The following is a 72089-nucleotide window of genomic DNA, read 5'->3' as shown; positions in this document are numbered from 1 at the left end:
TCACTTACTTGTTGAACTTCTTTCACTAGAAGCTTCTCCAAATGCTGGGCTCAAAATTTCAACAAATGATTCACTAATAAGCTTTCAATGTCCGTTTTTCTAAAGATGCAACCTATATCTTAAGTTGGAATAGATTATGGCAACTATTAAGTTTTCAGTGCCCCACCAAAAATTAACAAGTGGGCATGTGTACTATTGGAACACAGGCCTGGGACTTTCTTTCTCCCTCTGCCCTCCCCCGTGACCACCACATTCTCCGTTCAGAAAGGGGCAGGAGGTTTGAAAGCGCAGACATTGGGTAACACTCACTATTGCCTTAGTTCCCATGTACTAGCAGTGCCCCTTTACTGACCTTACTCTTCTTCCTGTCATAAACATCTCTTTAGAGATCTTTTCATGTCCAACCCTTGGTCATCTTCTATCCTGTTTCTCAAGCAGGGTAAAATCCCTCATTTTCTCACTCTCATTTTCTCTTGAAATTCTTCCCTTTCATATTCTTAATGTTCCCTCCTCCTTAGAAGCCCACTTTCTATTTTGACGTTTGCTGCACAGGTTGATAAACCAATGTGGAAAATCCAAAAATGTGCTGCTCTTCCCTTTGTTGATCTCTAACCTGAACAGTGAACACAGTGCATGCTGTGGAATATGCGTAAAAAATTAGTTCATCAAAATGTTTATACAATTGAAAATTCTATATTATATGTAATGTATTCATTCATTTAAAAATACTTATTGAATATTAAGTGGCAGGCACTAGGCATTGAGGATAGAAAAGAATGAGAGAATGCCAAAATATTATGCGTTTCAATATGGAAATACTCGGGCATTATTACACTAGGGTATATATTGAAGTGATAAGTCGCTCATACCCACTTGTAATGAACATATTTTAAAAACAGAAGGAAGAAAAACTTTGACAGTGGAATAACATCAAATATTTGATTTTTTGAATTAAGTAAGGCAGCATGTTGTATATATACCCATCACTGCGAATGTTCTTGTTCACTTGAAGTTATAATCTAGTGGTTGGAAAACATGTAAGTGTCATCATTCTATCTTATGGGAAATGCCCCTGAATTTAAAATCTCACTTGGTTAAACACTAATTTACCTTCAGTTTGATAGGACTCGAGGCACGCTCCAGAGGCTTCAGCTTGCTGCAGGTATCTCCTTTGATCTTTCAAGAAGAACTTGATATTGATGACTAGCGCTTGTAATCTTTCAACTATGGAAACTTAGGTGGAATATTTCTTCTTGTACTCAATGCAAATGATGCAACGAATGCATCAAATGTGATGAGGAGGGGATGGGCCATTGCTTCCTTGTGTTTCCAAAAATATGACAGTTCACAGATGTCATGATCTTATGTCAGAGACATGTGAGAAAGATCCATCTTAGAGAGAGAAAGAAAAGAAAGATTTGCATAAAATACGTGATTTCATTTTTTATCCTTGTTTGTTGTGAGACCAGAAAAACAGGAAACAGTGGACAGAGAATATGACCCCCTTACTTGTGACACAAGAGGTAATGATGAACAGTCAAAGGGTGTATTAAAAAACTTCAAAAATTTTATATCATAAAGAAGATACAGCGTGAGGTATTGTGACTGCTACATATATATATATACACACACATATATATACACACACATATATATATGAATAAAAGTTATTGGCTCTGAATTTATCAGGAATATGAATTCAACCTTATACCAAAATATTACAGGGCAAATGAATAGGGTTCAATTTAGTGTCATCGATTTTCAAGGAGCAGCACAGGGATAGTTACTAGCTTTGGTTTTATTCTTTTCCTAATGTCATCTAAGAATATTGTGCTAGAATAGAAAGGTGTGAATGGTTAAACTAGGTGTCAGCTTGATTGGGTTGAAGGATGCCTAGATGGCTGGAGAAGCATTGTTTCTGGGGATGGCTGTGGAGGTGTTTCCAGAGGAGAGTGGCAGGTGAGGCAGTTTCCAGAGGAGACTGGCAGATAAGACTGAGAGAGAAAGACCTGCCCTCAATGTGGGCAGGCACCATCCAATTGGCTGCTTGCTCCCCACAACCTCCCCACCCTGTGGCAGCTCTGAGGCCTTCAGCCTCAGACAAGCTTCTCTAACAGCCTGGCTTGCTACCAGCTTCTATCATTCTCTAGCTTGCATATGGCCCGTCAGCCTATTGTGGGACTTCGCTTTTAATCATGTGAGCCCATTCTCCCTAATAAATTCCCTTGCATATATCTATTCTATTGATTCTGTTCCCCTGGAGAATCCTGTCAACTAAAGAAAAAAAAAATCCAACTTTTAAATAATTAACGTTAGTTTTATTCAGAAGTTTTACTGAGGTCTGCCGGCTGGGAGGCCTATAGCTCAGCATCAGCTCTTTAGAGGGGCTCTATCAGACGGCTCCAATGCAGTATTTTAGTTCACAATTTATAGGAGGTAACGATTCAATATATGCAAAATCACATCAAAGTTGCTCAGAAGTTACATTAAAGCAGAATCACATCAAGATTTGGATGTAAGAATACAGCTGGTTATAGATTACAGAAGTATAATCACTAACCTGGTCAGACCTTATTTTGTGAGTAAGAAAACACAAGGACTGGTGTCATTTTCATTGAAATGTCTGAGTGAATAAGGTACCATCCAACTTTTAGAAATCTCCATGACACCTTCTGAAATCCAACCTTTTGTACATGAGCTGAAGAAATTCTGCACATGGGCTAGCCTGGCTATGTTCTACAGACCATAGGAATACAGTGAGTTAGGTAAACAGATATGGAGCATGGGGACCGTGTGCTCTATTCTGAAGTATCTTCAAACATTCTTCTCAAAGAGCTGCAGGTTGTCATAGAGTGAGGGGCTTTGTGAAATTACGCTGGCATGCAGAAATGAGCAAACATGGCATTTACTACTTTCTCTCGCAACTTCCACTAACACAAGGGGATAGGAACAACTGTGCTGTCTGTTGATTGGACTGGACTTTTCTCCTCTTTGCTTATTCAATAACATCATATACATTAGAAATTTTCAAAGAGAATACCAGTTGGGTTTATTTTGGTTAGGAAACAAAATGCTGTGTTGATAGGTTTTCTTACTCTTGGGAATGCCTTGCCTACATTCTTTCACTGAGTAAGTGTAATTTAAAGTTAATATTGCATCACCACTTCATATCCATTGAAATTGCTATTATATATACATAAAAGAAGTATTGAGGGTTTCGAGAAACTGGAACCCTAGTGCACTGCTGATTGGAATGTAAAATGGTTCAGTCACTGTGGAAAACAGTATAGTAGTTTCTTAAAGAAAAAAAAATAGAATTACCATATGATCCAGCAATTCCACTTATGCATACATACATCAAAAAAAAAAAAAAAGAAAGCAAGGCCTCAAACAGATATTTGTTTGTCAATGTTCATAGCAGCAACATTTACAGTAGCCAAATGGTGAAAACAACTTAAGCATCCTCAGTGGATGAATGGCTAAGAAAATATGTTATATACATACAAGGGAATATTATTGAGCCTTTAAAAAGAAGAAAATTACGACACATGAGTAAAACCTGGAGACATCAGGCCAGGTGAAATAAGCAAGTCATAAAAAGACAAATGCTGTATGAGTCTACTTATATGAGGTATCCGGAGCAGTCAAATTCATAGAGACAGAAAGGAGAATGGTGGTTGCCAGAAACTGGTGGAAAGGTTGAAAGGGGAATTATTATTTAAATGAGCAGAGAGTTTTAGTTTTGCAAGATGAAAAAAGTTCTGGAGATGGATCATAGTGATGGTTGCACAACAATGTGAATATACCTAATGCTATTGAGCTGCACACTTAACATGATTAAAGTGGTCAGTTTATGTCAGGTATATTTTACTACAATTGAAATAATTAATGGGGTATCATCTCAAGGAATGCTAGCATAAATAATAAATTGTCATGTGAGTCAAAGTCGTGTACGATGTTCATTTTAATAATGAAGTTCGATATTATTGAGGATATAGTGTTAATATATGTTGGACAATGACTATTTGAAATATTATAATCAGTGAAGCTGAAATTACAGCTTGGACTTATCATAGGGAATCTGGTGGATACGGGCCAGGGTCTTGGTTTCTTGTGCAATATTAGACTACAGGGGAAATCTGTGCAAATGAGCCTTATTCTATTTCTACGATTCTAATTCTAAAAGGCATTTGGATCAGATTTTCTATCCTGGAGAAAGAAAAGTTCATCGTGATTGTTTTCATGTCTTAGTTATTGTACTATACCACACTCTTTCCTTTTTTTTTTTTTTTTTTTTGAGACAGAATCTCTCTCTGTTGCCCAGACTGGAGTGCAGTGGCACAGTCTTGGCTTACTGCAATCTCTGCCTCCTGGGTTCAAGTGATTCTCCTGTCTCAGACTCCTGAGTAGCTGGGATTACAGGCATGGGCCACCACGCCTGGCTAATTTTTGTATTTTTAGTAGAGACAGGGTTTCGCCATTTTGGCCAGGCTGGTCTTGAACTCCTGACCTCAGGTGATCTGCCCGCCTCAGCCTCCCAAAGTGCTGGAATTACAGGCATGAGCCACTGTGCCTGGCTGTATTCTTATAAATATATTTTATGTTGTATAACCTCCAAGATCAATGAGATGAGCATGACCCAGAGAGATGGTCTGTAGAACACAGCCAGGCTAGCCCATGTGCAGAATTTCTTCAGCTCATGTACAAAAGGTTGAGTTTTAGAAGCTGTCATGGAGATTTCTAACAGTTGGATGGTACCTTATTCACCCAGACATTTCAGTGAAAAGCCATGTGCCTCCAAATGAAGACTGGTGCTGTATCAGTCATGGTTCTCCAGAGAAAAAGAACCAATAGAGCATATATCGATACACGGAAAGAGATTTTTCATGTGGAATTGGCCCACACAATTATTGAGGCTGAGAAACCCCACAATTTGCCATCTGCAAGCTGGGAAGCTGGTGATGGAGTTCCAGTCCAAACCCAAAGGTTTGAGAATCTGGAGAGCCAATGTCGTAAGTTCTATCTGAATATAAAAGCCCAAAAACCAGAAGCACTGATGTCCAAGAGCAGGAGAAAGTGGATGTCTCAGTTTAACCAGAGAGAGTCCATTTGCCCTTGCTCCGCCTTTTTGTTCCATTTAGGCGTTAACAGATAGGACGATGCCCACCTGCATGGGTGAGAGAGATCTTTATTCAGTCTATGGATTAAATGCTAACCTTTTCCAGAAACACTCTCACACTTAAACTCAGAAAAAAATGTTTATGTGAGCATCCCCTAACCCAATCAAGTTGACACATAAAATCAACCATCACAAGTGCCTAGAAGCTTGAATTCCTGTGTTCCTCCCTTAGACACTAAAATGGAGTCTAGCAGTCCTTAGTTCTAGGCCCTTACTTACATCAACTTATTGATAAATTAGGAGCTCAGCTCTGAGTGTAAAGACAGGGGTAAGGAATGGGAGGAGACTAACAGACTGGACTTGGGTAAAGCGTGCAAAGAGCATTGGACACCTCCCTACCATCCCCCATCCCTACTATTTATCCCTGTTTCAGAAAGTTTTAAGCAATAATAGTAACATGATGTTAAGAAGTTTGAAGAAGGCCAGGCGCGGCGGCTCATGCCTATAATCCCAGCACTTTGGGAGGCCGAGGTGGGTGTATCACCTGAAGTCCGGAGTTCGAGACCAGCCTGACTAACATGGAGAAACCCCATTTCTACTAAAAATACAAAGTTAAGCAGGCGTGGTGGCACATGCCTGTAATCCCAGCTACTAGGGAGGCTGAGGCAGGAGAATCGCTTGAACCTGGGAGGCGGAGGTTGCAGTGAGCCAAGATAGCGCCATTGCACTCTAGCCTGGGCAACAAGAGCGAAACTCCATCTCAAAAAAAGAAAAGAAAAGAAAGACAGAAAGTTGAAGAAAAGGAGATAATTTTCTCCTTTTCTTTCATCGGACTGATCCTCCAGCCGCTCTCTGAGGTGATGTATTCTCAGAGGCAGCCACATCTACTAGAAAGTGAGGAAAATAATTGTAGATAATTGTGACTATTTCTAAAAGTGAGAAACTGTTTGTAATTTTGTAAACACAAACATCTAAGCTAAATTAAAGTAAAGATGTGTGAATTCACACAAATAACACTGGACGACAGAAATGTCCTTTGGGGAGTTTGCCTTCCTAAATATAGAAAGGCTTTATCCTGAGCTGCCCACATCTGAATCTACATGTTGCCCTGTAAGAAAGAATAAGACAAGTGAAATCGCCACACACACAGCCCTAGAAAGATGTATTACATAAATGGCTGAAAGCGATTTGAGTTCTGTTGGTGCCAAATTGTGTCACAAGGAAGAAAGTTCCAAACTGAGAAACCCCACATCACCATACCAGAGCCAGTGCACTAGATTGAAGCACTTTTTATTCTTTCTGCTGAACTACAGAATCACATGGATGTGTCTTCGGAGCACATTTCAGGCAACCATTTCCTTTTCCTCTTGGTGCCAGTCATCCTTCCACTGCAGGCATCTGTATCCATAACACATTCAAGGCATGCTAACTTATGGGACCTGCATGAGACCACATCTCAGAGCACTGTCTGTGAACCGAGGCTATGGTGCTTTTGTGAGGTGTTGGGAAAGGAAGAAAGGAAGGTGGGTGATTAAAGTGAATGGAAACAAAATTACCATTCTCAACTTTGATCTATAAGGATCAGTATGGAGAGGATTATTCCTCCCACCCTAAGCTCTCAGAGAACACTCTGCTAGGGCGGTATGACAAAGACACCATCCTCATTGAGGAAACTTCTGTGTTTAGGTGGCTCCACGAGATCATTTATAGTATGAGGAATAAGTTTGTGTATTTCATTTTGCCATGTACAGGTGATAAGGACATAGCCCCTCCTATAAAATGATTCATATTTACACCACGGTATTTCAAATGCTTCTGTTAAATTACAATACACTCCTTCTACAAGACCCTTGCTCCTGTTGCATTTCCTAACTCCATTCTTACATGGCACAAATCTGTTGTAACAGATTTTTTGCAGCTCGTCATATTGCATCAGGAGGAAGTAATGTTCTGTCACACAACGCTGTTTGTGGTAAACATTTTTTCTCATGATTTCTTCATTACAGTAGTTCCTATCATATAATGGCATTCCAGGTTCGATAATGACACGTCTTTCGACTTTTTCTTTGGTAGGTGGTCTGGTGGGCCCTGTCCTATGAAATTCTTCCAAATACTCTTCAAATTCTTCCATATCATCATCTGGGGAATCAAAATCTGTATCCACCTCTTGAAACTGCACTGGCTGCAGCAGCTGCTGCAGCAATAGAAGCAGGAGCAGTGGGTGTGTGGTGATCAGAGTTCTCATCATTTTTCCTGTAGACACTAAAAGAGATAAGGAGATATGTTCTGTTGTGATAATGTGCTTGCTTCACATTTCCTGTGAGGGGCACATTTACGCCACATATTGCTGTTCTGGGCTCTAAGATTTTGGAGCATTTCTACATCGCCAACTCATAATCGATCTGAATACTTCTAAATTATTCACAGAAATGACCTTACTAGGCCTACAGTTCAGCCTAGAGCTGTGGTAAGAGAAGAAAAGGTGAAGGAAGGAGAATGAGAAAGGGAGAGAAATAAAAGTAAGGAGGAAGAAAAGGAAACAAGGAAGAAATGGAGCAAGAGAGAGATTAAAGGCCGGGCGCGGTGGCTCACGCCTGTAAACCCAGCACTTTGGGAGGCCGAAACGGGCGGATCACGAGGTTAGGAGATTGAGACCATCCTGGCTAACATGGTGAAACCCCGCCTCTACTAAAAATACAAAAAATTGGCCGGGCGAGGTGGCGGGCGCCTGTCGTTCCAGCTACTAGGGAGGCTGAGGCAGGAGAATGGCGTGAACCCGGGAGGCGGAGCTTGCAGTGAGCGGAGATCGCGCCACTGCACTCCAGCCTGGGCGACAAAGCAAGACTCTGCCTCAAAAAAAAAAGAGATTAAGGAGAGAAGGAAGGAGAAAGGAAATCAAGACAGCAGTGAGGAGAAAGGGAGGGAGGCAGAGAGGAGGCTCACATGCTTCTTCCGTCTGAAACAAATACATCTTTTTCCGTTTCCAGGAGTTGAGAACTTGCTCTGAAAAGAGCCACCCTCTACCTAATGTAAATGACGAGTTGATGGGTGCAGCAGACCAATATGGCACAAGTATACATATGTAACAAACCTGCACGTTATGCACATGTACCCTACAACTTAAAGTATAATAATAAAAAATAAATAAAAAAAAAAAAAAAAAAAAAAAAGAAAAGAGCCACCCTCCCCTTTCAAACATTCCACTTTGATAAGAAAAAAATTCCTTAACCGTGTCTTTCTTTGTCCTCTTGCTCTTTTCTGACCATAGATGCCCTTGGGAAAGGGATCAAGGAAGGTTCAAGTTTGAGCAGCTGGGATAAAAATACATTCTTGAAGTCACCTTAAACTAAAAACAATGATACACAGTAATAGCTAGCATAATGAGGAGTTACGTGCCAAGCACTAGACTAAGCACTTTAAGTATATTATCACCATCATCCAAATAACCCTATAATAAATATATTATTTTTAGTATTGTTATTGTTATAACAATGAAAGTTGCAAAAAGAAGGTAAAGTTATTAATATCTCTCTGTGAAGGGAAGTTGCTTAAAATCTTACATTAGATCTGGCAGACTCCTGGTTCAAGCCTATTTTTGTCTAATTTCCACATATCTGTTCTTAGCTGGTATTCTATGGCCTCTATCAGTCTGGTTTCCCCTCCTAAGGCTGGACTGTATCTCCCTCTCCAGGCTGTCAAACACAGTGACTACTGAAATGGCCAATCTTAAAACTGAATTTGAGCCCCCAGAGAGCTTTGACAAACTGGTCCACACTCCAGGAAGAACCAACTGTTTTATTGCAGAAGCAATCTCCTGAGTTTTCTTACCTTACCAAGCTCTTTGTAAAAGAAGTCCTACTTGGTGGCAACCTGAGTGATTCTCTAACAGTCGTTCTCTGGAGACCTTGATCTATCAGTGATGGACATGGAAACCTCCTGTTCTAGGCTGGATACTGAGTTTGTTCATATGTGTGTAGAAAGGTTAGAGAATGATGGAATTAAAGAAAGGTGGATGTTGGCGGACACATCAGAAAGTGGAGACAATATGAAAGTTGAGCATAGGAGTGCAAAGAATGGAAAAGAAAAGAAAAAGCTGCGTAAAATAGTGATGTGAGAATGGGCACTCTGGGGTGGCCATGTGCCACACTGTCCCTCCCCTCCCTGCTTTTCCTCCCATCCCTGCTTTCACACTCTCATCAGTGTCCTCCAGGAAGTCTCTTCAGAAGAGTGATCCCATGGTGACAGGCCAGAGAGCTCAGAACATATTCTCAGGAGAACGTGGAGCCTCTGCAACATCTTGATCTGGAGAGAACATGGACAGTACACGTGTGAAAAGCAGAATTCAGGCAGCTGTGGCCCTGCCCTTTCTACTGCCCGAGAACATGCATAGGGCCTGTCCAGAACACTCTCTTCTTTTTTAAATCTGCAACCTTCTTAATTCCTGATTTACGAATTCAATTGTGGTTTCGTTCTTCTCAAAATCCTTTCTCATCTCAAAGTATGTGTATTTTGTTTTGTACTCCATTCTGTTACTCTTACAGATTTTTAGAAATCTTTCAACCATCTGGAATTTATTTTAATGCATAGTAAGAAGTTAGTGTGGTCTTTTTTCACATGGTTTATACATAATCTCAGCATCAATTATTTGGGAAAAACTATTCTCTCATGTCTAATTTTAAAAGCTACTTTCTATATTTCATAATTCTGTTTCTGAACACTTTTTTCTGTTTTGATGTGCCATAATATGCTGTTTTACTTATTATAATTTTACTGTTTCTTTTTAAGAGTCACGGTCTCACAATGTTGCCTGGGTTGACTCAGAACTCCTGGGTTCAAGGAATCCTCCCACAGCCTACCAAGCAGCTTGGACTACAGGTGCACTCCACTGTACCTGTACTTATTATCATTTTGTGAAACATTTTGATATCTCATAAAGCAATCTACACTCATTCCTCTTCTTATTCAAATGTTCACTACAGAGACAAACAGAAAGTAGTTTATAGGGTGCCTGGGACAGGTGGTAGAAATGAGGATTGACAGTAAATGGGAGAAAGAGAGACAGAGAGAGAGACAGGGTAGCAGTGAGGGAGGGAGGGAGAACACAGAATAAATAGTGTTGAAACAAGATCACTCAGTGTTTCTGAAGTTTTTGCCTGGTAATCTCACACAGCAGAAACTCCTGGCCTACCTGGGGAATGTAGGCGTCTTGGTTTTTCCTGGGTTCTCACTAATTGAAATTTCTGTGGATGAATCCAGAAATTTGCATTTTAAACAAATTTAAAGGTGATTCTTAGTTCACTAAAGTTGAAGAAGGAATTTCTTAATACGCATTAAAATGAACTTGTGAAAAAGAAAACATCAGAAAACAGTAGGGAAAATGTTTGGCCTTTTCAGCAAATGTTCTTGGAGGAAGAATGGGATGAGTCGCTTCCTCCTTTGGGCTATTGTGAATCATGTCGCTATGAACATGGGCACACAATTACCTGTTCAAGTCTCTGCTTTTCCTCCCTGTTTTTAAACTTGCTTGGAAGGTTTATTGCAACTTAGATTTGCAGACTGAGAAAGGCCTTGGAAAGGTTGTCTATCTAGTTTCTCTTCCTAAAATGCAAGTTCTGAGCCCCAGATCAGAACTCTGTATTTAACCACACACATAAGAAGTTTACAGTAAAAAGAAAAGATTGGAATAAGTAATGGGCTTGTAGGAGGACCAATGTATTTCAGAAGGATTATTAAGTGGTATTTTAAATTTTTAAATTTAAGATTAAAATGTAAATTTAAAACTGATTTAGATTAAATTAATTAAAAATTTTTTTTGAACACCTTATATAATGAAGCATCAATAAATCACAATCATATAATAATTATATAGCCTTAATCACAAAAGGAAAAACTAAATTAAATCTTTTAAATTGACAATAATTGTAATAACTTACAAACTCAGTGCTGATGAAAGTGTGATGAGATGTTTCTGTCAGAAAGAAATTATAATTTTTTGGAAAATTTGAGAAATACAATAAAAAGAATAGCTGATACTTTCCTCTAGCATTTCAATAGCTAGAATTCTAAGTTGCAATAATTTATATTGAAAGACAAACAGCAAATTTTACTTAAAAGGGAAAAAAACTGAAATTTTAAAATATAAATATCCAAGAAGGTAGGAAAGGGAAAGGTTAAAATGAGTCTGATGTGTTTATAGAAATGACAATAAACATTGCAACAATAATTATTATTATAAGAGCTAATATTTATTGGGACCGTCAGTATTTTATGTTCATAGAATTGCATATTCTTAGAATGGGCTATTTTTCAGAATTTACAAATTTATTAATCAATAAAATTTTAGATCATCTGAGAAACAAAGAGAATAGACAAAAAGAAAAGAATTAAAAATTTTAGAGATATTAAATATTTTGTGATATAATATTATAGTAGTAGGACTCCCTGGTTGACAGTGAGAAAAATTCCAAACAAATTACCTTAAATGCAAGGGGCACTGTATTGACTCACAGAAGTTGGAAGTCCAAGAGGTAGGGCAGGAGACAGAAATCAAATTCTTGACTAGACTCTTGTTTCTACTCTCTCCCACTCTACTCTCCTTTGTACATTCACTTTATTCTCACGTAGTGAATATGCGTAATGACTGCGTCATTACAGGGAGAGACACTGCCCCTTTGTGGCCTTATATTTAGGGTCACAGTAGGAAGTGCCATTTTCTCCCACCTTCACCCAACATGGAAAATAACTTTTCTGATTGGCCGTGCTTCTGCCACATGAATAAATCCAGGGATGTGGGGCACTCTGATTGGCTACCTGAAACACATGTCCTCTTTCAGAAGTAAAGGCAAAACTACACAATTAAAACCCAACAGAATTCCAGTTGTCCACAGAAGGGCTGTTCCCTATTACACAAAAAAGGAATAGAGACCAAATCCGAAAGTAATAAACGTGCTTTGCTGTTTAGCTGGGGGAAAATCAAAACACTCCATCTATAGCATGTTCCCAATTAACAGAAATATAGATTACATGGGAAAGAAAAGAAAAAAATAAAATAGAAAATAAGTTGTTATTTCTGAATGATATATTTCTGGTTAATTTTTTATTCTAATCTTTAAAATAGACAATGTTACAAATTCAAAAAAATAACAAAATGTCATTGAAGAAATGAAGTTTTAAGACCTGGATTGGGCATGTTCTTAAATATGAAGTGCTATTTTTCCAGACTCCCACATGTTTATGTCAGTAAAGTCAATTTTCATCAGCATCAGGAAAATTTATGCCTTAGTTTAAGTGGTTGAGAAAAGACAGATTATAAAACTTCAAAACTTAGAATTAGACTAACCTTTGTGAATAAATCCCAGAGTGTCTCTTAGTTAAATCCAGTAGAAAAAATATAGGTTTTAACCAGCTTTAAATTTTCACAAACATTTTGAGGCAATATTTATGTCTCAAACCTTTACACCCATGATTGAACTGAGACTGGTACCTGTCATGCGCGTCCGTGTGAAGAGACCACCAAACAGGCTTTGTGTGAGCAATAAAGCTTTTTAATCACCTGGGTGCAGGCAGGCTAAATTGGAAAAGAGAGTCAGCGAAGGGAGATAAAGGTGGGGCCGTTTTATAGGATTTGGGTAGGTAAAGGAAAATTACAGTCAAAGGGGGGTTGTTTCTGGCGGGCAGAAGTGGAGGTTACAAGGTGCTCAGTGGGGGAGATTTTTGAGCCAGATTAACCAGGAAAAGGACTTTCACAAGATAATATCATCCCTTAAGGCAAGGACCGGCCATTTTCACTTCTTTTGTGGTGGAATGTCATCAGTTAAGGCGGGGCAGGGCATTTGCACTTCTTTTGTGATTCTTCAGTTACTTCAGGCCATCTGGGCGTATAAGTGCAAGTCACAGGGGATGCGATGGCTTGGCTCGGGCTCAGAGGCCTGACATTATTCATAGTTTTTGAGTAAATGAAAGATGTTCTTATTAAAAAAAAAAAAAGAGCATATTCACAAAGAAGATTACTGAAATACTTGATTACACACACATAAACTGAATCGCATACCATATACGTGAGTGCATAGAAAATTTCACCATAAACAAAAAACAATATAAGAATCTCTAAAGACACCAAATATAAGATTCAAAGACCACAAACAGTTTAAAAATACTTTCTAAACATATGCAGTGTGAATGATCTTCTCAAACTCAGGTGTAAATAAAGTGTTAATTTCTTCTCTAAATCCAACATATCTGTACCGAAACCCCAACTATTGAAGGTGGCAGCAAAATGTAGCTCAGTTATTACTCTAGGTGTTTTCCACCTTTCTTACCGAATCAGAGAAACCCAGGAATCTGCAGTTGTCCTAGTACAAAAAGTTCAGTACCTTATATGTGAGTGTTGATTGGCATTATCAAAGTTTCTCTTTCTGTTATAAATGGCCTAAATATTGAGCAGAGGTTTTCCTCTGTCTTTCAGGTATCTAAGAATTTAATGCTAATGCTATTAACTTCCACTTGAACCATCAAGGCCCAAAGATATGACAACTTCTTATGTTGTAGAAACAAAGAAGTTCTCCCTTTCTTTTCCAGTCTTCTACAGCAATAAAAGTTAAATGCCAATCTATAACATATGACAAGGTAGAAAATGTCACTTTAAGAGGGCTGCATAATATAGTTCATATTATGCTTACTGCCAGTCTTTATTCAGATTGTATTCAATGTGAGCCAGTCACTCTAGTCTCTTCCTTCTTTCCTCTGGGTCCTTATGTCTGTGAAGAGAAACTAATAGGTTCCAGTCTGGTATAGCCTCAAGCAACACCTGAGGCTCCCTATACTTTTAGAGAACTAAAATACTTTAGACATGGCTTTGAAAAACAAGAGAGAGCAAGAAAGTTAGCAAAGTGGTAGAGTAGAAGATTCTCTGGCATGACTCCCTACCAAAAAACATAACTAGAAAATACTCAAAGACAAAAATACCACCCTGAATCCCTGAATGCAACAGAACTTGGGGGCGAAGTGGCAAAATCCCCTTGGTCCACAGAATCAAAACAAGCCACCACCAGTAAGAGAAATAGCCATTTTAGACTGTGCCAACCCTTCCCAAGCGGCCAAGCCTTCCCCAACCCTTCCTCTTCCATGGAGCGTTTCTGTGGCAGGCCACTTCTCCCTGACAATCACACAGACAGGCCTGCATGACAGTCACACAGACAGGCCTGCATAGCACTCCACTTATATAGACAAATTTCCACAGAGCTACCTTAACATTGAGCAAATAGTTAAACCTAGGGAAATCGGTGCCCAGACATCAAGGAAATGAAACATATGGTCAGTAGGAGCCTTGCATGAGCTTCTCCCTAACCTGGAGCAAGTCAAAATGTTATGCCCAGACCGTTTGCTCCCCAAAGAAGACCACCAGAGTCCAGAGTCAAAGCCAAGCGGCAAGGATCTTTACTACAAGTTCGAACTTGGTCCCTCCATTCCACAGCATACAAGAGGGCCCCGAACAATGCGAGTGCTTGCTTTTTATAGCCCGATGTAAACAGGATATGTAAAGTTACAGAGGAACAAGGTAATTCTCTCGGTTACAGCATTACAATTGGTTAATATTATACATTTAGCATTTTTTATTGGTTCCCGCTGCGTCCTTATCGGAGATTTCCCAGGTGGTGTTTTTCTGAAGTTTGAAAGAAATATGGAGGAATGTGTTTCTGCTGGGCTCAGGAAGTTGGGAGATATATGGGGGATGTGTCTCATTCCTTTCAAAAATAATAGGGACAGCCTTACATTCTTAGTGCCAGGACCTGTCTCGCGTCCTGAGATGAGTCAAGGTAACAGAGGCAGCTGTTTGAATAGATTTATTGGAGAGTCTAGGACAGCTCTCCAGACGAAGCTGTAAAGGAGATAAGATAGACATAATCACTCTGGTACCACAGTAGACGGGATTGAAGGCACTGGGGTGCTCACAGCTTAATCAGACTTACCAAGCTTTTTTTGTTTGTTTGTTTGTTTTTTGCCTCTGACTTTCTAGTTGAAACAAAATTAGTTATCAATAGACTTAGACAAGTGCTATACTGCATGTAGGCACATAACCCCAATCTATAGAAGAAAATTGCAACACTTTGAGTTGGTCTGATGGAATTATCTCCAGCCTTCTCCCTGTACCCTGTAACAGCAATAAATTCCCTTCTTTTCTAGTTTGTCTGCTTCTTGTTATTGGGACACAAGAAAAAGCAGCTGAACCTGGCTTATTTCCAGAAATGTTTCCTTACACACATGGTTGCTGAGGTGAGAGGAGAGAATTGGAGGTGAACTTCCTATCCCACCACTAATCTGGGAGTTTTCACGGGAAGCCCCATTCTGGTCCCTTCCCACAGGAACTATTAGGAGTGTCAGGAGGACCGGACCACCTGGGGTGAATTGAGGTGTTGACTGCAGTGACTGGCACATGAATCATGGTGTCTACTCAGTGCTCCAAACAGTGAGGATACCCCACTGAAGAGATTGGCTGGCATCATAGCACCACAGGGGGCACAATCTGTGGGAAGGCCCAAATTCCTAGCCAGGTTTTTCACAAAGCCCAAGTGCTCACATGGAACCTTTCTCTGGCCTGGAAACAACTAAAAGATCAGGATTAAGTTGCAGTGCTTGCTTATGTCTTTCTCAGACTGGGAAACAATGACAGGACAGTGATTTCTTTCTAGAGCAGTGTTTAAGTTCCAGTGTTCTCTGTAAATCTTCCCCCAACTAGAAAACAATGCCAGGGCAACAAGTTAGTTCTAGTGGAATGTTTTAATTCTGGTGCTCTCTGTAAGTCTCTCCCAGAACCAGAAGCAACAACAAGCCAGGTCTTTAAAAAGTGCTACACTTTTAGTTAATCTCTTCAGGATTGAGAGAGCCTGGAAGAAAAAGATCTAGTTATGTTAATAGAGATTCTTTACAAATGCAGATTTTCCCCCACACTTTGCAGGGCCATTTCAGAGAAACATGTTGTGATGGTTAATACTGAGGGTCAACATGATTGGATTGAAGGATGCAAAGTATTGATGTTGGGTGTGTCTGTGAGGATGTTGCCGAAGAAGATTAACATTTGAGTCAGTGGGCTGGGGAAGGCAGATCCACCCTTAATCTGGTGGGCACAATCTAATCAGCTGCCAGTGAATATAAAGCAGCCAGAAAAATGTGAAAATGTGAGAATGTCCTAGCCTCCCAGCCTACATCTTTCTCCCGTGCTGGATGCTTCCTGCCGTTGAACATCAGACTCCAAGTTCTTTGGTTTTGAAACTCCAACTGGCTCTCCTTGCTGCTCAAGCTTGCAGACAGCCTATTGTGGGACCTTGCGATCATGCAAGTTAATACTTAATAAACTCCTCTTTATATATAACCATCTATCCTATTCAATCTGTCCCTCTAGGGAACTCTGACTAATACAAATTTTGGTACCGGGACTGGTTCTAGTGGAAGAGAATATTAAGGATCGAATTATTTTATTGGTTTTGGGGATTCTGGAGTTAGCTGCTTAATATGGTTAGACCCCAAAATGCTAAGGACTGTACTTCTAATAGTATGGAAAACACTGATAGTCCTTGGCATTAACTGTTTAGAGACTTATGCAAAATAAATGCACTTGACACTCCTGATTCACCACTCAGGAGAGGCAAGGAGTTTAGTGACTCTATACATAATACCTTTGATTATATGTGGAGAGCCAAGGAACTTAATGAAGCTGTTAGTTGTTCCTAAGTTCAGTGAACAAAGTGATGAAAGATAATCATGAACTCAGGGATTCGGTCTCCCAGCTTCAGAAGCAGGTACTGAGCCACAAATCTGCTAAGATTGCTTTGAGCGAGAGTCTTCTCTCCCATAGAAAAGGAGCTGAAATTGTGGAAAAACAGACACAGATTTTTATCACACAAGTGATTGACCTGCCACAAAAGGGGCACACACAGCCTTGCCAGGTATCTACTGTTAAAGTGAGGGCATTGACAGGAATGGGACCCTGCAACTTGGAATGGGGATGTGTGGGAGGACCCTGATGAAGCTGGGGACACTGAGTTTGTAAGCTGTGATGAAAATTTTCTGCCAGAATAAACAGCTTTCCCATCCCTAGTAGTGGTAACATCCCCTCCCCAACCCATGCTGCCATCAGCCTTTCCACCTTTGTCTGAGGAGATAAACCCTGTGCTGTCTGAGACAACGGTGATGGCTCCCCATAAGGCAGTTGCCAGACTAAATAATGTTGATTCACCTCAAGAGCCACCCTTAACACTCCTGTCTGCTTCTAGATCTATAACTAGACTAAAGTACCAGAGGGCCTCTAGAGGTGATGTTGAGAGTGTGACCCATGAGGAGGTATGCTATACTTGAAAAGAACTGCTTGAGTTCTCTAATTTCTATAAACAGCAACCTGGAGGGAATGGGAATGGATATTAAGGGTATGGGATAACGGTGGAAAGAAACGTAGAGCTGGATCAGGCTGAATTTATTGATTTGGGCCCACTAAGTAGGGACTGTGCATTTCACATTGCAGCTCAGGGTGTTAAAAAGAGTTCTAATAGTTTATTTGCTTGGTTAGCTGAAATACAGATTAAAAGATGGCCCACTGTGAGCAAACTGGAAATGCATGATCTCCCTTGGTTTAACATAGAGGAAGGAATCCAAAGGCTTAGGGAGATTGGGATGGTGGAGTGGATTCATCACTTTAGACCTACTCATCCCAGCTGGGAGGGTCCAGGAGATATACCCTTGATCAATGCCTTGCAAAATAGATTTGTAAGGGCATCACCTGCGTCTTTGAAGAACCCTGTACTTGCTCTTCTCTGTATGTCAGGTCTAACAGTGGGAACCACAGTCACTCAACTACAAAATGTAAATACAGTGGGAATAATTGGATCCTGAGGTGGCAGAGGCCAAGTGGCATCACTCAACCATCAAAGGCAGGGTGGGTGTAGCTATCATAATGGACAGCAGAGGCAAAGCAGCAATAAGAATAGTCTGACTCATATAGAGCTCTGGCATTGGCTAATTAATCACAGTGTTCCTAGAAATGAAATTGATAGGAATTTGATTCCTACTTAATTTATATAAGGAGAAAACTTCTAGGTCGAATGGACAAAAGACTAATTTGAATTATAAAAACAGAGAGTCACAGCCCCTAAATCAATTTCCAGACGTGAGCTAGTTTACACACCTCCTTGAATGAAAGGGAGGCTGAGTCCTTTTGAGGGAGGATTTCACTACATTACTGACAATTTATGCAGTGAATCTTTCTCCCATCCTTCCCCAAGAAGACCTCCAGCCCTCTACCAGGGTAACTGTACATTGGGAAAGTGCAATGATCAGGCATTTTGGGGACTACTGGACACTGGGTCTGAGCTGATGTTGATTCCAAGAGACCCAAAACATCATTGTGGTCCTCCAGTTAAAGTAGTGTCTTATGGAGGTCAGATAAATAATGGAGTTTTAACTCAGGTCTGACTTACAGTGGGTCCCCAGACTCATCCTATAGTCATTTCCTTAGTGCCAACATGCATAACTGGCATACACATACTTAGCAGCTGGGAGAACCCCCACATTGGCTCCCTGACTGGTAGGGCGAGGACTATTATGGAGGGAAAGGAATCTCAAATGGAAGCCATTAGAGATACCTCTACCTAGAAAAACAGTAAATCAACAATAATATTGTATCCCTGGAAGGAGGGCAGAGATTAGTGCCACCTTCAAGGAATGGAAAGGTGCAGGGATGAGGATTCCCACCACATTCGCATTCAGCTCTCTCATTTGGCCTGTGCAGAAGACAGATGGATCTTGAAGAATGAGAGTGGATTATTGTAAGCTTAACCAAGTGGTGACTCCAATTGCAGCTGCTGTACCGGATATGGTTTTATTGCTTGAGCAAATTAACACATCTCCTGATACCTGGTATGCAGCCATTGACTTGGTAAGTGCCTTTTTCTCCATTCCTGTCCATGAGGCCCACCAGAAGCAATTTCCCTTCAGTTGGCAAGGCCAGCAATATACCTTTACTGTCCTACCTCAGGGGTATATCAACTCTCCAGCTCTGTGTCATAATCTTATTCAAAGAGACCTTGATCGCTTTTCACTTCTGCAAGATATCACACTGCTGGTCCACTACATTGATGACATTATGCTGAATGGATCCAGTGAGCAAGAAGTAGCAAATGCACTGGACTTATTGGTGAGACATTTGCATGCCAGAGGATGGGAAATACATCTGACTAAAATGCAGGGAACTTCTACCTCAGTAAAATTTCTAGGGGTCCAGTGGTGTGGGGCCTGTCAAGACACTCCTAAGGTGAAGGATAAGTTGCTGCATTTGGCCCCTCCTACAACTAAGAAAGAGGCACAATGCCTAGTGGGCCTATTTGGATTTTGGAGGCAGCACATTCCTCATTTGGGTGTGTTACTCCAGCCCATTTGTTGAGTGACCCGAAAGGCTGCTGGTTTCGAGTGGGGTCCAGAACAGGAGAAGGCTCTGAAACAGGTCCAGGCTGCTGTGCAAGATGCTCTGCCACTTGGGCCATATGTCCCAGCAGATCTAATGGTGCTTGAAGTGTCAGTGGTAGATAGGGATGCTGTTTGGAACTTTTGGCAGGTCCCCATACATGAATCACAGTGGAGGACTCTAGGATTTTTGGAGCAAGGCCCTGTCATCTTCTGCAGGTAACTATTCTTCTTTTGAGAGACAGCTCTTGGCCTGTTACTGGGCTTTGGTGGAAACTGAAAGTTTGACTATGGGTCATCAAGTCACCATGCGACCTGAACTGCCTATCATGAACTAGGTGTTTTCTGACCCATCTAGCCACAAAGTGGGTCGTGCACAGCAGCATTCCATCATCAAATGGAAGTGGTATATATACGATCGGACTCAAGAGGGTCCTGAAGGCACAAGTAAGTTACATGAGAAAGTGGTTCGAATGCCCATGATCTCCACTCCTGCCACCCTGCCTTCTCTCCCCCAGCCTGCACCAATGGCTTCATAGGGGGGTTCCCTGTGATCAGTTGACAGAGGAAGAGAAGACTAGGACCTAGTTCACAGATGCTTCTGCAGGATATGCGGGCACCACCCTGAAGTGGACAACTGCAGCACTATAACCCCCTTCTAGGACATCCCTGAAGGACAGTGGTGAAGGGCAATCTTCCCAGTGGGCAGAACTTAAAGGAGGGCACCTGGTTGTGCACTTTGCATGGAAGGAGAAATGGCCAGATGTGTGATTATATACTGATTCATGGGCTGTAGCCAATGTTTTGGCTGGATGGCCAGGGACTTGGAAGAAGCATGATTGGAAAATTGGTGACAAATTTGGGGAAGAGGTATGTGGATGGACCTCTTTGAGTGATCAAAAGCTATAAGATATTTGCATCCCATGGGAGTGCTCACCAATGAGTGACCTCAGAAGAGGAGGATTTTAATAATCAAGTGAATAAGATGATCCTTTCTGTGGACACCACTCAGCCTCTTTCCCCAGCCACCCCTGTCATCGCCCAATGGCCCATGAACAAAGTGGCCATGGTGGCAGGGATGGAGGATATGCATAGGCTCAGCAACATAGACCTCCACTCACCAAGGTTTACCTGGCTACAGTCACTGCTGAGTGTCCAATTTGCTAGCAGCAGAGGTCAACACTGAGCCCTCGATATGGCACCATTCTTCGGGGTGATCAGCCAGCTACCTCGTGACAGGTTGATTATATTAAACCTCTTTCATCATGGAAAGGGCAAAGGTTTGTCCTCACTGGGATAGACACTTACTCCCGATATGGATTTGCCTATCCTGCATGCAATGTTTCTGCCAAGACTGCCATCTGTGGACTCCAACAATGCCTTATTCACTGTCATGGCATTCCACACAGCATTGCCTCTGACCAAGGCAATCACTTCATGGCTAAAACAGTGTGGCAGTGGGCTTATTCTCATGGATTTCACTGATCTTACCATGTTCCCCATATCCTGAAGCATCTTGATTGATAGAATGGTGAAATGGCCTTTTGAAGTCACAATTACAATGCCAACTAGGTGACAATACTTTGGAGGGCTGGGGCAAAGTTCTCCAGAAGGCCATGTATGCTTTGAATCAGCTTCCAAAATATGGTACTGTTTCTCCCATAGCCAGGATTCACGGGTCCAGGAATCAACAGGTGGAAGTGGAAGTGGCACCATTCACCATCAACCATAGTGATTCACTAGCAAAATATTTGCTTCCTGTTCCCACAATATTACATTCCGTTGGCCTAGAGGTCTTAGTTCCAGAGGGAGGAACACTGTCACCAGGAGACACACAATGATTCCATTAAAGTGGAAGTTAAGATTGACACCTGGGCTTTGGCTCCTCCTATCTTTAAGCCTAAGAAGGCTAAGAAGGGAGTTATAGTGTTGACTGGGGTGATTGACTCCGGCTATCAAGATGAAATCGGTCTACTACTCCACAACAGAGATAAGGAAAGAGTATACATGGAATACAGGAGATTCATTAGGAAGTCTCTTAGTATTACCATGCCCTGTGATTAAGGTCAATGAAAAATCACAACAGCACAATTCAGGCAGGACTACAAATGGCCCAGACCCCTCAGGAATGAAGGTTTGGGTCACTCCACCAGGAAAAAAAACCACGACCTGCTGAGGTGCTTCCTGAAGGCAAAGGGAATAGAGAATGGGTACTAGAAGGTCATCAATACCAGCCAGGACCATGCGACCAGATGCAGAAACGAGGACTATAACTGTCATGAGTATTTCCTCCTTCTTTTGTTAAATGCATGTTTGTGCATGTATACACTATTACTAGGAAAATATCTTCATTTTATTTCCTTTTCCGTTATCATGTGACATAAGATTGATTGACTTCATATCAGCATGTAAGTATTGTTAACTTTATGTAATAGTATTTGGATTGGGGATTGGTGTGTTTCCGGTTGTACGAAGGATAGTTGTATTATATCAGGCGTAATTATAACCTTATTATTGTCTTTATTTGAAGATTATGTGTGTTCTCAGGAGATGTGTATGGGTTCAAGTTGACAAGGGGTGGACTTGTGACGGTTAATACTGAGTGTCAACTTGATTGGATTGAAGGATGCAAAGTATTGATCCTGAGTGTTGTCAAGAGTGTTGTCAAAGGAAAATGACTTTTGAGTCAGTGGGCTGTAGGGGGGCAGACTCACCCTTAATCTGGTGGTCACAATCTAATCAGCAGACAGAAAAATGTGAAAAGGTGAGACTGGCCTAGGCTCCCAGCCTACATCTTTCTCCCATGCTGGATGCTTCCTGCGCTCGGGCATCAGACTCCAGGCTCTTCAGTTTTGAGACTCAGACTGGCTTTCCTTGCTGCTCAAGCTTGCAGACTTGTGGGATCTTGTCTGCAAGATTGTGGGATCTTGTGATCATGTTAGTTAATAGTTAATAAACTCCCCTTTATATACATACATCTATCCTATTATGTCCCTCTAGGGAATCTTGACTAATACATGTTTTGGGATCAAATATTTTTGTTTTCTTCCTTGTCTCATAATGTTATGCCAGAGTCAGACTGGAAAGTAAGCCACGATATATACAGTTAAATAAAGCCCATTTAATGAGAAATTATGGTTTGTAGGGCATGACTCCCCAGACCTCTTAACTAGGAATTTGGGTAAGATTAAAAAAAAAAAAATCAGAGCTTAGTCCTCAAATGAGATATTACCTCTCCCTAGTTAATATGGCTATTATCAAAAAGAAAAATGTATAGCAGATTCTGGTGAGGATGTGGAGAAAGGGGGATGTTCATACACTGCTGGTGGGAATGTAAATTAGTCTAGCCACTATACAGAACAGTGTGGATGTGCCTCAAAAAACTAAAAATAAAACTAACATATGATCCAGCAATCCCACTGCTGGGTATATACCCAAAAGAAAGGAAATCAATATATCAAAGTGGTATCTGCACGCTTATGTTTATTGCAACAGTATTCACAATAGCCCAGTTACAGAGTTGACCTAAGTGTCCATCAACTGATTAACAAATAAATATAATGTAATATATATAAATGATGGAATATTATTCAGCCATAAAGAACCAATGAACTTCTGTCATTTGCAGCAACATGGATGGAACTAGAGGTCATTCTGTGAAGTGAAATCAGTCAGTCACAGAAAGACAAATATTGCACATTTCATTCATATCCAGGAGTCCAAAAAATTGATCCCATGGAGGCAGAAAGTAGAATGACAGTTACCAGAGATTGGGAAAGGGTGGAAGAGGAAGGTAAGAAAGGCTAGTTAATGGGTAGAAAAATACAGTTAAGTAGAAGGAATAATTTCTAGCATTCAATAGCATAGTAGGGTGACTATAGTTACCAATAATTTATTGTACATTTCAAAATAGCTAGAAGAAAAGACTTGGAATGTTCCCAACACAAAAAAATGATAAATGTTTGAGGTAGTGGATATCCTAGTTACCCTAACTTGATATTACACTTTGTATGCATGTATCAAAGTATCCAGTGTATCTTATAAGTAGATACAATTATTATGTATTAATTAAAAAAGAAAAAAAGGAAAAAACTAGGAACATCTCCAGCCAAGATGGATAATACAGACCTGATTTACTTCCCCACCCAAAAGTATAAAAAACTAACAAAAAGCATTAAAACTTATTTTCAAGACACTGAACCTGAGGCAACAAAATACACTCATCATTGAGAGAGAGAACCAAACAAGGTGAGCCCTACGATCACTCAGCTTACTGTCTATAGAGATTTTAGGCAAAAGTGAAGGAAGAGTAAACTTAGAGTTTTCAGACTACCTGAGTTCAGGACATGCAACTGAGAGGCCAAAGAAACTTGAACCTTTAGGATAGAATATGTGAAATGAGAAAGCTGCATCAAGACATAACCTCAGAGATCTGCACAGAGCTCCTGTGACGGTTAATACTGAGTGTCAACTTGACTGGATTGAAAGATGTAAATTATTGATCCTGGGTGTGTCTATGAGGGTGTTGGCAACGGAGATTAACATTTGAGTCAGTGGGCTGGGAAAGGCAGACCCACCCTTAATCTGGGTAGGCACCATCTAATCAGCTGCCAGCGGGGCTAAAATATAAAACAGGCAGAAAAAAAATGTGAAAAGGCTAGACTGGCCGAGCCTCCCAGCCTACATCTTTCTCCCATGCTGGATGCTTCCTGCTCTCAAACATCAGACTCCAGGTTTTCAATTTTGAGACTCAGACTGGCTCTTCTTGCTCCTCAGCTTGCAGATGGCCTATTGTGGAATCTTGTGTGATTGTGTGAGTTAATACTTAATAAACTCCCCTTTATATATCTATCTATCCTATTAGTTCAGTCCCTCTAGAGAACCCTGACTAATACAGCTCCCCTCAGGCATTCAGCAGTGGACTATTGATCGCATGTGGAAGATAATCACCAGAGACTGGGGAAAGAACCATCTAAAAGGATCAGAGGGAATAGTGACTATTCCTACCAGCCATACTAGAAAAAGTAAAATGTAATAGGGCATTAGGCAGAGTACTCAGGAAGGTCTCTCCTCAGTAGTGGTTGATAATTAGCTCCAGACTAAGTGCTTCTTCAGAGCTACCTAACAAATCATAAAATCAAGATCCAAAAAGATCCAAGTGGTTCCAAGTAGCTTAAACATATCCTTAAACAACACTCAAGAAGATTTATAGGAATATACAAATATTCCTACAAGGTAAGCCAACAATGTAGAATTCAAAACATCTGAAATCCAATCAAAAATTACCAAGCATGTAAAAAAGCAGGAAAACACAAACCTTTATGAGGAGAACAATCAGTCAATGGAAACCGAACCAGAGCAATTACAAATTTCAGAATTCACAGAGAAACAGTTACCACATAGGCAAAAGAATGGGTTGAGTTCTACATAGGCAAAAGAATGGGTTGAGTTTTAGATGACTGAAAAAAAAAAATCAAACTTTTAGAGACAAAAACTACAATGTGTGGAATTTAAAAAAAAATACACTGGTTGTGATTAGTGGCAGATTAGAAATTGCGTGAGAAAAAATAGTATACAATAAATGCAAGTAGCCCTAGAGTCTCTAAAGGGGAGAACTGGGGAAATTAAAATTTTTTGAAGATATAATGGCCAAAAGCTTTCAAAACTTGATGAAAAGTATACATTCACAGATGCAAAAATCTCAGCAAGTCACAAGAACAAAACATGAAGGAAATACATCAAGGTACATCGTGCTCCAAGTGAGAGGGGGAGAAAACAGTGATAGGGAAAACCTTAGAACCGATCTTACAAATAAAAGACATATTATGGTCAGCACCAGGCGTGGTGGTTCACACCTGTAATCCCAGTACTTTGGGAGGCCAAGGCAGGTGGATCACTTGAGGTCAGGAGTTTGAGACCAGCCTGGCCAACATGGTGAAACCTCATCTATACTAAAAATACAAAAATTAGCAGGGCATAGTGGAGCATGCCTGTAGTCCCAGCTACTCTGGAGGCTGAGGTGAACAAATGGCTTGAGCCCAGGAGGTGGAAGTTGTAGTGAGCCAAGATAGTACCACTGCACTCCAGCCTGGGTAACAGAGCAAGACTCTGTTTCAAAAAAAAAAAAAAGAAGAAGAAGAAGAAGCAGACATGTTATGATCAGAGAAACAAGGATAAACTTGACATTAGATTTTTCATCTGAAATAATATTAGAAAGAATACAATGCAAAAGCATCATTAAAGTTCTGAAAGTATGAAAAATGAAATTCCTGCAAATTCTATACTTTGCAAAAATATCTTTCAAAAACTCAGGCAAAATAAACACAAAACAAAGAATTTATCACCAGCAAATCCACACTGCAAGATGTATTTTAAAAAATTATACAGGCAGGAAGAAAATGGAAATCTACATCTATACAAGGGAATAAAGAATGTTACAAATGGTAACTATGTGTGATTTTTCTCATTATTTAAATTTATTTAAAATATAATTGACTTAAAAATAGCAGTTATTGGCGAGGTGCGGTGGCTCATACCTGTAATCCCAGCACTTTGGGACACCGAGATGGGTGGATCACCTGAGGTCAAGAGTTTTAGACCAGCCTGGCCAACACAGTGAAATCCCATCTCTACTAAAAATACAAAAATTAGTCGGGCATGGTGGTGGGCGCCTGTAATCCCAGCTACTGGGGAGGCTGAGGCAGGAGAATCACTTGAACCTGAGAGGCAGAGGTTGCAGTGAGCTGAGATTGCACCTCTGCACTACAGCCTGGGTGACAGAGCAAGACTCCATCTCAGAGGGAAAAAAAAGGCAATTATTATATATGGTGTAATGTGGTTTACATCATATATAAAAGTAAAATACATGACAATATCAGCACAAAATTTGACAGGAGAGAAATAGAAGTATATTATTGTAAGGTTCTTATGCTGTAGAAGTAGTATATCAGTTGGGGGCCAGGTACAGTGGCTCAGGCCTGTAATCCAGCACTTTGGGAGGCTGAGGCAGGTGGATCACCTGAGGTCAGGAGTTTGAGACCAGCCTGGTCAATAGCGTGAAACCCTGTCTCTACTAAAAATACAAAAATTAGCCAGGCATGATGGCTGATGCCTGTAATCCCAGCTACTCAGGATGCTGAGACAGGAGAATTGCTTGAACCCAGGAGGTGGAGGTTGCAGTGAGCCAAGATCATGCCATTGCACTCCAGCCTGAGCAACAAGAGCAAAACTCCATCTCTTAAAAAAATAAATAAAATAAATAGTAATATAGGTTGAAAGTAGGCTGTGGTAAGTTACAGATAAGACTCAACTATACACTATCTACAAGAAATGTACATTATATGAAGACACAAAGAAATTAACAGTAAAAGGATATGAAAACATACACCTTGCTAATGCTGGTCAAAAGAAAACTGGAGTGGCTATATTAATATTAGACTATATGGATTTCAGAAGGAAGAATATTACCCGGGCTCAAGAGAGTCATTTTCAAATGATAATGGGATCCATTAATCAACAGGACAGAACAATTCTAAATGCTCAAGCCACTGAAAACATGGCTTCAAATTACTTGAAGCAAACATGGAAAGAACTGAAAGGGGAAACGGACAAATCCATAATTGCAGCCTGAGTTTTCAATATCTATTGTCAATAACTGGTAAATCAGGAAGGCAGGAAATCAGCAAGAATATTGAAGACTTGAACAACATTATCAATCAACCTCCCCTAACTGACACTTAAAGAACACACAATGATAGCAGAGAACACATTCCTTTAAAGTGCACATGGAACGTCCACCAGGATATACCACATTTTCTGCCAAAACATAGATCAAACAAGAAACCAAAAGGGAAGTTAGAACATATTTTGATCTGAATGAAAACAATAATAGCATAGCAAAACTTGTGGGATGCTGTTAAAGCAGTATTGACGAGAAAACTGGTATATACTACACATCTATCTTAGATGCAAAGCATGTATCTGTGATAAAAGACTATTATCCAGAAAACTCAACAATAAAAATACAAATAATGCGATTTTAAAATAGGCAAAATATTTTAACAGACATTTCAAAAAAGAAGGTGTATGAATGGCAAACACATTTTAAAAGATGCTCAAAAATCATTAGTCTTTAGGGAAATGCAACTTAAAATCACAATGTGATACCAATAGACACCTATCAGAATGTCTAAAATTAAAATGACTAACTTTAATAAGTATTGGTAAGAATGTTGAGGAACTGAATTTCTCCTAGATTGCTGGTAGAATTGTGAATTACAAATCATTTACATGGTTTGCATGTGAATGAAGTCCCTCCCAGCAGGAGACTTTCCAGAGCTGGGCACAGTGGGGACACCACTCAGAAGGGGATCAGGATTAGAGAACTACCAGAGGGAAAGGGGAATCAGAGAGGGCGATTATGGGTCTAGATGATGTCGCTCAGCGAAACAGTGTAGGCCCCCATGTTCCACAAGCCCTGCATTATTAGTGTGTGGACTGCTCCCACAGGGGCTGAAACCAAGACATATTGAATATCGGCCTTTAAATGAAAGTCTTATAATTGGCCTGCCTCCAGAAATCTGTCCAACTTGTCACTTTATACAAACAGTGAGTGTGAATGCAAGACACACAGAAAAGAACACATAAAATTGAACAGTGCAAAGCCTAAAAGGAAAATAGAATACAAAAGTCATGGCAGTATGCAAAAGGGAGCTGTGTATTGAGGGCACAAGCTAGTCAAGAGAAGAGAGCATGGAAGTTGGATGAGGAAGGGATATAAAAGGGTAAAAGGGGAAAGGTGACATTAGCTATATGTAGTGGTGCATGCCTGTGGTCCCAGCTACTTGAAGGGCTGAGGTGGGAGGATCACCTGAGCATGGGGTGGAGCCTGCAATGAGCTGTGTTCACACCACTGCACTCCAGCCTGGGTGGCAAAGTGAGACCCTGTCTCAAAAAAATAAAAGAAAAGAAAAGAAACAAGAAGGTGAGAGGTACAAAGAAGGGGCAAGTGATCACACTTAGTGTGGGCAAGGTCAAGGCTTTATCTTCGCAACCCTGCCTCCCACCTCATATTCCTCCTCTAACAGGCATCTGTTTCCTGTACCCAGAAGAGATCGCCGAAGGGACATTTAATATGACAGGTCAGACAGCTCAGCCCACATTCTCATAGAGAACATGGGGTTCCTGGAACAGCCTGAGCTGGGGAGGACGAGGGGAACACATGCATAGCAGCAGAGCCTGGAAGCTCGGCCAGCTCTTGTGGCCATGCCCTTTGACCCTATGTGAGACAAACCTCAGGGCCTGTTCAAGCCTCTAATGAGGACGCCACCTCAAAGACCACCTCGGCCAGAGCTGACTGAGGCAAGTCTCTTACCTAAAGAGGTTTAAGAGGAGACGGGAGTGTCAACAAGGAAGCAAAGCAGCCAAATGTGCAGAGGGCCTGGAAACTGGAATGGTGCTTAGCTCACATTGCTAAGCCCCATTAACTGTCCTGAAAGACAGCAAATGCATCCATTTGCTTTCCTGGGAGGACTGCATGAGAATGTCCCCTTCCTGTACCAGTGCCCCCACTACATTATATTTTTACTCTTATTTGTGTGGATTGGGTAGGTAAACTATCATAGCCCCTTATTTAATTTGTATTACATTTACATCTTTTTCTTATTAAACTGATGACCTCTGTATGTATTAAAGATATCAATCCTTTTGATATATTGAATTTTTTTCAATTATCTACTTAGCACAGTGTTCTTATCTAATCATAATTAAATTAATCATTTAATCCACAAAACAATCCTGTGAAGTAGAATTTTTTTCAGGAAACATTCTACCTTTATCTTTCTGTATGGTTATAAGCAAGTTTGCTTTTTTCCATCAAATAAAGATGAGTGGCTAAAAGTGTGGCCTACAGAATCAGACTATCCTCGTTTGCTCCTGGGGGACCACCTATTACACGGGTGACCTTTGTACATTGCCTAAAGTCTTTGTGCTTCTGTTTCTTCATCACTAAAGGGGGAATAATAATAGTATTTGCCTCCTGGGCTTTGTTCTGAGAATAAAAAGTAAATAAACTAGCACCTAGCACATCATAAAAGCTCCATTGTTATTATTATTATTACCATTAAACATCTTTGTAATGATTGTTGTATATGATTTCAAATAAGTTTAGCATATTTTGAAACCTGAAGGATTAAGGATTTAAAACAGCCATCTTATCCCAAACCAGCCAGTCCTCTGGTTGCTGGAGTGAAAAGGAGGCATTTCATGTGTGTGACACCTCTTTTAACTTGTCACTGTTTTGGAAACATGAGTTCCTCTTACAGTGATCTTGCGTTTGCCCACAGATGTATCCTATAGTGAAGGACTTTCAGTATAAAAGGACTGCCTTGCTAGTTCTGGGAGACTGTGTAGGAGGTGGAAGTTCTTTGAGTTAAATTGAATTATTTTGCCTCAGTGTTGTCTTCAAAAGCTCTGAATATATAGCCAGTAACCTTTTTTCCTTCATCAGGACTAGAATGTCCTATGATTAAAAAGAAAACTTTTACTTCATCTAATCCAGTAGTGTTCAAACTTTGCAGCACATCAACAAACCTAATGCATTTAGAAAAGACCACATGCTATAGTCCTATCTTTGAATCCAACTTTCTGGGATTAGGGCCCAGGGAGTTGTATTTATAATAACTCCAGAAGCGATTGAATTTGTTAGAATAAGGCTAAACTCATGGAATGAAATATCAGAGTATAGTGGATAAAATATATATCAATATTTTAATCTCATATAACAGTCCCCAAATGAGCAATCCAGGCTAGCAAAATAACTGTGCTTAACAATTCTTCAGGGATGTGGCCTCCTTGCATGTTACTGTTCAGGCCATTTCTAGGACATTACCGTTATCTGCATGATTAAAGTTGGGGCACACTTATGTCCATTTTGGCGATCTAGCTGTTGAGAAGACAAAAATCACAGAGGAGGCCAGTCCTGTGTTGTAAGACCTGGACTCGGAAGCAGCATGAATTACTTCTGCTCACAGAGACTGGGAAGGTCAGTCTGGCTGGGCATCCTGTGCCTCACTGCATCCTTTTGCCTTGGGAGCAAGGTGGGTTGATTTGGATGGGCGACCTGAAATCTTTGCCACGGTGATCCCGATGCACATCTAAGCCTAAGAACCCAGACCTAATCCAGTTTCCTCCTTGTGTAGATAAGAAAATTGAATCTCAATGAGTGGAAATGACTTTCTTGGAAGGCATGATGAACCCCGCCCATAGAACATATGAAGACTTACTGGTGATGTGGCAAAGGTCCTCCTTCCCTCAGTACCATCTTGGGTACTTGAGGCCAGGGTCTTGTTTCCTCATAATTGTTGCTTAAGAGATATTTAGTACACTTTATTTTGGGAAAACAGAGGGAATGGTTAGAGACAAGAAGGGTACTCCTTTTAGGCTAAACAACCGCTGTTGGTGTCTTTCACACACCTCTGTATCCTTCCATCCTCTGTCCATCCTCAGCTTCCTTCTCCTACCTGACTCTCCCTTGTATGACCCTTTTAAAATTGGGTCCGTCTCCTTTATCATCCCATCTCATGCTCTCTAATGTTTTCTTTCAGCTAAGGGATGTAACACTTATTCACTTCTCAGTTATTTTTCTTCTCTTTCTTTCTTTGTTTTTTGCTTTTGTTTTATTTTTTTTTTGAGACGGAGTCTCGCGCTGTCGCCCAGGCTGGAGTGCAGTGGCCGGATCTCAGCTCACTGCAAGCTCCGCCTCCCGGGTTCACGCCATTCTCCGGCCTCAGCCTCCCGAGTAGCTGGGACTACAGGTGCCCGCCACCTCGCTCGGCTAGTTTTTTGTATTTTTTTTAGTAGAGACAGGGTTTCACCGTGTTAGCCAGGATAGTCTTGATCTTGTGACCTCGTGATCCGCCCATCTCGGCCTCCCAAAGTGCTGGGATTACAGGCTTGAACCACCGCACCCGGCTTTTTTTTTTTTTTTTTTTTTTTGAGACAGTCTGGCTCTGTCTCCCAGGGTGGAGTGCAGTGGTGTGATCTTGGCTCACCATAACCTCTGCCTCCTAGGTTCAGGTGATTCTCCCACCTCAGCCCCCTGAATAGCTGGGATTACAGGTGTGCACCACCACATCTGGCTAAGTTTTGTGATTTTTGTTTAGTTGAGACTGGGTTTCACCATGTTGGCCAGGCTGGCCTCAAACTCCTGGCCTCAAGTGATCCACCTGCCTTGACCTCCCAACGTTTTGGGATAGGTGTGAGCCACTGCATCCAGCCCACTTCTCAGTTACTTTTCTAAAATGTGCAAGGAACATTTGTTTGACTATATCTAGTCAGGTGGAGTTTGTGCAATTGAGTGGACTGAGATGACAGACTGAGAAAGGGAGAAGGAAGCACGTGGAGATAAACTGGCATAGGAGTGAAGACAAGGATACACCACCTCTGTAGACTCAGAACAGCAGAGATAGGACAGGTACTGGAGACAGGCTAGGTCAGATGAGAATGGAGTACTGGGGGCCTGGAAAGTCAGCCTGAGAAACAGGTGTGAAGCTGCGAGAAAAAAAGGAGCTCTCTGCGGTTTGGGAGCAGAAAAGGGACGTTATAAAAACTGAGTACTTTAAAATCTGAAAACTCATGCCCATCATACTCATGAAGGATCTGAGGATGTACAGGATGTCGAAAGTGTAACACGCTTCAAGGATGAGAGGTGCTGGCCCTCGGGAGCACTGACTCCCCACGCACTCCACATTCGGCCTTGCTCAGGCCTCATTGTATGATGACGGCACAGATCCTGGTACATCAGGGCACCAAAGGACTGGAACCCAGAGCTCCCGCTTCGTTCAGAGAAGTGGAAGGGTTTGGTCTTAACTAAGCCTCTTTAAAGGATGCTCCTGGCCCAAAATGAGCCACCTATTCTGGGTCTTTGTTTTCTCTTCTGGTGAGGGATGCTATGAGTACTCAGTTTGAAGTAGGCAGCGTTTACTTTTTCTTACACATTACAGAAAACTCTCCCAGAGTTTAAATAGTTGGGCTCTGAGGCTGACATACCTCTCAGCCAGAGCTGGAAATCTACTGTAGGAAAGAAGTTATTCAAATCTGAACTAAATTTGAACAAGAGGAGACTGCTTAGACTGCTCTACTGTGAATGGAGTCCACCCTTTTTTTTGATGAGTAGGTGGTAGTGTCAGACTTGCTATGTGGAGCTACCCTTGGGATGGAACTTAGTAAGCACATCTTCCTTTCTGGGTCCTGAGTCCTCCTCCTACAGAGAAGAGAACTTTGGGACCCAAGCATTTTGCTTTATTACTCTGTCCTTTGGCTGCCGAATGCAAACTGAGTCCTAATTATATACCTCTTTGGCCAAACCCACATTGATTAAACAACGGCTACACTGACAAGGGAAAGCCAGCTAAAAGGTACAAAAATGTTGCTGTAATGCTGCATATTGGGTGATTGTAAATGTTTTACAGTTCCAGTATATTGAGAATTCTGCACCAAATATAATAAAGTTTGAGGAAAATGACATATAGAGAATTATGTACAAGAAAGAAGTTACCATGACATAACATTCATTTACATGCATTTATTTAAAATTAGAACATTAAGAAAGAGGGGTCTCAGGATGGAGGGAGGATTTAAGGAGAGGAATAGAAGCATATGGCCACACATCAGTGAAGAAGATAACTGCCCATACTTTATGCAGAATGAACCACGAACGCTTACAAACAAATAGCTGGTAGTGAACAAAATTAACTACAGTATCATAAGACATCAAGGTTGAAGACCAGTCCTGCCTGGTACTTGGCACAGACTTTCTATTCCCATCTTTCTTTCTGCCTCCTCTATTCTTCCATGGCTTGCCATTCCTCTCCCACAGCCCCAGGGTATCAAGACTTTGCTTGAATAAAGATTACAATCAGAATTTTCTTCTCTTTACTGCAACCTGTGAAATAGAGATGGGGGTGGAAGAGTGGAGATTGCATAGGGCTGGAGCTATTGACACTGAGAGCAACAGCTAAGCCAAAGGATCTTTTTCCTCTGGCATCTCCTAAAGGACAGGCAGACCCTTTGTTGTGTGCATACATCAGTTCACACATGTGTGAGCACATGCCCTTTGAAGAGAGTAGTGATAATAATATATGTCACACTCATCACTATTTTTCTGAATAGTATCATTGGCAGTACAATTAGTTTTTAATTGTCCATATTGGCTTTAGGCCTTCTTTCCTTAATTCTGCTGAGTTAGGTGGACTCTTGTTTCTTGGCTTTATAGCTGAACTAGGATGAAATTCAGTTTGTTTCAGACACCCCCCAACCCCACCACCCTCCTCACACACACATATACACACACACAGAGAGAGAGAGAGAGAGAGAAGAATCTGCACGCCAGTATCAGTTATAAATTTTAATTGAATTATCCACAATTCTGAATTTTTCACTCCTCCAGTTAGAATAAATAATCAAGAGTTTACTATAGTGCTAAAGAGTAGATACTAAGGAAAGAAACAAGAATGAACATGAAGAGGTCCTTCTTTAGTAAGACCCTAGTCTTAAAGCTCTGTGGGATTTACAACTTAGAGCCACAAACTAACCAGCTCATCAGAGAATGACCTGTCAATACTGTCAATATCTTCTCTAATGAGGTAACACTATGGTATTGGCACCTGGGCAATTGTTTGTCTGCAGTGAGTTGACACACTGTATTTTCCAGTTCTGGGCTCTCACGGCAGCTTATGCCAGGATTCTGTACAAACTTGCAGCTGGGGGCTTTGTGGACCCCGTGCATCACTTCTGTGGAGTCATGGATGAAGTTATTGCTCCACTTGCACGATCTGTTTGCTTCTGAAACTTTTCTCCAGACTGTCATGTCATTGCAACACTCTTTGTCATTACCTGAACTGTTTCCCTTGGGGTCATTATAATGTAACCTTCTGAATGTCAGTAATGAGGAAGACATATCATCCTTGGACATGCTGAGGCTGGTATTTTTAACTAACAGGATCGAGTTCATTAATATCTCAATGGTCTGTTTTCCTTGGCCACTTTTTGCCATGTCATATTGCATCTCTTCCTCTGTAAATTCTTCTTTGATTATCTTCATTGTGCTTTCTGATGCTTCTGCAAGAACCAGCCCCAGGCTGAGCAGCAGCAGAGGAAAGGTCTCCATCTCAGATGTAGTGTAATCTCTTCTGCAGTAAAGACAATAAATGAAAGATAAAATAAGAAGAAGATTAAAGAGGTAGTTCTTTCTTCCTCCTGACAGTTATTCCTGGGAGTAACCCCTACATGTAGGTTAAAATTTTTATATCTGTGAATGGAACTATGATATAATAGAAACACGATCAGCTGTGGAGTCTGAAAACTCATGTTCAAATCCCTGCTTTTCTGCTTATAATTTATTCTACCTTATTTAACCCCAGTTTCCCCATCTGAAAAAAAATGGTGAGAATTACGTAAAGTGATATGTTTAAAGATCTACAACGAAGTATTTGTTTCTTATCCATTTCCCTTGGTCTATCGTCTCATTGGTGGGGTGTATAATCTCCATGGTGGGTCACAATTCTCACTCAACTCATCCCTCACCATTACCGTATCTCCTATGGCCTCATATATATAGAACCTGGCACATGGTAGCCACTTGAAAACGAAATAAAACACACATCGCCATTTCCCCATCTCTCACTTCTTTTTCCAACCATTCTCAGTCATAAGATTTCTGTCTTGACAAGTTCCTTCAGCAAGTGGATCCTGTACAGGAAGATTCCACTTTGTTGCAGAGCTGGAAGTGAAATTGTGTTTGTTCCCTGGGAGTTTCTGCTGTTGTGTCCAACTGAGGGAAGGAGGGGCAACAGAGGGGTAGACAGGATTGTATGAGATTAATGCAGGAGACCATGTGGAATCAAGGAAGCTCAGGGAGAACTGAACAAAGAGTCCATTTGGCAGTCAGAATCCCAATGGCCTGGGCAACACCATTGCTTCTTCTTCTGTGAAATCTTTTCTGTCTATTTATACCAAAACCCAGCCATGACTTTTTTGTTTTCTGAAACCCTACAGCACAGATTAAGTTGCACTTCATTTTATATGATCTTTTTCATTTTTCTAGTTAGTCGATTAATGTTAATCTTTTCTCCCTCTTGTTAGGCTAAAAATTCCTTGAGCCTGAAACACAGTTTCTAATTATTTATACTTTTATTCATACAGAATCAAATAATGAACTGTAGATTAATAAAGAATCTGCACTCCAGGATAAGTTATAAATTTTAATGGAATTATCCACAGTTTTGGGTTCTTCACTCCTCCAGTTAGTATAAATAATCAAGAGTTTACCATCGTACTAAAGAGTAGATGTTAAGGAAACAGGAAGAAGAGCAGAGCAGAAATTCTCAGTCTTTCTGAATCATGTAATTCAAGTGGACAGCATTCATAGCTGCCTGGGTTTTATTCAGTGTGTATAATTACTGCACACACACTAATTTCTCAACACTATTTGTTAACAACATAACATGACTTTACTAGTATATAAAATCCTTTACTTGAGGTCAATCCTGGTAAATCCCGAAAGAATGGTTATTTAAGTTAATAATTCTTTCTCTCTCTTTAGAATGATTCTATTTTCCTCTTTTTTATCTTCCACCTCTATAGCCTCCATCCCTTCTACATTGATCTCCTACATTATTACCCTTACTTCCCTCCTAATCATCCCTTCTTGACCCTCCAATTTCTTCTATACACTACTTTTCTAAAAACATAACTTGCAATGACACTCAGAATTTTTGAAACATTCCTCTTTGCTCACAGTAGGAAGTCTGATCCCCTGAGCCCAGTAGCCAATGCTCTACTTGCTCTAATCTCAATCTGCCTATCAGGATTTATTTTCCATTATTTTGCTACACAAACCTGCCTTAGTCAATCAGGGTGACTCTCTTTTTTTTTTTTAATATACCCTATGCCATCTTTCCCACTTAGCTTCTTTCTTGAATGGCTATACTTTTCTGTCTCTTGAAATCCTTCAAAGCCCAGTTCAGATCTCATTCTTTATTTTACACATTTCATCACCGCTTAAGTCTACTAAACCCATTTCCAACATCTCTGAACTTCTAATCATTCCCTTCTTATACTACTCATTTGATGTTATTATGTATGAACTTTTAAAATATTGTATTTGAATTTAAAATGTATGTGTGAGAAACTAGAGCAAAAACCTAGCACCAAGAATACATAAGCCTTAATTGGGTTAATGGATTATTGATAGATTATTAATAATTAAGTATATGCATCCAGGTGTGTGTGCCCAAGGATGACTTGACAAAAGACCTGATGCATTTTGAAGGGAGAAAGGATGAGGGATTTATAGGGAATTTATTTTGTTTCCTAAACTTCTATATCCTATGCCATTGACATCAGTAGTAAGGTGATAACAGGGAAACAGAAAGACCAGGAGGAGAAAAAAAAAAACCAGGAGGAAGAGCAGGGCAGAAATTTCCGGTCTTTCTGAGACATGTATTTCAAGTGGGCAGCATTCACAGCTGCCTAGGTTTTATCTGAAACTGCTAAGAGGTGCCCATTAAAAAAATATACCTGGCCGGGCACAGTCACCTATGCCTGTGGTCTCATTGCTTTGGGAGGTCAATGCAGGAGGATCACTTGAGGCCAGAAGTTCAAGACTAGCCTAGGCAACATAGTGAGAATTCATCTCTACAACAACAACAACAACAACAAGCCAGTTGTGGTGGCACATGCCTATAGTCCCAGCCACTAGGGAGGCTGAGGGGAGAGATTTCTTGAGCTCAAAAGTCTGAGACTGCAGTAAGCATTGATCATACCACTGCACTCCATCCTGGGCAACAGAGTGAGACTCTGATTCTATGTATCTGTATAATATATATATGTATATACATATTTAGATACAGATGGATAAATATAGATACACACACACCCAAACTACAAATGTCTAAAATGTCATAATTCATTTGAATTTGGTGTTGATCCCTGTTGAATGAAATTACTCTGAGGATAGATCCTATTGGTTCATCTCAGTTATACTTTTATCTGCAAGATATTTTTAATTAGAATAGAGGAAGTTTGGTGAGGAAGGGGAGAAAAAGCACTGAAAAGGAAGGAAAAGACAATGAAACCTAGGGAGAGGGATAGGAAAAGGACTCGGAATTCAGAAAATAGATGTAGGAACCTAAAGGATGCATTTCATCCACTTCAGAGTTTTGCCCAGAAAATGATGCTACCAAGACCCAACAAATCACATGCTAGGGACCACCTACCTGTTCCTGTTAAGTTTCTATTCAGATGCTGAGGACTCTGTTTACCTGGTGACACCCAAAATTATATGGAGACAACAATGACAACAGAATTACCACAGAGAACTAGAAAATAAAACTCAGCTGAAAAACAGCCACCTAAGATGGAAGAAGCCATGAGATGAGTAAGCGTTGCCTGCTCACAAGGTTGCAAACTGTCCTTCACTTACGATTATCCCCCACCTCCCCCTCCTAAATCTAATCAATCACATAGAACTTGATGGTTACAAGAGACAGAGCTAACAACTAGCATAAGTGCACCTTCTTCTTTGATATGACCTTGAACTAAGTCCAAATGAGCAATGAACAGCTGAAGTCTCTCAACTGAAAAGATCAGGACAGAGAGTGCTCTCCAAAGCCTGTGACCCACTCATGCCTGCTCTAGGTCACTGCATGAGTCTCTAGCTCTCACATACAGGATTGAAATGCCATAGCTCAGAATTAGTGGCAACATAATCTGGCCTTTATTTGCCAATCGCCCCTCATTTCTTACTACCTCACAATACAAATTCTCCCCTCCAACAATGGCTATAATATAGCCATTTTCTATACTACCTAAGAAATAGAATTATAGACTAATGACTTGGAAAGAACTTGAAACGTTATCTAATTCAAGATCCTCGCTTTACAGACAGGGAAACTAATGAATAGAGAAGAAGAGGACTTCATGAAATTCCCAGAATTAGAAGCCTCTCTTTCTCTTCCTTCTCCTTCCAGCTGAAAGGATGCTACGCCTATTGCTGAATGTGGGGAAACTAAGCAGTAAGTCCAATTGTAAGAACTGAAAAGAGAAAAGAGTTAGTCGTCTGGCTCAAAGTCCGCTCTGTTCCTTCTGGAGATGCAAAGAGGAGATCACTGAGCTCTGAGAGTTGCAATCCCTTCCTGGGAAATCTTTATCTGTGTCTCTGTAAAGTCTTTAAGGGAAATGGTTTCAGATCAGTCAGGCTCCTTTCTTTATTTGAAGCCAAAAAGGGAGCTGCTGAACAGAAACAGATGCTCCTTGAGTTGTATATGCTATCTTTAAAAAAACCCTAAGAGGTGATCTCTGTTGCTTCTACAGCTAGCAGTAGGGCTAGGATTAGGCTGAGGTTAATGAGACACTCACTCTAAGACCAAAATTTAAGAGGGTGCCAAAAAACTCAATAATCAAGATAAATAATATTTTAATGCACCAATTTTAGAAAATATTTAATTAATAATTAACTTATTTATTTATTTTTGAGACAGAGTCTTGCTCTGTTGCCCAGGCTGGAGTGCAATGGCACGATTTCGGCTCACTGCAACCTCCACCTCCCAGGTTCAAGCGCTCCTCCTGTGTCAGCTTCCCAAGTAGCTGGGGTTACAGGCATGTACCACCACAACCGACCAACTTTTGTATTTTTAGTGGAGACAAGGTTTCGCCATGTTGGCCAGGCTGGTCTCAAACCCTTGACCTCAAGTGATCCACCTGCCTCAGCCTCCCAAAGTGCTGGGATTACAGGTGTGAGCCAACGCACCTGGCCAGAAAATAAATTTAATGCAAAATAATCACTGATGAACAAATGTTAAAATTGTAAATACCAGGATCTGACCCTGCACTACATGTTATTCATATAACTCATCTGACCCTAATCTTAGCCTTGTCAGATTGGATCTTCAAAATTTTGTGATAGATATTTTGAGCATCCAAGATTTTTGCATTAAGTTTGATTTTTTTTAAAATACTGAAATCAAGGCTGGGCGTTGTGGCTCACACCTGTAATCCCAGCACTTTGAGAGGCCGAGGTGGGCGAATCACCTGAGTTCAGGAGCTTGAGACCAGCCTGACCAACATGGAGAAATCTCATCTCTACTAAAAATACAAAATCAGCCGGGCGCAGTGGCACACGCCTGTGATCCCAGCTACTTGGTAGGCTGAGGCAGGAGAATCGCTTGAACCCGGGAGGCGGAGGTTGCGGTGAGCCGAGATCACGCCATCGTACTCCTGCCTGGCAACAAGAAAAAGAAAAAGAAAATCCTGAAATCGGCCGGGCGCGGTGGCTCAAGCCTGTAATCCCAGCACTTTGGGAGGCCAAGACAGGCGGATCACGAGGTCAGGGATCGAGACCATCCTGGCTAACACGGTAAAACCCCGTCTCTATTAAGAAATACAAAAAACTAGCCGGGCGAGGTGGCGGGCGCCTGTAGTCCCAGCTACTCGGGAGGCTGAGGCGGGAGAATGGCGTGAACCCGGGAGGCGGAGCTTGCAGTGAGCTGAGATCCGGCCACTGCACTCCAGCCTGGGCGACAGAGCGAGACTCCGTCTCAAAAAAAAAAAAAGAAAAAAAGAAAATACTGAAATCAAATATATTCATCTAGGTTACTAGGTTTTTGGTCTTTTGGTGCCCTCTTAAATTTTGCATCTAAAGTGAGTGGCTCATTCACTTTATCTTAATCTCAGTCTTGTCTCTCATCAAACGACCCAGAGATAAGGGACAAAAAATTGAAACACATGTAGAATTTATGGTTTAATTCAATAAAGATTCTTTTATTGAAGCAGAATAAAACAATCCCAACTAAGCAATACAGGAAGGATAAATTAATTACCAGTGGCTTCCCCTTCCACTCAAGGCATTGCCCCATGTCCACGGTTCAGGTCTGCCTCAGGTACAGCCAGCTCCAATGCCATTGAGAGAAGAGATCTCAGACTCGGGAGCTGATCTTGAGTTATTTAACATAGCCCAGGAAAGTATCTGGCCTCAAGTCATCACAAGTGACAAGAACAAACCCCTCTGTGGTGAAATAGTGGTACCTGCAGGCAGGGTATCTTGTGCCCTCAGTGAGCTGACAGACTGTCATTTTGAACTTTGTCTCACTCTGAAAGCAGAAAATGGCCGAAAGGTTTTGGCAAGCTACCTTCTTGGGAGAAGTGCAAATACCATTGATTTTTCGAGGCCTCTCATGGATGAAGACGTGCTCCTTTTTACAAGTGTGGTCAGGTTCCCTGATGACTCTTTGTATGATCATGTGGTTGCAGTACCTTGCAGGAACAGGAACATCATTCTGAGGGTAGTCCACATGCAAGTGTTCTAAGGTTGACGTCACTACTTCATCGTTCACCTCATTTTCCCAGAACAGAAGCACCAAGAAAATTATCACCATTATTATCATCAGAGGTAAGAGTGACTTCACATCTTTGGCTTTAACTGCTGTTGAGTAAGGGAAGATAGAAAGTAGCAAAGGACAGTCAGATTCCTCCTGCTGCAACCCCTGGCTGCTCCCCCATCCTTGGAATATTTTCTTTCCTTCTCTCCACTAATTAAAATCACGCTGACCTTGCAAGATCCAGCTGGAGGCATAGTTCCCCAAGAAAGCCTTTTCTGACCATGTCAGCTCTCAGAGTTTGGTATTGAGCAGTTCTCTAAATTATTCCTGTTGTATTTGTTTTGTTTCTACAAGTTCTTTGACAGCATCTTTGACCACATCTCCTAGTTCTCAAATCCTTCAAAGTGCTCAGCACAGAGCTGGACATATAGAAGGTGGTCAAGGTTATTCATATTGCTGAATAACCTTCTTTCCTGTAATTTCTCAACCTTAACTCCACCCAATTGCACATGATTTTAGTACCTTCTTCTCATCTATTCTTCCCAGTTCCTTCCAAGTCCCTCCCTCTGTCAGTCCTGCTTGGCTCTGTGCTAGCTCCTCTCACCTGTCATTTTTCTGGTCGTTCTCACAGGTAACATAGCCTTTTGATCGTGGATTTGAGAAAATCGCTTGTGTCTTGCTGTTCCCTGACAATAACTGATAGAGAGCCTGTTGAATGTGGGGAGGGCCAAAGTAGAAAAAGGGAGGGACCTGCAGAGGGTGTGCTTGGGCACCGCTGGGGAGGAAGAGAAGTTACCTTCAGCAAGAGAGTCAGGTAAGGCAGGTCCCGAATGTGTCCTCATTAAACAAGTGAGGACTTTTCAGAACATTTAGTGAAGGCCAGTGTGTACCAGCCACAGTACTGCCTCCTTTCTAAATTTTCAATCAGTCCTTATGACAAATATATGAAATTTTTCATTTCATTGACAAATAAATGAGTTGCAGAAAGGTTAAGGTGGAGATAGGAAGTGGGAAGGAAAGCAAGAGTCCCATCCTGTCAGTGCCAAACACTTGAATTTCAGTTTTAGCAAGCTTCATTTCCACGTGGTGTCTAGCACAGGACAAAAACAATTCCCTAGCAATAACATTAATCTTGATAAATACCTGGGCTCTTGAGGAGTATGGAGATAGTTCCCAAACTGCTGAACGGTAGAATCAACGGGAGATTTAAAAAAAATATTGGCTTCCACCTTGATACATTCTGCTTTAATTGATATTGTGTGTGATCTGGGTTGGGGACTCCTAAAGGATCCCCAAGTGATTCTAATATATAGCAAAACTTGGGAACCACTGAACCATGGTATACATGGGAAACCTACATGGGAGATTAGTGGATAAGGGTTTAGTAAAAAGATAGTGGTTCAAAGTATTGAGACCAGAGAATTCTTTTTGTTGCTATCATCTCCCAGTGAGTTGATATAGGAATGGGCAAATGGACTTAGTTTTACTACTTCATGCCCTGAAGTCATTTCTCTTTTGGAGAGACAGGTACAAAATCTCCTCTGTGCATATCTGTGTCTTTCTAATTGGCAGGAAGAAAATGATTGCTGAGTAAAAAATTATCTAGGAAAAACAGAATACTGGAGAAGCCTTCAAAAAATGCTTCTCTCTCTATACAAAAACGAAAGCCAAATTTCAAATTGTGACAATGAGCAACCAGGAGAATATATTTACTTTCCAAAAATGTCCATTCTGGGTGTCCTTTCAGAATTCGAACTATCCTGTTTTGGATACGTGTTACCCAATGTCACAAAGATATAAGTGCATGCTTAATTTTTGACACAATTTTCAATTAACAAAATTTGATTTTGTACATCTTGCAGAAGCAATTCCAATGTATACAGAGAAGTATATCTATGTACTGTAACGCGTTCATTATTTCCTGCCAGAACTTCCAAGTAGCTGAAGTACAGATACTTCACTAAGTGTACAGGCAGAGAAGCAATCCCTGTTACAAAGATTTTCCCCAAAGGAGACAACTAAGCCTATCCCCAGAGTATTACACTGCAAAAGGAGTTGAGGCTGAGTCCAAATGTTAACTAGTGTGGCAGCCTGGAAGAAAATATTTGTAATGCCTAAAACCCCATAAGGATTAGCATCTACGTATAAGGAACTCCTTCCTGTCAGCCCTAAAAAGACAGGAAACCCCTGGGGGAGAAAAAATTGTCAGAGAAAAGCCAATTTCAGAAGATGAAGTCAAAATGGGTAAGAAGCAATGCTCCACTTCATTAGTAAGCAAAGAAATGAAAGCTAAAATCACAAAAGAAATAGTTTATAACCATCAGATTATCAAAAATGGTTATCAAGAATTAGAAAAACAGATAATATCAAGTGCTGGTAAAAACATTGCTGGGCATAAAAATTGGCGTGGCAATACTAGAAAGTAATCTGAAAATGTTTGGTAAAATTAAGGGTTTTTGACCTGAGACCTTTTAATCCCACTCCTGGGTGTAGACTCTAACAAAATATCACAGTATTGCTTCTATATCAAATTAACACTAATTGAGAATGGGCGCAGTAGCTAATGCCTGTAATCCCAGCACTTTGGGAGGCCGAGGTAGGCAGATCAATTGAGGCCAGGAGTTTGAGACCAGCCTGGGCAACATGGTGAAACCCCATCTCTATAAAAACACAAAAATTAGTGGGGCATGGTGGTGTGCATGCCTGTAGTCCCAGCTACTTGGGAGGCTGAGGTGGGAGGATCACCTGAACCCAGGAGGTAGAGGCTGCAGTGAGCCAAGATTGTGCCACTACACTCCAGCCTGGGTGACAGAGTGAGATTCTATCCCCCACCAAAAAAAAAAAAAAAGAAAGAAAGAAAGAAAAATTAAATCTAATTCTGACTCTTTTGGCTTAGAATTAATTCTCACTGGGGAGAATTTCAACTCATGCCATTATAAAGTTCCCTCTTCCTCCCCAGATTTCCAAGGGAATCTGGACAGCGTATTGTTCTTATTCCTTCTTTTTTCTGTGGCACCTGTAGTGGCCAACGGCATTAACTAAGGGACAAACATTCTCATTCACTTCTCTGGTAAAAACACCTAGAATACAGAGTTCAGATCCAGAATCTTGGCTCTTTGTTGTAGTAAGACGTGACTTTTTTCAAACACCTACTATATAAAGGATTTTTGTCACCTATTGTAAGGGTCTTTTATCATTCACGTATTATTTAACTCAACATATATTTATTAAACACTACCTGTGCCAGGCACTCTTTGAGGCCCTTGGGACACACCAGTGAAAAGACAAAGGTCCCTGTCCCCACCACTGGCTCTAATCAGTACCTCAATATGAAAATGGATAATGAAAATAGAAGAACTGCACATTTATTCTGCCGTTCCTTCAGGAACTACATTCCTGGGCAACCAAATCACTTCCATGTGCTGTGGAAAAGCTCTTCTTTAGAGAACAATGACAACGAATAAACATGTAAAGAATAACAAAATGAGAAAATCGCCATTTTATAATCATTAATGAAATTATTAAGCCAGGCAAAAAGCATTTGCTGAGTGGTAAAATTATTAAAAGAGAGCCTATATAAGGCTGGGCACAGTGGCTCACGCCTGTAATCCCAACACTTTGGGAGGCTGAAGCAGGCGGATCATGAGATCAGGAGATCGAGACCATCCTGGCTAACGTGGTGAAACCCCGCCTCTATTAAAAATACAAAAAGTTAGCAGGGCGTGGTGGCGGGCGCCTGTAGTCCCAGCTACTTGGGAGGCTGAGGCAGGAGAATGGTGTGAACCCGGGAGGCGGAGCTTGCAGTGAGCTGAGATCACGCCACTGTACTCCAACCTGGGTGACAGAGCAAGACTCCATCTCAAAAACAAAACAAAAAACAAACAAACAAAACGCACACACACACACACAAAGAGAGGCTATGGGGAACTTTGCAATGGAAGATCTGGTTGCCACCACCCAAACAGAAGTAGAAGGTGAGTTATGATGTGCCACCTCATATGGTACCATAGCAAGTGCGCAGCACTGTTTACCCAGTAATATTGCCAAAGAATTGAGCAGATTAGTTTATTAAGCCTTAGATTTAACTTCCAGATTATAGGAAATTTAGGGAAAAGAGGCACAAGTTATATAATACTACAAGAAAGCAATAAGACAGGTCCAGATTATGTGACATTCTACCAGTTTCTTCACAAAGTCTATCACACAAAAACAAAGAGGGATAAACTGTTACAGATTAAAAGAATATTCAGATTTTGAATCTTACTTGAATGTGAATATGGACTGGGCATCAGATTATGTTAAGAACATAATTTTACTTTTATAAGATATAATAATTATAATTATGTAGAAAATGTCTTTATTTTTTGGAGATAATATTCAAAAGTTCTAAGAGTGAAATAACATGATATCAAGTATTTTCTTCCAAGAAATAAAGAGAAAAGAAAGGAAGGAAGAAAAAGGAAGGAGGAAAACAGGAAGAGAGAAAAAAAATCAATGTGGCAAATTTTTCATAATTGTTGCTTTTAGGAGGAAAAGTGTAATAGGATCTATTATTCTATTCTTTCTACTTTTATGTATATTCGCAAATAAGTATTTTCTAAAAATTAAATTCCTGCTCTCATGGAATTTACATCTGGTGGAAGGAGATAGACAATGAAAAATAAACATGATCAATACTTTAGTGTTTTAGTGGATAATAAGTGCTGTGCACTTTTTTTTTTTTTTTTTTTTTGAGACAGAGTCTCACTCTGTTGCCCAGGCTGGAGTGTAGTAGCACAATCTCGGCTCACTGCAACCTCAGCCTCCCAGGCTCAAGCGATTCTCATGCCTCAGCCTCCTGAGTAGCCGGAATCACAGGTGTGCACAACTGTGCCTGGCTAATTTTTGTATTTTTGTAGAGATGGAGTTTACTTATGTCGCCCAGGCTGGTCTGGAACTCTTGGATTCAAGCAAGTCACCCATCTTGGCCTCCCAAAGTGCTGGGATTTCAGGCGTGAGCCACTGCACCCAGCTGCTGTTGTGCAAATTTAAATAGGATGATCAGAGCAGTCCTAGCCGTTATAGGTTTTCCCTTTCTGCCTTTCTGACCAAGCGCTAATATTGTTTGAGAATCTACCAGTTCCCCATATAACCATGAGCTTCAAGGGAACCTGCTGGGGATCTGGGTGTGAATCTGCTGGGCCCTGAATCAGTCAAGGTAATCCCATTCATGTGGGGCCAGTGAGAAGGAAAGGATGCACAGCTGGAAGCTTTTGGAAAGAGTGCACAGGGTAAGGATAAGCTGCTGTAACAAAGACATCATCAGGCCGGGCGCAGTGGCTCATGCCTGTAATCCCAGCATTTTGGGAGGCCGAGGCAGGTGGATCACTTGAGGTCAGGAGTTGGAGACCACCCTGGCCAACAGGGTGAAACCCTGTCTCTATTAAAAATACAAAAAGTAGCCGGGCATCGTGGCGTGTGCCTGTAATCCCAGGTACTCCGGAGGCCAAGGCAGGAGAATAACTTGAACCCAGGAGGCAGAGGTTGCAGTGAGCCGGGATGGTGCCACTGCACTCCAGCCTGGGCAACAGAGTGAGGCTCCATCTCAAAAAAAACAAAAACAAAAACAAAACAAGAAAACAAAGCCATCATCAGTAATCCAGTGACTTAAAGAACTTAGATGGTGATTTCTTCTCGGCTTAACAGTTCAAGGTGAGCATTTCAGATTCCATTCACACCATCATTCAGAAACAGAATTATTCATATATACTTTTCTGAAAACATAAAACACTTTAGGAAAATATTAAGGACTAATTCAACTATATTATGGAGTGGAAACCTACCAGGTTATGTACTCAGACTTTTTTTTTTAATTTAGATTTTTATTTTTAATTGATGAATAATAATTGTATATATTTATGAGGTTCAATGTGAAGTTTTGACATATATAGTACATTGTGGGATGATAATATCAAGCAAATTAACATATGCATTACTTTTTTAATAGTGCAGATCCTTTTTTAATAGTGAGAACATTTGAAACCTACTCTTTGAATACTTTTGAAATCTACAAAATGGCAGCATGGCCCAGGAGTGTGACTGGCAGTGAAGGAGCTGGGAAGACCTTGGATGCAGGAAGGTCATTTAAAGCAAAAGGTGCTCCCCTAACTCCACGATTTTTCTGGCCTTTTCCTACTTCTCTATCACCCAGAAGCTACCTTTGAGCACCTCTCTCAAGACTAAAAGGTTGAAAGTGCCTCTGAATTGGGACCCGGTTTCTTTCCTTTTCTGTTTATTTTCACTAAGGAGCCCCCCGAACCATTTTCATCTCCTACTCTGGTGATGAAAAGAGTCAGATGATATCCTGAGTTTCTAGCAGTAGAAGTAGGCCTTGCTCATGAGGAAATCTAGCCTGGTTCACACACACTCTTAGTCACCCAATGTAAGTTCACATATCGAGAAATATTTCTAAGAGCAATGCAAAGGCTGTGGGACTTTATCAGTCCCTCCAGGAACCCTTTCTTAAGCTAACCACCCACCTCTCTTCCTTGAGTATCTACAAGAAGCTTTTCTGTGTGGTTCCAGCACATAACTTCCTATGTGGTGCTACAGGAGGTTTATCTGGCCTTCTCCTTACATGGTGCGGGCCTCTGGAGAGCAAGAGGAATGTGCTTGTTCTCTCTAGCACACTGCCTGGTATTTCTGAAGAGATCAAAAAATGTTTGTGGAGTGGATGAATGGGTGAAAGATGTCAGATGTTTCCCCTCTTCTGCCAGTGAGTAGCGGTGTGATCATGGGAAAGTCATGTCACTGCTCAGGGTCTGCATTGCTTCAGCTCTAAAATGGAGGTAATAAAAAAGAATAAAGGAAGAATTTGACTATTTATAAGATCTCAGTCTGCTTTTACAAACTAAAGTTCTGAGCTAAATTAAAATGAACTCAATGACCGTTCTCCTAAGATGACAATGCTCTGGCGACAAGTTTTATTTTCCCCTACCCTGAGGGAATATGAGGTGGTCTCTGCCTCCCAGCCTGGAGTGCAGGGGAGCAGTAGCAACCTGGAAGCTGGAACCTGAGTACCAGACCCTGAAGGGGGAGCTCTGACTCAGGAGTGTGGTGGAGCAGTTCTGTGAACTTGCCTAGGAATTGGCATTCGGTCGAAGGGACACCTTCCTAAATCGGGAACACTTACTACTGGGGAAAAAAGGCACGAGACACCCCTACTCTGGAGGGTTCATTGTCTACTTTTGGCAATTGCAGAGCTGTTTTCTTGACAAGGTGTGAAATGAAGGATTTGTGCGGTACCCTCATAAGCCCCTGGGCACTACTCCAAACCCCGTCCTACTACCTCACCTGTCCCCTTGTCCAGGTGAAGTAGACAGACTGGGGCCTGTGCGTGTCCAGAACAAGCTGCTCCTGATCATGGGCAGGACATGTTCTGACGAAGCCATCAATCTCAGCCCTGCAGTGACAGCCCTGTACTATGCACATGGGAAGTCCTGTTCTCCCTTGTGGAAAAACAAGTCATTTTTTGCTTTATAACTTTCCTTGTGTCTCTGAAATGATTGCCACCAGGCAGTAGCCCAAGGAAGACCAGGCTAAGGGAAAGTTGCCTAAGCCTGTCTTTCTAACAGCTTCTGGGTAGGACCCTGCCTTCAGTTTTCCACTTCTGAGAATGCTTTGATCATAGCTTATCTGGCTTCTCCTGTGTGTTCCCAGGCTAAGCCCTCAACAGTTCCCTTTGATTTCTCCTTGAGGAAGGACCATTAGCCAGCCTTCCCGTATGGCACCTCCCGGACATTCATATCTTTCATAGCACTCCCAGGCTTGAAATAACATAATTGTCCCCTGACCCCAAATAATCACGAAGGCCCTAAAGAACCCAGATGTGGTAAAAACAGAAACTCCCACGGTGAAACCCCGCCTCTACTAAAAATATAAAAAAATTAGCGGGTGTGGTGCCGTGCACCTGTAGTCCCAGCTACTCAGGAGGCTGAGGCAGGAGAATCACTTGAACCCGGGAGGTGGAGGTTGTAGTGAGCCAAGATTGTGCTACTGTACTCCAGCCTGGGTGACAGAGTGAGACTCCGTCTCAAAGAAAAACAAAAAAAACCCAGAAACTCCCTTTTCATAACCACCTAACTAGAGCAGAATAAGCAGTGAGCCGAGAGTTGTGAAAGCTGGATTCCTGGCTTGACACGGGCCCTGCCACTAACTAGCTCTGTGACCCTGAGCTTCATTCCATGGGTCTCACTGGCCTCCTTTGAAAGTGACTGGGAGTTGGCAGAATTGGTGAGATGGAGGAGGTGAAAACAATTCAGTTTTAGAGGTGAAAAGCACCTGAGACTACACCGTTCTCTGAAGCAGGGCCCTATGCTTGTGTATTAGAAAGCTGAAACGTAGCTCCCAGGGGCTCAGCCACGTTTCCAGCAGCTTGTTCTGGACACGTACAGGCCCCAGTCTGTCTACTTCACCTGGACAAGGGGACAGCTGAGGTAGTAGTAGGGGGTTTGGAATAGTGCCCAGGGGCTTATGAGGGTGCCATACAAATCCTTCATTTCACACCTTGTCAACCCTACTGCACCATAGTAATCTTTTTTAAACACAAATCCAGTTATGTGATATCCACTTTCTCCATCTAAAATGTGTCAATGGCTTTTCATTAGTCTTAAGATAATGACCACAGTCCTCACCTCTGCCTACCAGGCCTTGCATAGATGGCCTCTCCTCAAACCACTCTCTCTCCATCTTTAGATTCCTGCCATGCACTCCTCTTTTTAGTTCCCTCAACTCTTTGGGCTTTCTTCCAACTCAAGGTTTCTGTTTGTTTGTTGTTGTTCTTGTTATTTGTTGTTTTGAGATGGTGTCTTGCTTTATTGCCCAGGCTGGAGTGCAGTGGTGTGATCTCAGCTCACTGCAACCTCTGCCTCCTCAGATCAAGCGATCCTCCCACCTCAGCCTCCCAAGTAGCTGGGATTTCAAGCGTGCACCACCATGCCTGGCTAATTTTTGTATTTTCAGTAGAGACAAGGTTTCACCATGTTGGCCAGGCTAGTCTCAAACTCCTGACCTCAAGTGATCCTCCTGCCTCGGCCTCCCAAAAGTGCTGGGATTACAGGCATGAGCCACCAGGCCCAGCCCAACTCAAGGTTTGTTTTTTTTTATTGTTGTTGTTGGTTCTACTAAAGTAACCGTCAAAAAGATGAATGAGCTTTATAAAGAAAAGCTCTCTGATATTATGAAGAGCAAAATATAGCTCTTTTTGGCTATGAAAATATATTATTTCATTTACTCAATATTTATTGAGCAAATAGTTGTTGAACATTTATTGTATTCCAGGCACTGTGCTTAGAACAGAGATTTCTACAGGAAAGCAGACAGATGTTGTCTCTGCCCTCATGAAACAGTCAGACAATTTTTTAAAGCTAAGAAATATAATAAATGTATTATGTTAATGATAAGGACCACAAGGGAAATTGCAGGATTTTATGCAAGCAAAACAGACTACTTCACTTATTCTGGGTTTTCTGGGAAGGCTTGTCTAAGGAAACGAAGGATGCATAGGTTCACCAGGCAGAATGGGGAAGGTGAGTGGAGTAAGGAACACTCCATAGTGAGAGAACCAGACTATGTGGCCTCAGCATGAGCTGTGGTACCCGGTGGCAGAGGCGCTGCTTGGATGGGCCCCAGTGGAAACATGGGAGGCAGTGAACGGGTCTCCTGCGAGTGTGAAGAAGGCACTGAAGCAATTGGAAGCTCACAGCACCAAGAAGGGGTGCACCTTCGCCAGCAGAGTTGGATGGGCATTGCTGACTATACTGCATGAAGTATAGGCTCAGTCCCTGCGGGACACGGCACAGCTAAAGCACCTTCAGGCGTAAGTTGGGTTCCTGGGGGCCCAAATGCACAGCTTGGAGCAAAACCTGGGGGTAAAGGACCTCCAGGTGCAAGCAGGGCACTTAGAGGCTCAGATAAACAGCCTGGAGCAGGAGCGGGAAACAGCTGTTGGCATGACCTTGAGCCCGTCCTCCAGGCGGGACACTCCTGCTTGGTCTGATCCTGAGGAGGAGGCTCCTCTGCTGCGGGCTTGTCCTGTGATCCATCAGAAGGTAGAACATGAGCCCCTGATGGGACCCGAGGGGAGAGCCCAGAGGCTGCCCCACAGTGGTGGAATACACCTCTTATAGTGCTTATACTCCCACTGAGTTGCAGGAGTTAGGTAAGCAATGCAGGGAGCACCCAGCGGAGCCCCTCCTTGCCTGTCTACCCCATTTTGGGGATGAGGGGCTGACAGCATTTCTCGCTCTGCCTCCGAGACGGAGAAGCTGGCTTCTATCATAATCACCCCTCGCTTCATCAGTGGCTGCAGCTGTGCCGACAGTTGGCACAAGGGCAAGGTGAACACATGTTAATCGAGGGGCTGATGGCCGCCATATGGACTGTTAGGAATGATGCCGGAGAGATACCGGAAATTGTGAGTAAATGGCCATCATATGCTGATTTGGTACAAGTATCCCTGGAGATGGGTATGCGGCAGGCTATGTTTGATCTGATTACCTAGAGGCTAGATGATGAACATTTTATCTGCCAAATGAGGGATCTTATGCTGGGCTGGCAGCCTCCGAGTGCTTTTGGCTGTCTAGCTGCTGTTCTTACTCCATATGTGGGGTGCCACATAGAGGAAGTGACTACTGCTATGGCAGCCCTCGAGGAGGCAGAAGGCCATCAGCGGGACTGGGGAATCCGCGCTATAAAGAAGGGGAAGATGCCCCCTGCACAGGTAACCAGCCCACGAAATAAAAAGGGACCCCAGCGGGTGACCCGTATGCAGATGTGGCTGGATTTGCTTGCAGCTGGGCTTGCTGGGAAGAAACTGACAGGAAACCCAATGGAATGCTGTTGGCTCTGTGGAGGCAATTGTCTCCCCAGCAGCAATTACGGATAATAGCCGAGGGGGCAAAATACTGTTGCTCAGCCCAGGCCTGCCCGGACACGGCAGCTCAAGGACTATTTGCAGATGGGTGAAGAGACCGGGCCCTTCCTGTTTGATTAGAAACTGGCTGAAGTGCTTGGCTTGGTTGGGGGGCCGGACGACTGGCGGCCTCATGTGGAACTGGCAATCCACTAATCCCCCACCAATGTACAGCAGATCCTAGCACTGGTAGATACTGATGCAGACTGCAGTCTTGTTTATGGGAACACAGGTAAGTTTCGGGGAAAAGCTGCATTCATTGATGGTTATGGGGGCCAGTCAGTGAAAGTGAAACCTGTGTCTCTGCATCTTGGCTTCCAGCCTGTACACTATATATGTTTCTCCTATACCTGAATATATTCTGGGGGTGGACATTTTGCATGGTCTGGACTTACACACCATGGCCAGAGAATTCAGACTCCAGGTTCGTGTAGTAAGGCCGGTACTGCGTAGGCTTATACACGTCACCAGCCCCAAGTTCTGCCACAACCCCAACAGGTTATCTCCATTCATCAATACCATTTGTCAGAGGGGCATACAGAGATAACTGAGATGATTAAGAAGTTAGAGGAGGTGCAAATAGTGTGGGACATCCATACCCCCTACAGTTCCCTGGTATGTCCAGTTGGAAAGCCTGATGGGACTTGGAGGATGAGAGTGGATTACCAGGAGTGAATAAGGTGACACCCCCTCTGCATGCAGCTATTCCATGGATTTGAGGGACTACCTGACAATGGAACTGGGACAGTGCCACTTTGTAGTGGACTTAGCTAATGGATTCTTCTCCATCGACATTGCTCCAGAGAGCCAGAAATAGTTGGTCTTCACATGGGAAGGGTGACAATGGACTTTCACTGTGCTGCCACAGGGCTGTGTGCATAGCCCCACCATTTATCATGGTCTTGTTGCCATGGACTTAGATGCCTGGAAATGTCCAAAAGGGGTCTGTCTGTTTCATCACATTGATGATACCATGTTAACCTCTGATTCTCTTGCAGATTAAGAAGCAGTAGTGTCCCTCTTGCGGCAAGAGTTGGCAACATGCGGTTGGTATGTCAACAAATCCAAGGTCCAAGGGCCCGGATTGTCTGCCAAATTCTTGGGAGTTGTTTGATCAGATAAGACAAACGCCATACCAGAGGCTGTCATTGATAAAATCCAGGCATGCCTCCGACCCACCACGGTGAGGCAACTGCAGACTGTTGTGGGCCTCTTGGGGTATTGGCAGGAATTTGTGCCCCATTTGACTCAAATGATAAAACTGTTGTACCAGTTAACAAAAAAGGGGGCTACCTGGGATTGGGATGATGAGACTGAAACAAGCTTTCCGGCTGCCAAGCAGGCCATTCAGCAAGCACCGGACTTACAAGGAATTGATCAGGGGTGTCCATTTGAACTTGATGTACATGTAGCCACAGATGGTTTCGGCTGGGCCTACGGCAGCGCATGGAGCTCTTTAGAATGCCAATAGGTTTTTGGTCCCAGCTGTGGAAAGGAGCTGAGCTCCGGTATTCACTGATAGAGAAGGATTTAGCTGCTATATATGCTGCTGTTCAGGCCTGTGAGAGCTTGACAGGAAGGGTTGCAGTCACTGTGTGGATGACTTACCCAATAGCAGGGTGGGTGCATTCATGGGTAACAACCCCCCAGACTGGGGCAGCACAGACATCCACATTAGCAAAGCGGGGTGCCTTAGAACAGCAGAGTATACTAAGTACAAGTCTATTAGCAGCAGAGTTACAAGAGGTTTTAGGGCCTATAGTCCTAACGCAAGATAAGGCCATGGGACCTGAGGCACCCCAGACCTTGAGCCATCACCATTTAAAGAAGGGCGCCCTCCCATTCCTGATGGGGCACGGTATACAAGTAGGTCCAGCCGGGGTGCTACTGCTGCCTGGACTGCTGTAGCAGTCCAGCCTAGCACCGATACCATATGGTTTGATAACGGGTGCGGACAAAGCAGCGAAAGGGCTGAACTTTGAGGGGTGTGGACGGTGATTACTAAGAAGGAGTCGCCTATAGTACTTTGCACCAATAGCTGAGCAGTCTGTCGAGGTTTAACTTTGTGGCTGACTACCTAGAAGTTACAGAATTGGCTTGTAGGCCATCGGCCCATTTGGGCCAAACCACGTGGAACGACCTCTGGGAAATAGGTCATCAGAAAGATGTAACTATCTGTCGTGTGTCAGGTCATGTGTCCTTGGCCACCTCCGGTAATGATGAGGCAGATGCCTTGGCCAGGGTCTGATGGTGAGAGTCAGCACCTACACAAGATGTAGCCTTGTGGCTACATAGGAAACTGGGACATGCAGGGAGTAAGCGAATGCAACAGGTCAGTAGGCACTGGAGTCTGTCTTTGCCGTTGCAGGACATTTTGGAGTCCTGCTGGAAGTGCCCAGCGTGTGCTCAGGCATACCCCAAATGGAGGCACTGCCCAGTGTAACACAGCAACTAGGCCAGATGCCCTTAACCAGATGGGAAACAGATTCCAGTGGGCCACTGCCAAAATCACAGGGCTACACATATGCCTGTAGATACAGCCACTGGCTTGTTTTTTGCCTACCCTTGCAGGGCGGCTGACCAGCAACACACCATTTGAGCCCTGCAACACTTATGTGCCTTATATGGCTGTCCCCTGGCTGTTGAAAGTGATAGAACACATTTCACTGGACAGCAGGGACAACAGTGGGCACAGCAGATGGACATACAATGGGGATTTCATGTTTCTTATAACCCACAAGCCGCTGGCATGATTGAGCAATATAACGGATTCCTGAAGAATGGGTTACAGTTGCATGTTGCTCCCCCATCTTTGCAGGGCTGGAGTTCCAGGTTGGACCAGCTACTTAGAAGGAATTGATCATGGGTGCCCATCTGAACCTGATGTACATGTGACTACAGATGGTTTCAGCTGGGGCCTATGGCAGCGCATGGAGCACTTTACGCCAATAGGTTTTTGGTCCCAGCTGCGGAAGGGAGCTGAGCTCCAGTATTCACTGATAGAGAAGCATGTAGCTGCTGTATATGTTGCTCTTCAGGCCTGTGAGAGCTTGACAGAATGGGCTGCGGTCGCTGTGCAAACGACTTACCCAATAGCAGCGTGGGTGCATTCATGGGTAACAACCCCCCAGACTAGGGCAGCACAGACATCCACACCCAGGTTGGACCGATTACTTGCAAGGAATTGATCAGAGGCCAGTGCAAGACATTTGCCATCTGGTTAAGGGCATCTACCCTACCATCACTTAAAATTTTGTGTTAAAATTTCAAACGAGCGACCACAAAAAGGTGGCCCAGCCCTGGTGGAGACCCTGTTACCCTGGGCCACCATCCCCATCCAGCTACAGATACACACCAAGGATGCCATCCTCTGACCAGGTATGGGGACAAATGGTAATAATCTATTGTTGCCTGCCCCAACGCCCCTGAAGGCAGGGGAACAGAAAAGCTGGTGTTGGCCATGAACCCTCCAAGCACCCCATTGCAGATGGTTAGCTATTGTGGCCCCCTGGGGGGAACATCTGCAGTATGACTTACATGTGACTCCTTGGGTATTTAATGTGTGACCTCCACGATTGACCATTCATAGGGGAACCGGCCAGGGAAGGGACCCTCCTATATATGTACTGTCTATGTGGCCTATTTTGAGTTCCCTGTGACTTTGGCTTGGGTACAAGCCCCAAAAGAACCATGGGGAGCTGAGAAGGTGTGGTGTCATCACCCAGGGCAGAAGCCCTTGGCAGCTGCATTGCTACCCAGAGAAGAAAAGTTAGCCTGTATTGGCCGGGCGCGGTAGCTCATCCCTGTAATCCCAGCACTTTGGGAGGCTGAGACGTGTGGATCACCTGAGGTTAGGAGTTCAAGACCAGCTTGACCAACATGGTGAAACTCCGTCTCTACTAAAAATACAAAAAATTAGCCAGGGGTGGTGGCGCATGTCTGTAATCCCAGCTACTTGGGAAGCTGAGACAGGAGAATTGCTTGAACCCAGGAGTCAGAGGTTGCAGTGAGCCAAGCTCGTGCCGCTGCACTCCGGCCTCAGCAACAGAGTGAAACTCTGTCTCAAAAAAACAACAAAAAAGAAAAGTTAGCCTGTATTTTGCCTGAGGGACGTGATTTACCCGTTAATACCTGTGCCTGCTTTGTTGTTCTGGCTACAGGCTGACACGCTCCCACAGCACTATGGACTGGGCCCACACCTACGCTGATGCGACCAATGTCTCCAACTGTTGGATCTGCTCCACCCTTCCAGCAGCAGCTGCTGACGGTTTGCCCTGGAATGTGTGTCCTGCTTCTGTGAAGAACTGGACATGGCTAGAAGCTTGGGGTCCCACGGACAATGGGTGGGATGCCACAGGGCGGGCTTTGGATAGAGGACATCACAAAACCTATGGCAAACCTGCCCCCTGGCTGACTCCTAGTGTCCATGATGGATGGGGCTGGCTAATGGGAGAACACTTCGTGCCCCCATTGCAGGTATCACAATGTATAGAGCAGCACTGGGGTAAAGTCACTGTGGGATGGTTGCCTACTGAGGTTTGTGCAAATATAACATGTGTCACCTCACCAAGGGTGTGGTGGAACAAGCGGCCTTACCAAGGCCAGGCCCGCATGGACTTTGTGCCCCCTGGGAGTTTATGGGTCTGTGGGGACACAGGATGGCCCTATCTGCCAGCCAATTGGACTGGACATTGTACCTGGGGTTGGCCCTATGTGCCTGCCACTGTGCTTCCCACATTGACTAGTCGCGGCATAACTGGGAGCCACTGTGTTCCAGCTTTTTGCCAGTGCAGCAGGCCCCCTGGTGGTTCTATCCCTTAGCAATGACGATCCCTGGAGCAGGCGTCATTACTGTAGAAAAGGAGGTTGCAGCCTTTGCAGACCACACAGCTCGGGCCTGAGGTGCGCTCCTTTGGTTAACTGATGAAGTTGATCAGATCAGGAAGGTGGCGCTGCAAAACCGGACGGCCTTAGACATAGTCGCAGCTGCCCAAGGTGGCACCTGTGCCCTTGTAGGGACACAATGTTGTACATTTATCCCTGACAATCACCGGAATACAATGGCAGCTTTACAAGGGGTGTCATAGGAGATTAAGGTGACTGAGCACCTTACTGATGACCGCCTGCAGAGACAGTGGGCGTCTTTGGGCTCTGGCCTACATTGGGCTCTCATAATCATAGGTAGCATAGTAGGAATATTAGTGGTAGGTTGTTCCTCTCTGTGTTGTGGCTGTGGCCTATGGGTCCAGGGTGTGTCATATGTGCACGGGTCCCCACCAAAAGGATTCCTAGTCCTAGGGGGTGGAGTGTGAGGAACATGGCTGTGTGCGGTTAAGCAGGCATAGGGCAGCAGGCATAGGCCAGGGTAAACAGCCTAGATGACTCATCGGGATTGGGGCACAAGCGCACAGTCCCATATCTTATATAATCATAGCCATGTAGGCACAACATAAAGAAGCTCCCCACCTGGCTCTCAGTCACTATCGTTTGTGTAGTGTATAAATGTAACACTGACCCTGTGAAGGGGCTGCTGAAGAAAGCCATGTCTCATTTACCTGCTGTCTCTTGAGTGTTCTTCCAGCTCCCGGCCCCACGTCCACCCACTCCCCTCAGCCCTCAGCTGGGGCTAGAACCTAACCCTGAGCATGACAGAGATGCACAGAGGGTTGTAAGCAGAGAAACAACAAGCTCCTAGGATTTGAAAGAGTCATTCTGACTACTTTGTGGAAAATAGATTTGAGGGCACAAGGACAAAACAGAGAGACCTGCTAAAGGGCTGCTGCAATAGGGCAGATGAGAAATGGTGATGGCTTCGACTAGAGCAGTGGTGGTGGAGGAGGTGGTGAGAAATGTTTGAATTCTGGAAATATTCTGACGACAGAGCCAACATCATTCGTTAAGGGATTGAACATGAGTTGTAAGAGAGAGGAATAAAGGATAATTCCAAGATTATTTGTTTCATAGTTCTTCTAAATATCTGAGGAAGTATCAGAAGTTAAATACTCAACAGTGTAGCTAGGAATTAAGTGAAAAATACCTGCGATTTCTAGTTCTTGTTCATCAGATGAGTCAGGACACATCTGGCTGAACTGTAGGATGTAAACACTGAATACCCCACTGGTAGCGGGGGAATAGAGATGAAGAGGGTGTTCTGAGGATCTAGCCGTTGCATAGACAGTGAAAGCCTCCCTCCCCCCAACACACGCAGCCACATACCCTTCTCAAATAAGCAGAGTGAACCACTAGGCTGTCTTTTCCCTCTTTGAGTTTCTTGCTCATACCACATTCCATTTCTGTGGCTTGGAAAGTAAGGAGGATTGCAGAGGCAAAATAATTTGGCACATGGTTGTACCCAAAAGAAAACGTAACTAGGGAAGATCAAGGACCAGCTAGAAGGGGGTGATTCTGAGGAACGCAGAGTAGGACACAGGGTTCTTATAGAGTAACCCCGCCCTGCATGGTCTCTGGCTGTGGCCTGTAGAGGAACTTGGTAGTATATGTAGCCCCCAGGGCAATTCCAGTTACATCTTGGGAGCTTTTTTTCTGAAAAATAACCATTCCTATGCTGGGCATGGTGGCTCACAATGGTAATCCAAGCACTTTGGGAGACCGAGGTGGGTGGATCACCTGAGGGTAGGAGTTCGAGACCAGCCTGGCCAGAATGGTGAAACCCTGTCTCTACTAAAAATACAAAATATTAGCCAGGTGTGGTGGTGCAGGCCTGTAATCCTGCTACTTGGGAGGCTGAGGCAGGAGAATCTCTTGAACCTGGGAGGTGGAGGTTGCAGCGAGCCCAGATTACACCACTGCACTCCAGCCTGGGCAACAAGAGCAAAACTCCATCGAGAGAGAGAGAGAGAGAGAGAGAGAGAGAGAGAGAGAGAGAGAGAAAGCCTGACTCAGCAGTGGATGGTTAAAAAAGTTTCACAGGTGACTCTAATATGCAGACACGATTGCAAATCCCTGTGGAGAAATTCATTCCCGAGAGGCTACACCATCGAGTTCCCCACCCCCACGCACACACAGAAGAGTTCAGTGAGCTCAGGCTTGAATGACGGAGCCCAGGCTTTATTATGTGACAAGACCTTCGCCCCATCTGCTGGGCCCTGCGCTTACAAAGTGAGGGTTATGTGAAACTGTTAAAATATGCCTGTCCTGAATGAACAATTCCTGGATAATAACAAAGAACTGCAAAAGTGAAAAGGTGGTTGACTTAAAATAATGCTTATGTAAAAGAAATACTACATGATATGTGGTAGCACCTGATATGTATCCTCATAATGTAATACCATGACAAAGAGCATTTTTGCCTAAAGATGAAATACATATATTTGAAATAATGGAGCATTAGATGGTACTCGCATACTAACTTCAGACGGTGCTTACTTTGTGCGATGGTGTTTAACATGAATAAATCCGTGGTTTTATTGGGTTGTCCACCGACAGAAAATCTGTGACTTTATGGGGCCAGCTGACTGGGAGAGAATAAAACACAGGGCTCGTCCGGGATTTGAACCCGGGACCTCTCGCACCCTAAGCGAGAATCATACCCCTAGACCAACGAGCCACCTGTAAAGTTTGCTTGCGTTACTAAACTTCAATAAGGAAAGTTTTAGCCACGTCCACAGTTGGTCACTGTCGTCTTCTATAACTATGGGCATGGGTGACACCTAGTGGATAAAATTAATCACTGCAGGTTTTCTCACCTAAATTCCGGAAGGCGGCGCCTTTTGACTGCAGATCCCTTTTAGGAACACTGTTCAGGCGTCAGCGGGAATAATTTAGCTGCATGTTTTCACTTCCGAGTGAGCCAAAGATGCTGCAGAACAGGGAGCGGGCAAATCAGGGACCGTCCCAAGTTATCCGGTGGCCGGAAGGCATCTCGTCCTTAGCAGGTACCGACCGCCGTGCCCGCGACCGGCGAAAGCTGTCGCCGCAGGGCGCCCTCCGTAGAGAGACCCCGAGGCAGAAGAGGGCCGTGACGCTGCCCGGTGACCCGCCTTACCTGGCACGGGGCTGGCGCTCCAAACCGTTAGACCTGACAAGATTACCCTCCCTCTCTCGGGACACCTTTCAAAACATGTATTATAGCTCTTTCCACCAATTTCAAACAGTGTGGCTTAAAAGATGAAGGAGAGCTAAACAAGCCAGAAAGAAAAGAAAGAAAAAATCCGGTAAAACTACAAATACAGGATCATGAAGTTGGCAGGTGGGGAGGGTAAGAGAGAAAAGGGTAGAGAATATGTTCTTGATTGTTTGCCGGCTGGTAGCGTGGCCGAGCGGTCTAAGGCGCTGGATTAAGGCTCCAGTCTCTTCGGGGGCGTGGGTTCGAATCCCACCGCTGCCATGTGGGTTGCTTTTCTTTTTTTCCCCTTGGAAAAACCAGCCGTGTATTCCGATTACTGTACTGGCGCTACGACGTTAACACAGTCTCTTCACCCTTCTTTAGCACCCAATCTCGTATCTCCAGTTGGTAAAGAATGTAGCTGTGCGCTATTTTGGAATGTCTCGTATTTCTGAGTCTTTCATAATGTGCAGTACTTCATAAAGACAGTAAAATCCTCTCAAGATCATAAAGATGCTTTTGAATCCATGGTTTCCCAAAGGAAGGAAAGTGCTAGGACATTAATAACATTCATGTGTAGCCTTTGCTTTGCCTTTAAGTGGACAAGCGTATTTTGAGCTCTTTGCCTTTAAGTAGACGAGCGTAATTCGCACTGTTCTAGTTTTTGAGGAGTACAGAAAGATGAATAAAATAATGCCTACCCACAAGGGAAACTCACAGTCTAAACTGGAAAAATAAACCCTACAATTACAAAAAATGGTCTTGAAACACTGTAAAACATCATTGAGTAGAAAACAAATGTGGCATAAGGACAGGAGTGCAGTGACGAGGGAAGGATGGTGAAGGGACCGTGGGCTGGGCTGTTAGAATGCAACCGGTGGCAATTCTTACATTCCTGACTGTGGAATAGTGACTTGGGCAAGCTGCTTACCTTTTGTGTGCCTCTATTTCCTCATTTGTACAATGGAGATAATACACACTTCTATTATGAAAATTAGTAAATATATATAAGGTGCTTAGCGTCTAGTCTGCAGAGACAAGAAAGCTTAATTTAGGTTTCCATTTGTAACATAATTCCATAGCTATGGCTATTATCCGTAGGAAGATTCCAATCTGACTCTACAGAAACTGGAAATAAATTGCCATTTAATTGTGGCCTCTGGAGATCAGCAAGTGTGCCCAGGAGTGTGGTAATATTCATCCATCCATTCATCTATTCATTATTAATTGCCAACTATGTATAGTACACATTGCTAAGTGCTGAGTGTACAAAATCGAGCACAACAAAAGATTTGCCTTCCTGGAGCTTATATTCTTGTAGGGGAAACAGAAAGAAAGAAGGAAAGAACTGCATATAATAATATTAAGTAGTGATAAATGCTGTGAACAGCAATAAATTAGTGTAGGGTATAATGGCAATTGGAGGCTATTTTGGAAAGAGTGGTCAAGGAAGTTGTCTCTAAAGAGGTAACATTTGAGCACAGAAGGAGTGACAGAGAGAGAGGGATACAAATATTTGAGGAAGTGATGTTCTAGGCAAAGGAAACAGTAAATGAAAAGTCCGGAACAAGAAATAAGGCCCATGGATTTGAGGAACAGCGGGAGAGCCAGTATAGCTAGAAGAAAGTGAGTGAGAAGGAGGAGGAGGGGGTAAGCAGTTGCTATCAGAGGGACAGACACCACCGGAACACACAAGAGCTCGATCACAGATTCTGTTCTAAATGTGAGAAGTTATTGGCTGCTTTTAAGTGGAGGAGAGCATTGTTTGGCTTACATTTTAATAGGATAACTCTGGCCGTTCTCTAGAATAGGGAGTAGAGAAAAAGTAGGAAGATGAATTAGAAGACTATTATGGGATTTGTAAGAGTTGAAGGAGAATTTAAACTAGGGTGATAATGAATGTTTTGGGAAATAGATGAAGATAGAACAATGGATTGGATGTGATGTTGGAGAAACTGGATAAATGATGGATCTGTTTCCTGAGATACGGGTGGTGGTTGGAGAGCAACTGGAAGAGGAGTGGCAGGAAATCAAGGGTATCATTTGAGACAAGTTAATTCTGAGATGCCTATAATTCGTTCACATGCTGGGTCAAGCAGGTGACTATATCTACAAATCTAGGTCTAGGTTTATGAATAGGAGTCATCAGTATACGATGCTTTGTTAAGCCTCATGACTTGATAAGTATAGAGAGAGAAACAAAACAATGAGCAAGGGGAGAGCAAGATAACACTCAAATATTGAGAGGTCAGGAGAGGAGGTGCCATCAAAAGAGAGTGAAAAGTAGCCTCCTGAGATGAGAAATGAAGTAGGACGAAGACTGAAAAGTGACCTTTAGATCTGGAAACATCAAAGTCGTTGGTAAGCTTGACAAGAGCCATTTCAAGTGGAGTGGTGGAGAAAAAAGGCCTGATCATAATTGGTAGAGGACAGCATGAGGGCAGGAAGTTGAGATACATAATGCATAACTTTTAAGAACTTTTATTTTTATCTATGCAGAAGAAAGAGAATTAGGAAGAGTGGTTAAGAAGGCGTTTTTTTTAAGGATTGGTGATACTGCAGCTGTTTGGGGTTTGTATGCTAATTGGAATGATTGGCACACTGGGGGAAATAGCTGCTGTGTGTGTTCCTAGGGGCTTGGGGGTGGAGGTGCGGAGGTAATGTTGATTTCAGAAACCAAGTCCTTACCTAAAGGAGAGGAAATGGAAAATTCATCTGATGTGAAACTGAAGGAGCTGCCCTTAAATATGAAAAGTGAAAGATGGGCCTTGAAACAAGACAGAAGACAGAGACGATGAGTGTTGATGTGGGTAAGTTCGTCCATCTGCTTCCAGGAGGGGCTATAGTTCACTTCTAATGGAATCGTTTTATTCTGTAATAGTTATTCACACAATAAAGAAAGTTGCTAAGGGTTCACAAAACATGATTTTTAAAGTTAACATTTCAAAATTTGCCTGTGGAGATACACTTTCCCTCATCACTCGATTGCTCCACTGGAGTTCACAGAATTCATTGCCTGCCTCACAGTACAAAACAAACAAACAAGCAAACAAAAAGCAGAAAGGGTGGGGGAAAAGGAAAGAAAGGAAAAAGGAGAAGAAAAGGCAATATTATGTAATAACATATAAACCCCTTTTTATTTATTTATTTATTTTTTTTTGAGACGGAGTCTCGCTCTGTAGCCCAGGCTGGAGTGCAGTGGCACCATCTCGGCTCACTGCAAGCTCCGCCTCCCGGGTTCACGCCATTCTCCTGCCTCAGCCTCCCCGAGTAGCTGGGACTACAGGCGCCCGCCACCACGCCTGGCTTATTTTTTGTATTTTTAGTAGAGACGGGGTTTCACTGTCTTAGCCAGGATGGTCTCGATCTCCTGACCTTGTGATCCACCCGGCTCGGCCTCCCAAAGTGCTGGGATTACAGGAGTGAGCCACCGCGCCCAGCCATAAACCTTTTTTAAAAGATAACACATCATACTGTTACACATGATGACAATGTTAGTATGTGTCAGCTCCCAATTCATTCCCAGGAAAGAAAGCAGCTCCTTGTGTTTAGCAAGGGCTAAAGTTTCCGAGCAACTTTGCATACGCTATTTTATTTGACTTGACAGGATTGCTAGAGGTAGGCAAGGAGAAGAAGATGTGTTACAGTTTCTCAGAGAGAATAAAAAAGATAACCTGGGGCTTTCTCTGCTTTGCTGTTTCACATCCCTGGGGAGTCTTTGGCTGCAATTTTTCAAAGCACAGTACACAGGGAGAGCAAAGTGCAGTCGTGACGTTTTCAACACGACATTCCTTGTTGAGTTGAAAAAGCGAGGGCTCGTCCGGGATTTGAACCCGGGACCTCTCGCACCCTAAGCGAGAATCATACCCCTAGACCAACGAGCCACGATATAAAACCATTTAAATTATGCCCCAAGGCTTATTCAAATCATTAGGCATTTTTCTGATGAACTAGGTTCTTGGGTGCCTTCTATCGGCAGGAATACATACTTATTTGCACAGCAGAAGTAAACCACACGCCCCAAGTTATTGAGACTGGCAGCTTCCGTAGCAGGCGTGAATCCGCCTGGCCTAAATGACTGCCGAAGCGGCGCCGACTTGAAGTCATGCAGATGTGCCAAGCGACAGCCACTCTGCTGCCGCATTGTCTGACCCCGCTTACCTTCTGATGTGAAAATTCCTATGGGCAAGAGGGGAAAAAAACACACAGGCCCCAGCGAGAATTGAACTCGCGACCCCTGGTTTACAAGACCAGTGCTCTAACCCCTGAGCTATGGAGCCCTCGCGTGGATTTGATTTTTCTACCTTTCATCTTATAGATTGGTATTGTGCCGTTAGCATTCTAGCTATTCAATAGGATGTTAGCTTGAGTAAAATTCCAGGATATTCTCCTACAAAATGAGAACATTTTCGGGCTCTGTAACTCCCTTGAAAAGATTCTGCTTTGAGCACAGCAACTACCAGGCTGTCTTCCCGTTCCTCACCCTAATACTCTCTTGAGACGTTGCTTACTGTGCCTCTGTGGTGCATGGAAATGGTGTTGATGTAAGAATTTCAGATCTTTGGGTACAAGGGCGACCCCACACACACACCTCCCCGAAATATGAGGCGTCTACGGAGGGCGTCTGATGGACAAGGAAATTGTAGTGCACTCCTTCGGCTTAATATGGTGGTAAAATCCAGGGACGGAGGTGAGAAGAGATTTTCCACGATTTTTTCCTTTCTCAATCCAGATCCCCAAACCTCTAAACTTGCCTTTCTGGAGTTACTCCCTCACTCTCCAAGGTCCAGAGGTAGAAGCAAACAGGGAAAAGGGGTGTTGAGGAAGAAGAGTTTAATCCTTCCCTAAAGACATACACAGATTTATACACAGTTGGTATGAAAATAATACGACTTTTTAGAAAAGATTGTTTTTAATTTTTAGAAACCTTGTTTATATAAGCTGGTGAACAGAAACTAAGCAATTATTTAACTAAGAAAGATCTCGTACCCATTTCTTATAGCAAGTAAGCCGTAGATGAGAACATTGAAAAAAAGCACTGATTCGTAGTCCCAGCTACTCGGGAGGCTGAGGCAGGAGAATGGCGTAAACCCGGGAGGCAGAGCTTGCAGTGAGCTGAGATCCGGCCACTGTACTCCAGCCTGGGCGACAGAGCAAGACTCCGTCTCAAAAAAAAAAAAAAAAAGCACTGATTCATGAAAACCCAAGAAGTGACGCGACTCTACTTAGTAAGATTTAGACCCTCTGACCACAGGTCTGCTTTTTTACTTACAATTTTTTAGTGCTTTCATGTCCAAGATCGCAAAATTTGTAAGAAATCTGTAAGGTTATTATGATTCATTGTCTCCTTTAATTTTCATTATTTAAACGTAAAACACGATGCTGTTGACCTTACACATTTTCAAGGAAGAAAAGTGCTCTATTTAGATAGGCAAAGTAAGGCATTTGTGGCAGATATTCTTGGATTTGGGATGAGTCAGGAAGAGGCCTCACAATGTTGTCCCAAGGTGAGATGAATACGTATCTTCTGTAGCCTGACAAGGGCTGTTCCTTCTAAGACTCCTGGGTGTTTAACCCTCAGTCTCCTGCTCCCAAGAGAACTACAAGGCTTTGTTTTAACTGATTGAATTAAAAATTGAATCGCTGTACTCTATTTGCCTACATAAGACACTTCACTGGAGAAAACCTCTAACATGATCTCTTTGGGCCTAAAGACACACCTCATAGCTTAAGGAAATGGCAAGTTGCCTACCTTTTTTTTTTTTTTTTTTTTTTTAAACATCAGGGGGACACAAGTAGGCCTACCTTTTTTCTAGAGCAGAAAAGTCAAATTAAAATAAACTTTTGGTCATAGTTGATATGTGATTGTTGGCAGGTATAGACATAGAGTATGTAGTGCAGTGGTTAGAAAAAACCTAAATCGGTTATTTAACTCTGCCAGGTCTCAGTGTCCCTGTTTTGGAAATAGGTGTTTATTATTATAATCATTTTTAGTATTATCTTCATTATCATTATTTTCAGAGAGACTGGCCATAGGCAAAACTACTAAGCAGTGTAAACTGTCTCTCAAACGGCCTTCTTCCTCTTTGCTGTTTCTCCTCCTCTCTCTGCTTGTCTTTCTCTGATGGTATTCATGGCTCCTCACCTTCTCTGAGAATCTGTACCCTCATTCTCACCCTGTCACAATTGGGCAAGCTCACTTCTATTCCCTACACGAATTGATTTCTTATCTTCTAACCACAGACTGTTATACATTTAAGAATAATTTAAATATGGGAGGCCGAGGCGGTCGGATCACGAGGTCAGGAGATTGAGACCATCCTGACTAACACGGTGAAGCCCCATCTCTACTGAAAATACCAAAAATTAGTGCATGGTGGCACGCGCCTGTAGTCCCAGCTACCCAGGAGGCTGAGGCAGGAGAATTGCTTGAACCCGGGAGGCGGAGGTTGCAGTGAGCTGAGATCGCGCCACTGCACTCCAGCCTGGGCGACAGAGCCAGACTCAGTCTAAATAATAATAATAATAATTTTAAATATTCAAAGAAGTATTCCAAGGAGAGAAGCCAGGGCAACAATCATGGATCTGATGTTTCTGGTTTCTCCTAGACAGAGGCTGGCTTTGTGGAGAGGGTTCTTACTCCTCTATCAGTACAAATAAACCTTTGACCAATTGACCGTGTCCACACTGAGCCCACCTCCTACCATCAAAGGTTGTCCCAGGACCTTATGTTATATCCTCATTCTTCCAGCCCCTTACTCCACAATTCACTGGAGTTGGCCTGTTGGACTCTAGGAAACTCCAAGAGCCCCTTCTACTAGTTTATCAGACTTAGCAACAGCAAACCTGGTTGTGCTCCAGTGTGTTCTGGCCCATCCTGAGCACTTCCTCGGCTGAGCAACTTGACTCCTAGTTGTAATCTTAGCAATATTTTTAATTGCTTTTTTTGTTGTTTGTCTGTATTTCTTCCATTTCCCCTCAACTTTCCATTTGGAAAAAATTTAATCCTAATGTGGAAATAAACGAACACCAGTTAATGAGAACAAGCAAAGGATATTCAGAGCTTTCTATAGCAAAGGAGTTAGCAGCCTTCACTTGCGATTTTTTAAAAATATAATTTCCATATTATTTTTCTCTAGAGGATAGTTTTTCTTTAGTCCTTAAGCACTCACCATCTTATATGGGCTTTGGTAGGGGTCATGTGGCAGCATCCATATGTCTGAATCAGGGTGGGGGTGTTCGGTCCTTGCAAGCTTCACAGGATTAATTCCTGTCTACCTTGGTGTGAATGACACAACTGCCACAGTAACAGAATTTCACGAACAACTTGGGAAGCCTATAGGCGTCAAAGATACTAGCTTCAGAAATGTCCCTGACAGATGCAGTCTCTACTACGTTTTGAATGATGAACTTCTTGATAGTCTTGCCTTTGGGTAGGCATAGGGCATAGTTCATGCAGCGAATAGGCTGCAAGTGGCTGTGGCCCTTTTTGGCATGACCATTGTTATTTCTTCTCTTTGCCATCTTGGAAGTGAGGACCCAAAAAAGCGTCACTTGTGATTTGGCAGAGACTCAAAGGTAGGCAGAGGCGTAGGAAAACTTTATAGTGGACAAAGGGAAGCCTTCAAGAGTGCGCTGACTGGAGACTGTGGCATGAGGACGCGGCGGGCAGGCTAACTAGAAGCGGGGCATCCTATGTGATTGGTTAGGGATGCATATTTGGCTTTCTCTGGTTGATCCTAACTTGGAAACAGAAACAAATAACAGGAAAGGTGTTAATTATTCATAAATTCCTAGCCATTTGGGTCTGGTTTTTACAGAGGTTATTGTTTGGCTTCCTGGGCTGGTTGCTTAGAGATTGTGGTCTGACTTCCTAAAAGTCTGGCTTAAAGATAATGGACTGGCCAGGCGCTATAATCCCAGCACTTTGGGAGGCCAAAGTGGGCGGATCACCTGAGGGTCGGGAGTTCGAGGGTCGGGAATTCGAGACCAGCGTGACCAAAATGGAGAAACCCTGTCTCTACTAAAAATACAAAATTAGCCTGGCGTGGTGGTTCATGCCTGTAATCCCAGCTACTCAGGAGGCTGAGGCAAGAGAATCGCTTGAACCTGGGAGCCGGAGATAGCCGGTGATAGGCAGTGAGCCGAGATAGCGCCATTGCACTCCAGCCTGGGTAACAAGAGTGAAACTCTGTCTCAAAAAAAAAAAAAGAGAGAGATAATGGACTGGCTTCCTGTGCTGGTCACTGTGGGTTGACTTCCTGCACTGGTTGTTGTAGGTTACTACTGGTCAGAGGTCTATTTTTATATATGTTCTGGCCACTGTCTGTTTGTATAATAATACCCTAGGGAAAAGTTAAAAAAAAAAAAAACTACGATAAAACCTGTATACCCTCTAACTAGAACACCCATTATTCGTAACATTTGCATCCTTCTTACCTCCCTATCCCCCTGTTTACATATACTATCCAAGAGCAGAATATTAGTACCATATCACACCCAAGAAAATTTATAATTCCTTATATGCTAATAGACATACAGTCCATATTCAAATTTCCCCACTTACCCCCTCCCTATTAAAATGATTTAAATTCTAAACAATATTTCTCACTGCATTTAGTTGTAACTTCTCTTTGGTCTCCTTTAATCTAGAAAATTCCCCTCCTGGCCTGGCGCCGTGGCTCACACCTGTAATCCCAGCACTTTGGGAGGCCGAGGCAGGTGGATCACAAGGTCAGGAGATCGAGACCATCCTAACACAGTGAAACCCCGTCTCTACTAAAAATACAAAAAATTAGCCGGGCGTGGTGGTGGGCGCCTGTAGTCCTGTAGCAGGACAAGCCTCAGACAAAACTCCTCAGACACCGAGTTAAAGAAGGAAGGGGTTTGTTTATTCGGCCAAGGGCATCGGCAAGACTTCTGTCTCAAGAGCCGAGCTCCCCGAGTGGGCAATTCCTGTCCCTTTTAAGGGCTCACAACTCTAAGGGGGTGTGTGTGAGAGGGTCCTGATTGATTGAGCAAGCAGGGGGTAGGTGACTGGGGGCTGCATGCACTGGTAATTAGATCGGAACAAAACAAGATAGGGATTTTCATAGACATTTCTATGCAATGTCTGTAATCTATAGATAACAGAACCAATTAGGTCGGGGTCGATCTTTAACTACCAGGCCCAGGGTGCGGCGCCGGGCTGTCTGCCTGTGGATTTCATTACTGCCTTTTAGTTTTTACTTCTTCTTTCTTTGGAGGCAGAAATTGGGTATAAGACGATATGAGGGGTGGTCTCCTCCGTTAGTCCCAGCTACCCGGGAGACTGAGGCAGGAGAATGGCGTGAACCGGGGAGGCGGAGCTTTCAGTGAGCTGAGATCCAGCCACCACAGTCCAGCCTGGGTGACAGAGGGAGACTCCGTCTCAAAAAAAAAAAAAAAATTACACTCTTCTTAGACTTTCTTTTCTCATGGCAATTGTCTCTTAGGAAGTCTCACATACTGAATGTGATTATTTCGTCATATAAGATCTCAGTTTAATATTTACTTATTTCCTCATGATTAGAATCAGCTTAAATATTTTTATCAAGAACACTACTACTGGCCGGGCCTGGAGGCTCAAGCCTGTAATCCCAGCACTTTGGGAGGCCGAGATGGGCGGATCACAAGGTCAGGAGATCAAGACCATCCTGGCTAACACGGTGAAATCCCGTCTCTACTAAAAAATACAAAAATCTAGCCGGGCGAGGTGGCGGGCGCCTGTAGTCCCAGCTACTCGGGAGGCTGAGGCAGGAGAATGGCGTAAACCTGGGAGGCGGAGCTTGCAGTGAGCTGAGATCCGGCCACTGCACTCCAGCCTGGGCAACAGAGGGAGACTCCGCCTCAAAAAAAAAAAAGAACACTACTACTAATTTTCCAGGATAGATTGTCTAGGGTCTAGGTAGGACTGAATTTCTAGTAAACCAAGCAGGAAGAATGAAGTCTAATGAGTGATAACTTATTTACATGACAGTGCACTATTTCAAGGAGCTTCTGTTCAGAAAATTATGTCATCCTTTGGAGGAGACTTTGTAATTTTCAGCTTCATTGGCTATAGAATATTTTTTAAAGTCAGGAATTTATATCCCAGAAAAGTAGGCACAATTACCAGGAGTCCACCAATTATTCACTGTAACAACATCCAGGAACACCTATGGACAGGCATACTGGTTTCCAAGATACATAGATTGTTTATCTCAGACATCAAGGAACTTGACTTTGCAAAGCTTTAGTCACACACACACACACACACACACACACACACACACACACACAAGTACTTGCCTTGATTTGCACTTTCTCAAAGTTTTCTTCAGATTTCCACAGACATCCTTCTGGAAACTGAGGCTACACTCACTCTGGTGATTATCACTTACCACTGGTATTGCCATCTAAGTGTAGTGTGTGTGTCTCTGTGTGTTTGTTCATTCTTCTAGGTTTGTATTGTACATATTGTAAAAGGTGGAGAAGATACTTTCTTTTATTCAAATTCAAGTTCCCAATGAACAAGGATAATAATCTTGTTTGTCTTCTGCTCCTTCCTAAACCTGATCAAATAATAAACACAGATTTATTTGGTGGATGTGAAGTGGGCAAGATTCTATTTCCAAGTCCCAAAAGGCTTCCTGGCAGATGCACCCCACTGGCTTGCCTCAAATGTTTAAACCCATTGTAAACACTCCTGTGTGTTCACTGAGAAGCTGACCATGTTTTGAGAACTTGGCATACTATGGAATTAAAGTCAGGGACTAGGAAAAGCAGTAGAGGGAAATCAAAGAAGAAATTAAATTGTACATCAGACATGATCTTTTTAAACCCAAAGCACCAAGACTATTACAGTGTTTGTGGGGACTGAGTAGGTGAAGGAGGACAATGAGACCAGAGGCATGAAAGAAACAAAGAATAAAAAATGTCTCATATCCTTCCCCTTTCCATTCCCGTTGATCATACCATAGTTCAAAGATTGCATTTCTTTTCACCTGAAGCTTGCAGAGGTAATTGATTTCACTGGATTATTGCATGAAGTCCCTCTTGTCCCATCTCTCTGATGAAGTTCAGTGAAAAGTGGAAAGACAAATACAAACTAGAAATAAGGGGCTTAAATCTCTTTGCTGAATATAAGGATATTTCCCTTCCCTCTTTTTACTTTGAGCATTTACTTTAGAAAACTTTTTTTTTTTTTTTTGAGATAGAGTCTTTCTCTGTCGCCCAGGCTGGAGTGCAGTGGTGCGATCTCGGCTCACTGCAACCTCCGCCTCCTGGGTTCGAGTGATTCTCCTACCTCAGCCTCCTGAGTAGCTGGGATTACAGGTGTGTGCCACCACGCCCGGCTAATTTTTTTTGTATTTTTAGTAGAGACGGGTTTCACCATGTTGGTTAGGCTGGTCTCAAACTCCTGACCTTGTGATTTGCCTTCCTCAGCCTCCCAAAGTGCTGGGATTACATGCATGAGCCACTGCACCCGGCCTAGAAAACTTCTAAGTACACCACAGTACTTTGCTTTACTGTGATGGTGAATGTGATAACCATACGAAACCATATCAGAGCTAAGTATGTAAGTGGGGTTCGATAAATCCTGAAAGCATTGACTATCTGATGCAGTCATCAAAAATATTATTTAATTTAAATATAGTATTTAATTTTAAGCAAGATTTTATAGCACATAGAGGGGTCCACAGGCCAACAGGGGGATGGCTTTCTATTGGAGCTAGGAACAGAGCTTTACATTGCAATGTAGTGCATGTCTTCTGCTGCAGACTGATCCAGAAAGATTCTGGTGGGAACTTTCAGATGCTCTAAATGAGCATAGAACATTTGATATGCAAGTTAGTACATAGCGTATTTCTCAAAATTGAATGCATACTCTACCTTTTGGGGAGCTTGTTAAGATTCTGATTCAGTAGGCCTGAGATTCTGCATTTCTCATCTGCTACCAGAAGATGCTGATGCTGCTGGCCTCCAATCACACTTTGCATAGTAAGGCCTTAAATAAATCTCTTGCTCATCTATACATTTTCATCAACTGGACTATTAACAAGGTATGGATAGCAGGAAATTCAAGGTTAAACTCTCCGACAATATTAAAGAATGCTAGATCCTAGAATACCA

At 42.7% G+C, this 72089-nt stretch overlaps 3 protein-coding genes and 4 non-coding genes across 9 annotated transcripts; 1 reads left to right on the top strand and 6 right to left on the bottom strand.

Moving 5' to 3' along the window:
* Positions 1–6752: 6752 nt before the first annotated feature.
* Positions 6753–7367, bottom strand: RNASE9 (ribonuclease A family member 9 (inactive)). The gene is given in 1 exon segment (NM_001164591.1): positions 6753–7367. A coding segment is annotated over 1 exon segment (615 nt).
* Positions 7368–33134: 25767 nt separating this feature from the next.
* On the bottom strand, positions 33135–59682 carry RNASE11 (ribonuclease A family member 11 (inactive)). Of its 3 annotated transcripts, none has more exons than XM_009211052.4 (2): positions 59599–59682; positions 33135–34755 (listed from the first exon to the last, which is right to left on the bottom strand). In XM_009211052.4, the coding sequence occupies exon 2, from the start codon at positions 34731–34733 to the stop codon at positions 34134–34136; it is 600 nt and encodes a 199-aa protein (XP_009209316.1). In that variant the 5' UTR covers positions 34734–34755; positions 59599–59682; the 3' UTR covers positions 33135–34133. The 3 variants fall into 3 exon arrangements, with proteins under 3 accessions (XP_009209316.1, XP_009209318.1, XP_009209317.1); XM_009211054.3 differs by lacking the exon at positions 59599–59682 and adding an exon at positions 40444–40525; XM_009211053.3 differs by lacking the exon at positions 59599–59682 and adding an exon at positions 37843–38561.
* On the bottom strand, positions 40450–59682 carry RNASE12 (ribonuclease A family member 12 (inactive)). The gene is made up of 2 exons (XM_009211050.2): positions 59599–59682; positions 40450–41045 (listed from the first exon to the last, which is right to left on the bottom strand). Exon 2 carries the CDS (start codon positions 41005–41007, stop codon positions 40564–40566), a length of 444 nt encoding a protein of 147 aa, XP_009209314.1. The 5' UTR covers positions 41008–41045; positions 59599–59682; the 3' UTR covers positions 40450–40563.
* On the bottom strand, positions 59388–59459 carry TRNAP-AGG. Its single transcript has one exon. It is a non-coding gene; the product is annotated as a tRNA-Pro (tRNA).
* Positions 59683–60157: 475 nt separating the features above from the next.
* Positions 60158–60239, top strand: TRNAL-AAG. Its single transcript has one exon. It is a non-coding gene; the product is annotated as a tRNA-Leu (tRNA).
* A 3530-nt stretch (positions 60240–63769) lies between these two features.
* TRNAP-AGG lies at positions 63770–63841 on the bottom strand. Its single transcript has one exon. It is a non-coding gene; the product is annotated as a tRNA-Pro (tRNA).
* Positions 63842–64164: 323 nt separating this feature from the next.
* Positions 64165–64237, bottom strand: TRNAT-UGU. Its single transcript has one exon. It is a non-coding gene; the product is annotated as a tRNA-Thr (tRNA).
* Between the last annotated feature and the right edge of the window lie 7852 nt (positions 64238–72089).

Source organism: Papio anubis, chromosome 7 (genome assembly GCF_008728515.1).
Source record: "Papio anubis isolate 15944 chromosome 7, Panubis1.0, whole genome shotgun sequence".
NCBI lineage: Eukaryota > Metazoa > Chordata > Mammalia > Primates > Cercopithecidae > Papio > Papio anubis.
The sequence above is the reverse complement of the archived record's forward strand: the minus strand, read 5'-3'. Positions and strand labels throughout refer to the sequence as shown.

Coding starts and splice junctions, on each gene's coding strand:
- RNASE11 (XM_009211052.4), bottom strand. CDS start 34,733: ATGGAGACCTTTCCTCTGCTGCTGCTCAGCCTGGGGCTGGTTCTTGCA.
- RNASE12 (XM_009211050.2), bottom strand. CDS start 41,007: ATGATAATAATGGTGATAATTTTCTTGGTGCTTCTGTTCTGGGAAAAT.